The sequence below is a fragment of the Nicotiana tomentosiformis genome, chromosome 4 (assembly GCF_000390325.3).
Source record: "Nicotiana tomentosiformis chromosome 4, ASM39032v3, whole genome shotgun sequence".
In the NCBI taxonomy this organism is placed as follows: domain Eukaryota; kingdom Viridiplantae; phylum Streptophyta; class Magnoliopsida; order Solanales; family Solanaceae; genus Nicotiana; species Nicotiana tomentosiformis.
Genome location: NC_090815.1, coordinates 20,649,016 through 20,720,202, shown reverse-complemented (window position 1 = coordinate 20,720,202; position 71,187 = coordinate 20,649,016). Strand labels below are relative to the sequence as shown.

At 35.8% G+C, this 71,187-nt stretch overlaps 3 protein-coding genes across 3 annotated transcripts; 2 read left to right on the top strand and 1 right to left on the bottom strand.

The window, feature by feature from the left end:
- The first annotated feature begins 14,666 nt into the window (after positions 1-14,666).
- LOC104092741 (gibberellin 2-beta-dioxygenase 6-like) lies at positions 14,667-18,834 on the top strand. Its single transcript, XM_009598408.4, has 3 exons — positions 14,667-15,472; positions 16,117-16,438; positions 18,266-18,834. The coding sequence occupies exons 1-3, from the start codon at positions 15,015-15,017 to the stop codon at positions 18,494-18,496; spliced, it is 1,011 nt and encodes a 336-aa protein (XP_009596703.1). The 5' UTR covers positions 14,667-15,014; the 3' UTR covers positions 18,497-18,834.
- An 841-nt stretch (positions 18,835-19,675) lies between these two features.
- Positions 19,676-23,244, bottom strand: LOC104092740 (uncharacterized). Its single transcript, XM_009598407.4, has 4 exons — positions 23,082-23,244; positions 20,751-21,630; positions 20,572-20,631; positions 19,676-20,304 (listed from the first exon to the last, which is right to left on the bottom strand). The coding sequence occupies exons 2-4, from the start codon at positions 21,378-21,380 to the stop codon at positions 19,897-19,899; spliced, it is 1,098 nt and encodes a 365-aa protein (XP_009596702.1). The 5' UTR covers positions 21,381-21,630; positions 23,082-23,244; the 3' UTR covers positions 19,676-19,896.
- Positions 23,245-65,008: 41,764 nt separating this feature from the next.
- Positions 65,009-71,102, top strand: LOC138909345 (uncharacterized). The gene is made up of 2 exons (XM_070200539.1): positions 65,009-65,300; positions 71,083-71,102. Exons 1-2 carry the CDS (start codon positions 65,009-65,011, stop codon positions 71,100-71,102), a joined length of 312 nt encoding a protein of 103 aa, XP_070056640.1.
- Positions 71,103-71,187: the final 85 nt, after the last annotated feature.

Genomic DNA, 71,187 nt, shown 5'->3' with positions numbered 1-71,187 from the left:
ATCTTAAGTACTATGATATCACCATTCTATATTATCATGGGAAGGCCAATGTGGTGGCTGATGCCTTGATTCGCAAGGCAGAAAGTTTGGGCAGTTTAGCATATCTATTAGTAGCGAAGAGGCCATTAGCCTTAGATGTTCAGGCCTTGGCCAACCAGTTTATTAGATTGGATGTTTCTGAGCCGAGCCAAGTTTTAGCTTGTGTAGTTTCTCGGTCTTCTCTTTATGATCGTATCAGAGAACGTCAGTCTGACAACCCCCATCTGCTTGTCCTCAAGGACACGATTCAGCACGGCGATGCCAAGGAGGTCACTATTGGAGATGACGGTGTATTACGGATGCAGGGCAGGCTATGTGTGCCCAATGTAGATGGCTTGCTTGAGTTGATTCTTCAGGAGGCTCATAGTTAGCGGTACCCCATTCATCCAGGTGCCGCGAAGATGTATCAGGACCCGAGGTAGCATTATTGGTGGAGGAGAATGAAAAAGGACATAGTGGAATATATAGCTCGTCGCGTCAATTGTCAGCAGGTGAAGTGTGAACATCAGCAGCCATGTGGATTGCTTTAGAAGCTAGAGATCCTAGAGTGGAAATGGGAGCGGATTACTATAGATTTTGTTGTTAGTTCCCACGGACTCAGAGGAAGTTCAATGCAGTCTGGGTGATTGTGGATAGATTGACCAAGTCAGCTCATTTCATTCTAGTAGTGACTAGTTACTCTTCGGAGTAGCTGGCTCAGGTTTATATTCGTGAAATTGTTAGGCTTCATGGCATGCCGGTATCTATCTTCTCTGAACGGGGTACATTGTTTACATTACTGATATGTAGAGACGTACAACATGAGTTAGGTACTCGGGTGGAGTTGAGTACAATATTTCACTCTCAGACGGACGGACAGTCCGAGCGTACTATTTAGATATTGGAGGATATGCTTTGTGCGTGTGTGATAGAGTTTGGGGGTTCTTAGGATCAGTTCTTGCCACTTGTGGAGTTTTCCTACAACAACAGTTATCAATCGAGCATTCAGATGGACCTGTATGATGCTTTGTATGGTAGGCGGTGCCGGTCTCTGGTGGGTTGGTCTGAGCCGGGTGAGCCTAGGATATTGGGTACATACTTGGTTCAGGATGTTTTGGCAAAAGGTCAAATTGATCCAGGATCAACTTCGTATAGCCCAATCCAGATAGAAGAGTTATACAGATCGGAAGGTTCGCGACGTTACATTCATGGTTGGGGAGTGGGTCTTGCTCCGGGTTTCGCCCATGAAGGGCGTTATGAGGTTCGGGAAGAAGGGCAAGCTGAGCCCTAGGTATATCAGACCTTTTGAGATTCTTGAGAGGGTTGGAGAGGTGGCCTACATACTTGCACTACCATCTAGTCTAGCTGCAAGTCATCCAGTGTTCCATGATGCTATGCTCCGGAAGTATCACGGCGATCCGTCTCATGTGTTAGACTTCATATCAGTCCAGTTGGACAAGGATCGATCTTATATTGAGGAGCCGGTGGCCATTTTGGACAAGCAGGTTTGATAGTTGAGGTCGAAAAACATTGCTTCAGTTAAGGTTTAGTGCAAAGGTCAGCCAGTCGAGGAGGCGACTTGGAAGACCGAGCATGATATGCGTAGCCGTTATCCTCATCTTTTCACCACTTTAGGTATGTCTCTATACTCGTTTGAGGACAAATGTTTGTTTTAAGAGGGGGAGGATGTAACGACCCGGCCGGTTGTTTTGAGAGTATTAGCTATGATCCCCTAATTATTGCTTTCTTTATTTTATTTTTGTGGTTATGTGACTTGTTGGGGCACTTGGTGTCGGGTTTGGGAGAGTTTCAGAGTGAAATGAGATAAATAGTCCCTAAATTAGAAGTTTAAGTCGCAGGAGTTGACCGTAGTTTGACTTGTGTAAAGACGACTCCAGAATGGAGTTTTGACGGCTCCAATTGCTCTGTGTGGTGATTCTGGTCTTATGAGCGTGTCCGGATATTGATTTGGAGGTCCGTAGGCCATTTCAATGTTAATTGGCGAAAGTTGGAAGATTTTGAAAGGTTTGACCGGGAGTGAACTTTTTTATATCGGGGTCAGATTCCGATTCCGGAAGTTGGAGTAGGTCTGTAATGTCATTTATGACTTGTGTGTAAAATGTGAGGTCAATCAGTTCGACATCGAATGTAAAAGTTAAAAGTTTATAAGTTTAGGACTTATAAGTTCATTTGACCCTTCGAGCGTGCTCATATGATGTTTTAGGACTTGTTGGTATGTTTGGTTGAGGTCCCGGGGGCCTCGGGTGTAATTCGGACCATGTTTGACGCATTTTGGAACATTGAAGATAGCTGAATCTAGTGCTTCTGGTTTCCTTATACGCGATCACGAGTGGAATGACAAGGCTAGGACTGAGGCAGTTCGTGCTACATGATCGCGTGGCCTAGGATGCGATCACAGAGTTAAGGCAGGGAGGGGGGAGGGGGAATTGAGGAAACTTCTTATGCTGAATTTTGGGGATTTGAGCGAGATTTTGGTATCAGATTTGTGTAATTCTTGTATGGCTGGACTCGATATCAAATTGGTGTTCGGATTTTATAATTTTGGTCGGGTTCCGAGATGTGGGCCCGGGTTGACCTTTTGGAGTGATTTTTCAATTCTTAGCTAAGATCATTATTTCATTATTTAAATTAGTTTTCTATATTTATATTTATAGTATGAAATTATTTTGGCTAGATTCGAGTTGTTTGGGGTTGGAAAATCGAGGGAAAGGCCTTCTAATTGATTGATTGGGTGTGTTTTGAGGTAAGTGACTTGTCTAATCTTGGGGGGGAGGGGGGGATTCACCTTAGGATTTGGTACTATAGCGATAATTTGTGAAATGTGAAGGTTGTGTACGCAAGGTGACGAGTGCGTGCATGGGCTAAATATTGAAAATCCCGGTTTTAGCTACGTAGTTTCTTTTTTCATACCTTAATTGAGTTACTTTAACATGTTGTAGCCATCATGTTTAGCCTAATTTCACATGTCTACTTGTCTTATCTCCTATTTGCAACTTGTATCACATGTTTAGTTGAATTACTTGCTTTTCTTGATTTCCGTATTCATTACTTAACAGTGGAATTCTTTACTTGAAATTCCTATCCTTGAAATATCTTGTTGTTGAGTTTGGTGTTGAATTGCAAGGCTGTGGTTCTTCTGAGGCAGGGTGTAAGTTGTGAAATATCATTTATTTAGTTGTTGTGTTTTGGCTTTCGTGTTATTGTTGAGGTGATTGTTTGGTTGTTTGCACGAGGTTTCTGTCGTGCGGTTGTTATTGTTTGCACGAGATTTCTGTTGTGCCGTTGTGATTATTGATATGCATGCAGTGGTATAAGGTCTGGGTGTTGAAACGTATGCGGTGAGATAAGGTGGGGTTGATACGTGTGGCTAGTAGGGGAACTACTAGAAGTCATGCTGTGTGATAAGGTGAGCTAAAACACTGGATGCTATTTCGGGAAAATAATTTTCAAAACCATATTTAAAGACTCCCGCGGTGATATAAGGAAAGACTATGATTTATTTTTACAATTTAGGATTACGAGGCGGTACCTCGGGAGTGTTCTTGTTGATCTTCTTTATTTGCTGTATTGTTTGGTTCTTGTTTCCTTAACATGTAAAATTCTTGTTTTCCTTTCGTGTTATATTAACTTTCCTTGATTCCGTATTATTATTTCCCGTAAATTCTTTATTGTTCACTTTCCTGTCATTTTCATTATATCATTATATCTTTTGTCTTGTTTCTTATTATCTCCAGTAGGGCCTTGACCTAACCTCGTCACTACTCTACCGAGGTTAGGCCTGATACTTACTGGGTACCATTGTGGTGTACTCATACTATAATTCTGCATATATTTTATGCAGATCCAGGTACATCCTATCAGCCTCGGTGTCAGAGCGTTGTGTGGCTTGCTTATTGGAGAGTTCAAGGTACACCTGCCCACGTCTGCAGGCCTCGGAGTCCCGTTCTATCATGTTCTCTTCTTATTTCTTTATATCTTTATAGACAGTGATGTATAGGAGTGTTCAGTACCGTATTTAGAGATTGTGACTTGTACTTACACCGGGTTTTGGGAGATTTACATGTTGAGTTACAGATTTTATTTCATATAGTTGTTGATGTTTTGAGATTTAAATTATTATTCTGTTATTCCGCATGTTTTGTTAGGATTACCTAGTCTTATAGACTAGGTGCCGTCATGACATCCTACGAAGTGGATTTTGGGTCGTGATATATATATATATATATATATATATATATATATATATATATATATATATATATATATATATATATATACACACACACACACACACACACAACATAAAATAAGTTTTTCAGTAACGATTTTCTGTGGAGTTCACTATAATTGTCACTAATAGTGGTGCTATATCTTGCTTTTCTGAGTAGCAACTTACCTAAAATTTATATATTTATTGTTTGGAAAAATAAAACTGTATAGCCGCTCTCAAAATAATAGTCGAAAAGTTGTATATTTATTGTATATATATACATTCTATATTTCATATACAAAAATTATACAAATTTTTTACATTTTTTCGGCTATCGAATACAAATAGTTTCTGGCGCGGACTAAAAGCGATAATGCCCCTTATTGTTTCATTGGCGACTTTCTGTGGCGATCACTTTAGTAGCCACTACAAGTCTTAGAGTAGCGCTCTACCAAAAATTTATATATTCACCACAGGAAATAACGTTTTCAATGACAACTTTCTTTGTTGACCATTATAGTTGCCATTAAAAGTGCTGCTATGTGTTATTTTACGAAGTAGCGACCTGCCTAAAATCTATATATTTATAATTTTCAGTGACAAGGTTTTGTGGCGACACCTGTAGTCGCCACTACAAGTTGTGCCTTATGTAACCTCCGAACATAACGACTACCAAAAATCTAGATATTTATAATTTTCAGTGACGACTTTTAGTGGTCACCCCAGTAGTCGCCACTCAAAGTTATTATGTCATGACGACTATTTGTGGCGGCAATTACAGTCGCCACTCAAAGTTATTATGTCATGACGACTATTTGTGGCGGCAATTACAGTCGCAACTAAAAGTGTTGCCATAAATTGATGGCCTCCCTAAAACTACATATACACTTCTAGTGGCTATTCCGATTGTCGCCACTAAACATGATGCAACATGTCGCTTCTCCAACTGGGGGGGGGGGGTGACTAAAATCGAAATGTTGTCCTTTGAGTGACGACTTCCTGTGGCGACTTAAGTTGTCGCCATTAATTATCATCACTAAAACCTTATTACCTGTGGCGATAGCGTGTGTATTGATGTGATTATTTGGTAAAGTAAAACTAAAATCTAATTAACTGATAGGCAAAAGAACCTCTTGAAAAGTCATAAAAGCTTCAACGTTTGATATAACAAATAGTCGGGAGTTTTTTATTATTCAGATTCTAAATGAAGAGTGTGATATAGTGGTATACATGAACCGGGTTGGTTCAGTTTTTATCAAAATCAAACCAAACCAACTATATCGGTTTGGATTGGTTCAATTTTATCGGATTTTTCGGATTTTTTTATTACATGAATATTATTTCAATCTTACTTCGTTAAAGTTATAACTAGATAAAGTTTTGATAAGTGAATATTTGTTTAGTAAGTATTGAAAAAACTCACAAAGAATAATCTATTAAAATATTCTTATGGGAGTATTTTTTTTTAGTAACACATGATAGTTATTTTTTTAGTTGTCTAAATAATTTTTCGTTGATGTACGCTTTCAACGTTAACCGAATTTAATAATTAAGCATAAAATTAATATACAACAACAAAAATCTAGTAAAATCCCACTAATGGGGTCCGAAAAAGCATAAAATTAATATGAAACCTAAATATAATGATATGTTCTATTTAATTTTAAAATTATCAAACTACCATTTCAAATTCGAAAAAGGTATAAGAACAGATTTTCACATATGAATATGAAAGAACAAAGAGATTGACGCATTTCAATAACACTTGATAAGAAAGTGATGATACAATTCATTATTTAACGTAAATAAATATGGATGCATTTCATAGTTCTATTAAATATTACATCCCATGAGAGAATCCCAAATATTTCTAGATATTTTTTAAAGAAAATTCTACGTTAAATCTTAAAAGTATATATAAAAATTATATATATATATATATATATGTCGGGTTGGTTCGAATTTTTTTTACTCAATATCAAACCAAATCAAACCAAACCTAATTAAATTTTTTAATCGATTTGGTGCAGTTTTCAGGTTAGGTTTGAATACCCCTCTATATATATATATATATGTCGGGATATATATATATATATCGGGTTGGTTCGAATTTTTTTTACTCAATACCAAACCAAATCAAACCAAACCTAATTAAATTTTTTAATCGATTTGGTGCAGTTTTCAGGTTAGGTTTGAATACCCCTGGTGTGATACAGTATAGTTATGATACAAGGTGATGCAAAGACAATACCATTGCAATAAAATAGAATAATCATTTTACGGTTAGCCCAAAAAATAGTACGATTTTTATTTCTTGTTTCCCTCTTTTAGTTTTTGAAGCACCAGATGCTTTATTTCCTATGGATGGCCTCCACTTGATTGCTTGTCTTTATTTCTTTGTTATCATCTTCACATGTAACTTTGACTACAAATATGTTGTCAACACAATAAGATGTAACATTGTGATTCCAGTATATGCAAATACTAGTTTAGCCATCACTATCTGCAAGAACTTTATTGAGAATAGTGAGTTTCGCTCATAATTCTTGCCACGATACGGCATGTTCACTTTTGATTTTGAGGCTAAGGGATGGACGGCAATTAAACAATTAATGTAATTAAGTCTACCATTTCATAATAAAACGAGTCACGTAAAGCTTATTAAAGGTTAAAGCATTCCATACTAGAATTTTCTTTATTTTCCGGGCTCGAACCAAAAAAAATTAAGAGTGAATGAATTATATTCATCCCATCACGACCTTTGGTTGTAGTCAAACTAGGTTAAAATGAACAATGAAATGGATTGAGCTGAAATTTGATTTATTAGCACAATTGAGAATCAAATCCTGAATTATTTCGACACGTACTTAGAGGACAGAAAGAGACACTTCAGTTGCAAACTTGCAATAATCAATTATGTAAGATAAGGTTGAATTGTGATCAAAAGGCAAAACAATCAATCTTGAAATACCATCTTTCATTTTATGATGTTAAACCACCAAATCAATCATATGTACGTTTCAGTGCTGACACACAACGATCAAATCTTTGAAAGGTAAAAATTATTCTTGCATTTAATGATGTTTCAGCACCAAATCAATCATTCGAGAGGAAGGACAGAGCAATACGAGTACTTTATCGGGATAGACATGACCCCTTCATAAATTAGACTTTATTTATTGTATATATAGAGTATATAAATTGTTCATCTCCTTCACATAACTGAAACTGCGAGAGCGGAATCAAAATGTGATTTTTTTGGACTCAAAAAATTAAAATATATGGTAAAAAAATTTGGGGGCCATAATATGTATAGCGCGGTATTTTACCGCGCTATACTTTAACGACACGTTTGTCCGTTAAGGTATAGCGCAGTGAAATACCGCGCTATATTTGAACTTTAAATGGACGAGAAGGTATAGCACGTGTATATACCGCGCTAGGGGAAATATACTTCCATTAGCATCTACTGCAACGGCGATCAACAACTTAATATCATACTTTCCATAGACATGAGTGTCGTCTATGGATATTACCGGCCGATAATGCACAAAACCATCAATGGTTGGTTTAAATGCCCAGAACACATATCTGGTATTCCCGGACTCCGCTCAAACTTCCATTCAACAACAGTCCCGGGGTTAAAGTGTTGCAATGCGGCTATGTACCTGAGTAGAGATGCAAAGGACTTATCCAGTTACCATAAACAATTTCAAACGCACGTTTGCACCCAAGAAATGCCTTTCTTTTGGTAATGGTACACTCATATACTTGGTGGATAGATGTTATACACTCTTTGATCTTGTACCTTATGGGCGCTTCAATGTGTGGAATCAAGACAAGAGAAATCAAATCAACATTCAAGTTAAAATGATTCCCACTGAATGTGTCCATTTCACAATTGTGGATGCCGATGTATTTACCCACAACCCACATATTTATTTTCAGCTTCTTCGCACGGAGCATCCAATTACAATCTGTAAACCATCTACGACAAATAATATTATATACATCCGGAGATGACTCATGAACCACGATCTCACGACACTCTTTTATGTTGAATATTTGCACCGCCCTGCTTAGGCACACTTTATTAGCAAAAAGCATGTCCGTTGACAGCACCGGTTCTTTAGATTCATCCCACATTGTTGTCCGAATTTTGCCAAGATCCCTTGTGAGGGCATCCATATCCGGCATATTTGGCAAATGATCAAGGTAGGGAATCTCTCTTGAATGAAACAATACGTGGGACTCGTAGACTCTTGGTCTAACGGGAGGTGGAGTATGCTCCCTCGTCAAATCAGATTCAGCATTCTCTTCCTCCTCATCATTACCCTCATCAGGGAAGGGTGTGTAATCTCCAGTCTCATCAGCATTGTTGTCATAATCACTACTCTTTTTCTGACTCTGCGCATCTGCCAGATCCCGATTAAATATGTCGTCTTCGGGCAATTGAGTAAGGACAGGACCTTCAAGTTGCTCGTTTTCACTACACAACCAATAAAATAATGAGTTTCTCAAATTGATCCAAACTTTACATATAGCTTTATCACCTCACTTACAAATCATAATGTGTTGATATCCCATGATGGACATTATCCTGTTGATGATGACTCTCGGATGGACCACCATGATCCAACACACCAAAACTAGACATATTCCAACTGGGCGTTGGTTCATAACTTATAAAATTCATATATGGCCGGTACCCCCTGTGGAATATATGAGTGTTAATACAAATTCATTACATAAAAATAAATATCGTAACACAAAGAAAAATTGAAGTTTACCACTCGGCTTGTGGATTATGTAAACTAGGGGAGGAATTATTTCCTCGCTCCTCATTTGCCCATGGAGATAAGTTTAGATCAGGCCAAACTCTTTCACCCGGAACCTGCTCGGCTAAAACTGCTCCAAAATAACCATCCGATGATTGAGGGATATCCCTACTTTGCGAAACCTCATTATTGCGAACATCTTCAGCCTTAACGTACATTTCTAACATTTTTATCATAAGATATTCCCGATATTCATCCGGAGTCCTCAAAAATTCTTTCAGAGTTTCATCGTTTTCGATGTTAAACTCAGCATAACAAGCAACCCCTTGCGGAGTAACAAAATATGGATATCTTCCGGTTACTTTAATATTCACCGAACGTTTGCTCATACTTATTTTTTTACATAACAACGATACCAATATAACGTACTGCATTGTAAGTGGCAACTTAACATGACACTGTGGAGAACAACTATAGTGTACTAAGTTATTCTCCACTACAACCTCCTCCTCACCCCCCTCCCAATATAATGAAACTCTAATTCTTCGCTCTTCAGACATTATGACAAAATGCCAAATAACTTAACGAACAAATATTTCGGAAGACTTGAATGATTCTGAATGGATTTTTACAAAATCCTCCTGAAACTCTTTAAATAAGGAAAAAATTGATGTATAGCGCCTTAAATATGCGCGCTATACCCAGTTGAATTATTGGTCTGTCAATTAAGTTTAGAAAATTTATTAGTGGACCCAACTTTTACGTATAGCGTGGTATTTAACCGCGTTATACCCTGTTGAATTATTGGTGTATCAGTTAATACCAGAAGAATTATTAGTGGGCCTAATAATTAAGTATAATGCGGTATTTTACTGCGTTATACCTTAACGGACAAACATGTTTCACCGCGCTATATATATTATGGTCCTCAAATTTTTTTCCCATATATTTTAGTTCTTTGAGTACAAAAGAACCACATTTTGGTTCTGGACTCGTGAAAAATGTTGGGATCTTCTTGATAAGGAGTGACAAAAACTCCATTAATGAACTTTATATGGTGTGAATATAAATTAATCAGATTATCAAATTCGAGTATCAAATAATTAAGAAGACCCATTATCGAATACTTCCACTTAGGTTGTAGCCCCATTTTGGCTTAAGCCTCCACATGGGATCTAAAAGTGCAATATGGATGCAGTTGTTTTCCTTACTTCGGGTTGCAGTGCAGCAGAGACTATTATGCGTGATTCAACAGGTTAGTTTGTAGTTGCAACTTCTTCGATTTCTCGAGATTGTATTAATGCTAGACATGCTAAACTTAGGGGTTTATGTTTTGTTCTCGTCTGGTTGATTCAACATTTTAATAGCTCGGAGATAGTTGAATGTCATTTCCAGGAAGTTGTGCTTTCTTGTAACTCCTCAAGTGAAGATTTTACTGAGCTTAGAGTGCTTTAAGAAGATTATCATTTCTTTTTAAGGAGAAATCCTAATATTTCTCTGGCTTGGATTAAGAGGCAAGCAAATCTAGTTGCTCATTGCTTGGTAAGAGAGTTTAGAAATTATGCTAGCCTTTTCTATTGAACGTATATATATATATATATATATATATATATATATATATATATATATATATATATATATATATATATATATATGCTCTTAGTTGCTGATTCAGCCTAATAAATGTTTTTGATTGAGTTCAAAAAAGATTCAACAACCAAGTATTTAAATCTTGCACTGATTATATTACTCCCTATGGTCCACAATAAGTGACCATTTTACCTTTGACACACCCATTAAGGAAATACGAACTCCTAGATGAAAAAAATGTATTCACTAAATTAACCTTAATTAATTATTACCTTGACACATTGGAATATGTAAATATATAAGGGCAAATTTTAAAAAAATAAAATTAATTTCTTTTTGATTACGTAAATGGACACTTATTTTGAACCAAAATAAAAAGATAAAATGGTCATTTATTGTGAACCGAAAGGAATATACTTTATACTGAATAAAAAAATCGAGTCATGAAACTGTGATGTAATAGGTTATTGATACATATAGGAAAAATAATAATGGTTAGAGCTCCTATATTTTGATTAGGGGTGTCAATGGATATCTAAAAACCGACTAAACCGATCGAATTGTACTGCACCGAATCGATTTTTAGGTTTCTTTTAATAAAACCATAAGTTTTTATATAAATCTACAATCGTTCCGATAATTAGGGTAGGTTTTTGATTTTATGAAAATAAATCAAAAAAATACCGAACCGTACCAAATAAATTTACATATGAAAAATATATTTATATATTAAGTTTAAAAATAATAAAGTACTAAATTTTTCCTTGGATCTTGGAATTATGAAAATGATTATAAACCAACTAGTAATTAAGATCAAAATCCTAATTCCCAAACCTATTATGCTACTCCTACTGAAATTAAATTATTTCCAGCATATTCACTAGTAAAATACAAAGTATTCTAACGATTATGAATAGCAACTAAAATGTATTAAATATGTTTCCTTTCGTATGATTTAGATTTATCTTTTTGAATATTTAATTTTCTATAGACTATATTCTTGAGTTCCAACTTGGTTAATATCTTTTTACTTGTGTGATTTATCTTTTCTTTGTGTTTGCGTAGTTTTTTTTACGCAGCGGTAGAGTAGTTGATGGATCTATACTCTGACCATCTTTCATGTTTTCATAATTCATTACAATTTAAACAGCAAAATTGTCTAGAGAGTTTTGCTAAGTCTTATAAAAGTATGCATGTTATTGTATTTTACTTTTATTAGTGATTTTTACATGACATTTAAAAAATACCGAAAATTAATCGAATTGTGCCAATACCTAAGAGAAACCGACATGATTGGGACGGTTTCAAAAGGTTTAATTTTAGTTATAAATAATAGAATAACCGAAAAATTGATATGATACAAATTTTATAAAAGAACCGGCCGAATCGAACTATTGACTCCCTTAATTTTGATGCATGCGCCATGCTCCAAAAGATTCTTATTCCACGTCTTGCCCTCCATCGTCGGCCACATATGGCCGCCACGCTTATGCACTGAGCCTTGCTTGTTGGCTTCGCGCGGCCTCGCGCGATTGCTAGCTAATAGCTTGTTCGGATAGTTGTTGTGTATTGTTTCGTAATATATTATATAATATTATATTGTATTATATTATATCATTTTGATGTATATAATATTCAGGTAAATGTATTGCTTGTCGTCGTTTCATGATGTCATGCACCAACAATACGAAAAATAAATGTGCAATATTATAAAGAAAAGGTAAGATACGTGGTAGGTTTATTATATAAAAAGGTAGGACAAAAGATAAAATAAGATTATTTAATAATAAAGGAAAGACAAGATGAGAAAAAAAAAAGGTAACGATGCGACTGTACCAAATTGGTTGTTCTATAAAGTGACACTTTTCGTCGTTACGTAGTGACAAATTTAACGATACGATACAATAAAATTTAAGTAACAATGAAACAAATATTGTATTTAAAATAATAATACGATACAACCATTTAACAACCATCCAAACAAGTTGTAAAGGCTTTGGAGTTTAAACCCCAAAATAATAAGGATTGTGATAGTTAAAATGGGTTTCTTCGTTCTAAAATAGATATATCATGTTCGAGTTTTGGGAATTATAAACTTTTTGATAGGTATTACCCTCCTTATAAACCTATCCGGCACACTCTATCTCTAATATACACAGTCCTTATGCTGATGCTGAAGGTTCCAAATTTGTTTTAAAACAATCAAATTTAATTATTTTCTTTTTTTTTTACAACAAAACTTGTTTTTTTGTTTGTCTAGTTTTAAATATACAAATTTTATTTAGAAAGAGTAGTACCTTGCCTTAATTTTACTCCAGACAATGTTCAACTTAACTTTGAAGTTATATAACAAGACATTCGAATTACGACAAAAAACAAATGTTCATTTTTTCCTGATTCTGCGATGATTTCCTTGTCTCCACTATGTATGAATCAAGAAATAAAAAGAAAATACATTTTCGTATTAGAAATTGACTGTTTTTCTACTTTAAAATATTCAGCCATACGTGTGACTGACTTTTTCATCGAACTCCAGAATTCTCGTTCTACCTCCAAAAGAATACAAAGCACAAAATGCACAAAGTTGCAGTACATGAAAAAGCCTGGCAAATATTTCTTTTGCTTTGTTTTTCTTTTCTTAATTAGGTTCAGCTATCCGGTATTCAAAAATTCACAGGTCTAACTAATTAGAATTCACTCCGAAAAGATCCATTAAAAGGTAAAATACTCCTTATGACAAAAAGTTTTTTTATTTTTCGGACTCAGCCCCGAGACTTTTTCTTAAGAATGGATGGATCTTAATCATCTCACCAGACCGCATGATTTATGTCGGGTTTCTTTTTTTATTTTTTTATTTACAACCATTAGCAGACAGAATCCAGATCCTTCTAAATGCAAAATTCACTACCAACGATTCAAGCTAAATGCCATCAATATCAGCAAAGTCAAAGATTAGGTAAATTATCTTTCTTAGTATATAATCTAAGGAATTTACATTATTATACTTCATAGTAGTGAAAATTCTTTTGATACACAAAATAAATCTTTTTAATTAATATGGTTGCCTGCTCATGAGATTGCTAACAAAATAGTATCTTGTCTTGCGATTTTACTAGACAATTAATGCACGTTAAACTTAACTTTGACTTTATATATAACAAGACATTTTAATTACGACAAAGAAAATTTGATTTTTCCCGATTCGGTGATGACTTCCTTGTCTAAACTATATATGTATGAGTTAAGAAATAAAAAAGCAAATATATTTTCGTACTAGAAATTGACTTTTTTCTAATTTAATATTCAGCCGTACGTGTGACTGACTTTTTCATCAAACTCCAGAATTTTCGTTTCTTAACATCCAAAAGAATACAAAAACAAAATAAGCAAAATAGCAGTTCACAAAAAAACTTGCATTCACATTGTTACATAACGACCGAAAAATTTGATGAGATGGTTGGAATTAGTTGAGTCTCGAGTTTGAGTATTGAAACCGAAATTTTTAAATTGGAAATACTTTATCTTTCTAGTGACTTTATTTAAAGCGAATGCAAATTAATCCGCTCTGGATACTAAATGGTTAAATCGAAAATAAAAGATTGTCACAAAAGGTTTAATTATGTGGACGTCCGTTCCCATTTTTCTACAACCATTGGCAGACAGAATCCAAATCTTCCTTAAATGCAAAATTCACAATAAACAATTCAAAAAAAAATGCCTCAAAAACTTTCTTCTCAACAAAATCCACGATTAGGCAATATTCGTCCTTAATTAGTATCTAATAACGAATTTGCATTATTATATTTCCTTTTTATGGTGAAAATTTCTCTTGAATCTGACACTTCTCTTTCTCCTTTTTCCACAGAGAGAAATAATTCCTTTAAAAAGTTCCTCTCTGGGGAATATATAGGCACTGCAATACTTTATCGGGCAAAAGAAAGTTTCTCAAATTTTTAAATTTTTAAAGAGAATTTTGGTTTGTGAATATATAAAGAGTACCAAAATATATGAGTGGTCTTACATACTTCATTTTCCTAATATCTCATAAGTTAAACCTCAACATTTGAACTAAATTTGTTTCCTACATATCCATCTTCTTTTTTTTTTCTCTATTCAATGCCTAAGAATTAGTCCTATATGATTAAAAGCTCAATTTCAAGAAGATACATTCTCATTGTGACAATTGTCATGAATTAGGAGGTTTTCCCTTGTTTTTCCCCATTATGGTTTTTTGTCTCTTATTTCCTTCCACACTTTCCTTCCCTTTTCCCCCTCTCCTAATTAGCCATATAAATACCTCTTGTGTACTCTTTGTCCCAACTCCCAACTCTTCTAATTCCTTCCTTATTTTTCTTGTTTAATTTGATCAAAACTTAGTTATACATATTTCTAAAGTTATGATGATTGAGTCTTGGAATCCTCCTCTCTTACATGATTACTCTAAGCTTTCGCGACAGAGCAGTCGTGACGATGGTGAGACAAACCACAGCGCGAAACTGGTGATGGAAGAGTACGAACTTCCGTTGATAGACCTTAGCGGTCTAAAAAGTAAAGATGAGAGACAAAAGATTAGTTGCGAAAACGCAATAGCCAAGGCTTCATCTGAATGGGGTTTTTTTCAAGTTGTGAACCATGGTGTGAGTCTTGACTTACTTAGGAAGATGAGGAGAGAACAAATGAAGTTATTTAAGGCATCTTTTCAAATGAAAGCTACTTGTGGGATTTTAAATAATTCTTATAGATGGGGAAATTCAACAGCTACTTGTCCTAAGCAATTTTCTTGGTCAGAAGCTTTTCATATCCCTATGACAAAGATTTCAGAAGCTGATTCTTATGGAGAGTTCACAACTTTAAGGTATTATCAAATTAGATAGAGATTAATTTTATCACCTCTCATTTAATTCTAGAAAAGAAAACGACGAATTCAAAATTTAGAGTTTCAAATTGGATTTGAAGCTAATTAAAACCTTGATAAGCTTAGGTAGTTTCACCTTGTCTCATTCAAGTTTGGCATTTCTCTTTCTCCTTTTATTTTTTTCATCACTCTTTTACTAATTTGTTTAGTTCTTTTCCCCTCAAATATTTAGAAGAAATAGATTACTTATTTTAATTATTATTATTATTGTAAATATTCTTCATAAAAGTACACATGCACATGCAAACTACAAATATGTATAAGAGAGAGAAAAAGAGAATATTGTAGGAATATTATATAATATTAAAGGAAACTTTTATATATGAGCAATTTCTTTTCCCCTAAACCATTGTATGTTTTACACATTCACTTAATATTTTTTTGGGGGGGAGTAGGTTGTCCATAAATAATAGAAAGGGATATGACCTTGTAGTAGGATTTGAAGATTGGAGTTATATATACTAACAATGTAAAGGTCAGTGACATTTAAGTGTATCGGTTATAGTAGGTTATTAATGTATCTTATAGGTTATCATATTAAACTCGGTTAAATATATAATGTCTCTCCAACTCTTTGTTAATAGGGAAGTGATGGTGGAATATGCAGCTGCAATGCAAGACCTAGCCAAATCACTTGCTGGAGTTCTTGTAAGAAACTTAGGTCAAAGAGATAATCTAATCAAAGGAATTTGCAATGAGAGTTCATGTTTTCTTAGACTCAATCACTATCCACCTTGTCAAATTTCTCCAGAAATATTTGGATTAGTACCACATACAGATAGTGATTTTTTGACCATTTTACATCAAGATGAAGTTGGTGGACTTCAACTAATGAAAGACTCCAAATGGATAGCTGTCAAACCTAACCAAAATGCACTTATTGTCAACATTGGAGATCTTTTTCAGGTACACTTTTTATCACTTTTATATGGCTATCACTTTTGTTTTTTGGAAATTAATGGAGAGAAATGACAAGTGAGGATGACTTGGTTAAAGTACCTCATGATATCTCCTAAAGCGAAATAGGCACGCGCATATGTAAAGAGTCGGCCTGAGTCGTGCGAACTTAGATAACGCCTAATTTAGTATACCACCTTACCTTCAATTGATCAATGGTCTCAAGTAAAGGTGTCAAGGGGCGAGCCGGGCCGGTCAGGGGTTGAGGAAAAGGGAACCGGTCGGTTTCGTAATCGGGCCGATTTCGGTTATTTTTTACCGGGTTTACTAGTTCCGGACTTTCCCGGTGCAAAATTTAATCGGAACGATTCCGGGTCTAATTGGCCGGGCCGGGCTAATTTTTTTTTTTTGTATTTTGTATAACAATCGTCAACTTTATAAAAAAAAATTTAAAAAAAAAAAAATAGCCATTGAATTTGTCCGGGCCGATCCGGTTAACCGGTTTCCATGTGACTTGACCATAATGGATCGTACCGGTCCGGTTAACCGGTATCAAAAAATTACCCGGCGCAGTCTGGTCCCCGTCCCAACCCAACCCTGCCCGGCCCCTTACTACCGTGTCGGTCCGGACTAAAACCGATCTGGGCAGGTCCGGAACCGGGCCAGCCTGACTTGTTTGACAGCTCTAGTCTCAAGTTATAAGGAAGTGAGAGAAATAATAACGACAAGTTGGCATATTATGCGAGTAGCATAAGTAAAAAACATTTGTTTAAACTATGTTTATTTTTCCTTAAAAGTCTCACTTAATTAACACTCCAAAAAAATATTTTTTGCAAAAAAATAAAAATAAAAATGTACAAGCAAATGACAGTAGTTTTTTGTTTCCACAAGATGTTAATCCTCTATTCCAAACAGGTGAAACAATTGAATATATCAGGGTCAAATTGTCTAATTCTTGGTTTGATTTTGAACATCGATTTACTTTTATATTTGAAAACTACAACTAAAAATAGAAAATGTCATTATCATCAACTTCATATAAATAATCAAAAGTCCAATTTCTTTATAAATGTTTTTTATTGGTCAAGAAATGACGAAACCAATGTCCAAGAATCCACTTTCTTTTTCACCAATATTCACTCCAATTGCCAGAGTCGCTTATGGTCTCCTTTGTCATTATATAAAATAAAAAAAAATTATCATCAGCCAGATAAAAGGCAACGTATAAAAAATAAATTAATTTTGGCATGTTATATTTGTCCAAGAATTGTACCCAACAAAGTCAATTCCTTCTTCCTCGATAAAAATAACACAAGTATTTTATACATACTTGCTAGGAGGAAACACTTATATTCTCTTTGATTGATGGCTAATCTCCAAATCATCACCAAGATTTTGCATTTAATTAGTAAAATAATTGAAATGTGCACAATATAGCTTGGATATCACCATTATTAAAAAAAAATTACATTAATCATGCAAATTCTATCTTTCCTTTTTGTCCTTTATTTTAGTTAAAAAGAAAAAGAAACATTAATTGATGTTTTTTAACTGTAATAGTCGTAGTAATCGGTTCTAAGCAGATACAACCTACATCTTATGAGTTCATCCGAACTCACTAATTTTGGCTTGAACGCTACAAATTATAGATTTTCAACCTGATAAATCAAATATATTGTGTTAAAATTCTTAATTCAAACTCACAATATTCAAACCTTGTATATGCCTCTGACTCTGCTAAGAATATCATTGTTCTTTTACTAAAATACTACTATTTTGCATTAATAGACAAATTACATTGATAATTTACAACGTTAAAATAATTAATAAATGCAGGCTTGGAGCAACGATTTGTATAAAAGTGTGGAACACAAAGTGATGGCTAATGGAAAGATGGAGAGATTCTCAATAGCTTATTTCCTTTGCCCTTCTTATGATTCTTTAATTGGAAGCTGCAAAGAGCCCTCAATTTATAGGAAATTCACTTTTGGAGAATACAGATATCAGATTCAACAAGATGTCAAATTAATTGGACACAAAGTAGGCCTCTCAAGATTTGTTCTATAGCATTTTACACATATAAGAGCAAAGAAAAAGAAAACATATATTTGAGGCCTAAGATCCTAGAAGAAAACCACAATTTTGAGGGAGTTGATACAAGAAAAGTTTTTTGTTATCTTTTATTCGTATATATATGTAGATCGATTTACCTATATAGTTTTAAAATTAAAGGAGAGGTCTTTTTGTTTACTTCTTTTTGTTTGGGAGAGAAAAGTGAATGGAGACATTACGTCATAGGCGTGTACATTAGAAAGAGACAACAAAGGTTACTTTTGTACTATGTTGTTTGCAATTGTTCTAAGTTTGATATATGAATAAAGATAAGAGTAACGTTTTGCCTTCCATACTGTTTGAAATCTTTCACTATGTTATATAGATTCATGAAATTTCTACTTCCATCATTTAGACACTTTCAAATTGTTCCATTTCCCCGTGCCAGACACTTTGTCGTTCAAAGAACACGTGAAAACTAGTTAGTAATCACTTCTCTAGAACAAGATGCATAAATAAAATATATCCGAATCAACATGGTTAGTAAGGATTCATATAACCGAGTCCAACTCGTTTGACACGGAAGCATATAGTTGTTGTTGTAAAGATCTGTTCGAGTTACCCGACCAAGAGATGTATAAAACGAAAAGCAATCACAAGGTAGATTAAGGTAAGCCACTCACATAAAGGACCAACTGATTTCAGATCACCAAAACTTGCTATTTCATGCATTTTACAATCCTATCTCAGCTATCTTAAAATATCAAGCAGGCCACCTACTTATAAATGAAACTTATCACACAACCAGAAGCGAATCCAGGATTTAAACTCTATGAGTTCAGTTTTTAAAGTTTTTAGCATTTAACCCATTATATTTTTAAAGTTATGGGGTTCACATCTACTATTTTTGTAATTTTAATAAATTTTTACATATGAAATCTTACTCCGTGTCGAAAGTTATGAGTTCAATTGAACCAGTCGGTAATACACTACATAGGCCCCTGATCACAACATACGTGTCTAAAGAATCAGTGTGATGTTTGATCACATTGATAAATAGAAATTTCTGTATTCAATAAGATCATCAGATGAATGTGATTTCAGTCCCGTAGCTAACTCTGACATAACATTATGGTATAGTTGACAAAAAAAATAATATACAGATATTGAGGCTTCTTTCTCTAAGTTCATTCATTTCCGTGGAAAAACATTCTTTTGTATACCTGGGAATCAAGTTCTCATAATTACTGTACAATGATGAGATAAAGAAAATACTACTATGAAGAATATACAAATAAACAAATACTCTCTCGTGGGATTTATATGCAAACAAGTGAATGCTTGGGTGAATTAGATAAATTATATTTGATCAAGTTTATTCTTCCAAATCCTCTACCTAGTTACCTTCACAATTATTAGTCAAGAAGCAGAGCTACCTTGTCCTTGAGACTGCTCTTCTTCTTTACCAAAACTGGCTGACCCTCAGAAGGATCGCTCTGGTTTTTCTTGTTTAGATTGTGAGCTAAACTCATCATGTCTTCTCTAACTAGTTCAACTCTCTTCTCCTCATGAGTTTTCTTCAACAAAGGGCCCAAAAACACATCTAACATGTCTTGAGTAGGATTCTCGGACATGTTAAGCTTAGGAGGAGCATCTTCAATTGTTGTCTGAATTGAAATACAATCAGAATTTCTTTCTTCTCTTCTCAAAGATTGATTTTCGACTTCAGTGCAACTTAATGAGCCTATTGACATGGAAATAGCATCCTCTATTGGACAACTTCTTTCTTTGCCTGATGCAGCTTGCTCATTCTCATTCACATACTGCCAGGGAAGGAAAAATAAGATAACAACCAAGGTTTCATATTTACTACATAATTGAAACAGCAACTTTTATACCAAACAACAAAACCCCTGAGACAATATATATCTTTTAGAAATCATTCAAATGAGATGCCGCAGATTAAAAGCCTAGTTCCCTATTTTAAATAAAAAAAATGGAGGATCTCCGCTCATTTTAAATAGCAAGTAAAGGCTTAGTAAACAATTCAGATGATCCAAAACTAATAGGATTTAATTAACAACAATCACCTCCTTAGCGATGCTCAGTAAATCTTCAACGGTCAAATCTTCATCAGAATCACCAGCATACTGCAAATGAACAGTAAAAATATCTGAGATACAACATTTCTGGCCAAATGTGATCATCACTTTTAGCTGGTAAAACTGAAGAATTGTTTTGGAGACCTCAAAAGAACTTAGCGGATCACCTCTTCTGCTATGCTCAGTAGATCTTCAACAGTCAAATCCTCGTCATCTGTTTTTGGTGTCAACTCTTCAACATCGGCACAATTCTCATTCCTGGAATTCTTTACTTTCTGTTTCTGCCTCCTTAAACTAGGGCCAGCTTCATTAGAATTTTCCTTCACGCTGCGGCATTTTCTCTTCCTTAAGCCACTTCTACCACTTGCTTTTGTTGTTGACTCTTCCATCCCATCACCTCCCTCAATCTTGGAATACTTCGTTTTCTGTTTCTGTCTCCTCAACATAGGCAACGCTCCATTACCATTTACCTTCATCCTGTCACACTCGCTCTCCATTAAACCGCTTTCATCATTACAGTCATCATTTGGTAGGTTTAACTTTCTTCTGCTTCTTTTTGTTGTTTGGCATATTGAAATCTGTGTGGATGATTCCTCAGTGAATGCTTCCTTTTTGTCCTTAGTCTTTCTGTTTTTCAACCTGCTGTGCTTCTGTGTGACAATTTCCTCTGTATTATTATTACTGTCGACATGATCAGTTTTGACTTTTTCCTTTACTTGATCAGCAGCAGACGTAGCAAACATCCACCGAGGCAACTGCCTTTTTCGACCCTTGTCAAGAACAATCCGATCATCCATTATTTCTTTTGTTTTTTCTTCTGCAGAATTACATCTAGTGAATAAATTTCCTGTTAGGTTAAAGCTACTCAGTCAACAAAAAGGGAGGACGCTCAGAATATTCAAGCTAAAAGCTGTATCATAAACAACTCAATCAGCTTGCACCAGCTTATACATAGTGGCGAAGGGACACAACTTTCATCAGCTCGAGATATATTTTTCCACTAAAAAGAATGATGAATTTGAGCATTCACCTTCCTCAAAATGCACCCTATAAAAATAAACAAAAGGAGAGAATGAATTTTCTTTCCAATGAGCTTCAACCACAAACTTTGGGCTTCATTATAGGAAAAGTCCATATGAAATGGGTATTGGTAAGCACAAAAGAATAAATCTTAGAACCATATAAGACTTTGAAGTGAAATGTTAAAATTTTCGAAGTTTGTGCATAACATTTTTTCAAGATTGTAACTTCACACCTAATCTATAAGATTTTTCTTCGAGTTGTTTCATCTGCGCAAACTCTTGAAAGTGCTAAACCTTCCTAGAAAATACAGTTTTTCTTACAACTGAACTGCTACTTCTGTTACCTACCAAACTGGTCCATAAATCTTCTTTAATAATAGAGCCCAGAGACTAATAAGTTTGTCTGCAGCAGCTCTATTTCTTTTCTTCTCTCATAATTCAGAAAAATCAGCAGAACCAGCTATCAACTTTATAAGATGATATATATGAAATCAATCACATTGTTGTACTCTCTTAGCTATACTGAATCACATGAAAGCAGAAATCCAAAAGATAACAATAAAATAAAGCAAAATAGCACCAAATTTCAACGATTTACATAAAAATCCAGCCAAGAAGCACGAGTCGATTAAGCATTTGAACATCGATTTAAAACAATTATATGTTTAGAGTTCAATTCTATGCACTGAGGGTGTAAACCTTTTTTACACAATCAGATAATTTTTAAGGTAATTACACATAAATATTTAGAATTTTAAGTTATATACACCTTTACACTCGCTCAAAGGATGTCTCCAGGTAAACTTCCTTAAAATGCGAGATTTATAATCATAAAAATAAGACATGATACCTGCTACAACAGGTATACTTATTGCACCTGGTGTTTACACCTAACTAAACAACTAACCTTAAGAATCAACAAATTAAAGTGAAAATGCATATCACTTAACCATTATTAAGTATTAAAAGGTGTATATGCAAGACATATGTCTTCCATTGTATAAATATCGGGAGCAGGTAAGTATTTACCATAGGTGACATGATGGTGTAAAATTGCTTAAATTAACTTTGTATAAAACGTAAACTCAAATATTTATGGTAGTCATTAAATGGTGACTCCATAAAATAGTAATTGACCTGTTATCACAGGTTAAGAATCATTGATAGCAAAATAAAATATTTATATTTCAGCGTATATAATTTAAAATTCATATACTTGTACTATAAATTAGCACACACTTTCACAGAGTAATAGTCTGTAGTGGTAATCTGCATAGATTAACTTAAAATCCTGAAAAGTAATTGTACCTGCAGCAAAACCCACAAGAAAAGGAATTCTTAAAAAATTGCAATTAATTGGCGAATTCTCTATTCGAGCAAATTTTTGAATTTATTTGTCGGAGAAGGAGAATGAGCTCAAAAATTGATTGATAAACATAGATGGTACCCACAGAACGAGCGGAAGAAGAGGCGTACCTGTGCTGTGAGGTCACTGAAATTGCCGGCGATTTGATTCGACGGGAGAAAGTGCCGGCGGGTTCACCGGAGGCTGGATCCGTCGGCCTAGTTTAATTGCAGACGTCAATTGGTATAACGATGTTGAAACGAAACTAGTGGTGTATAATATAGCGCAATTACAAATACAACCTTATATTTTGTTACCCCTCTTATACTAATAGTAGAATTTATGTTATCCTTATTTTTCTAAATGAATTTGACCCCCTCACATAATAGAAATCCTACACAAGAAAAATTTATTTAACTAAGTAAACTTAAGATAATTTAAGAGGTTTTAGGCCTTCTTGGCCTTTTACAATGTTAAATTTAAGAAAATGTCTTTTTTAGATCTTTTACGTGTAAAAGTAAATCTCTCATATGTAAAAAAAGAGGTAGGGTCATAAAACTGAAAACAAGTTTGTAAAAGGCCAAAAAACCAATTGACCCCCGATAATTTAAAGTGAAAAAACAAATAACTAAACAAAATAAAAATAAGAAATTTTATATAATAAAATACTATTATTCAAAACAAAATGCAAATAACTTACATGTTAAAATGTATGAGATTTATTACTAATAAAATAATATAAAGGGAAAATACATAAATACCCATGAACTATAGCTGAATTTTCAACTACACACTTTATCTTTGCGAGAGTCCTATTACTCCTCTGAAACTTTTTAAAATGAAATAAACACACCCTTCAAACTGGACAACCAAATTTCTGATGGAGAGTGTTGTGCACGCACTGCCACCTAATAATTTATTTTTTTTACATTTTTTTTCTTATTATATTCCAGTTTCATGTACATGGACGCCGACAAATGTGAAATTATTTTCGATTTTAGAACCGGAGAATGTGAATTATTAAATGAAAATCGTAGTCCGAGCCAGAACAGTATTGTTGAGTTGTCGCCGGCGGTAATGATGGAGAACTCGCCATCGGCGGTGATGTTAGACTCATCGTCATTGGATCTCACCCTTGGTGGATCTGGTAATTTTTTAAGCAATGGTTTGGGTAGGTTTTTGTTCTAGAACCATTTGTTTTACTATTCTCCGGTCGCCGGAGGAATCGACAAAGGTGTGACGCCGGTGAATGATATGTACTATTTGGGAGCTCGACAACGAGGGGGGTGATTTCTTCAAATAAAAAAGTTGCCAAAAAATGGCAGAGTTTATTATCGATGTTGCTGGAGGCGGTTCCGGCGAGTGGAATTTGTCGTCGGTGAAAAAGGAAAAAGGGACTGAATTTATATATAAAAAAAAGAATAAAAAATACTATTACTATGAGTTATAGTGATAACTAATTAAGTATAGAATAATGATATCATTTTCTATAAAAAAAAATTGCCACATGTATAAACTAATCAGTTTTAAACTTAAATTTTGCCTCTCACATGCTTTCAAGAGAGTGAACACTCTCTCTTTGCCACGTCATCAATTAACGGTATATTTATTACATTTTAAAATAGTTCAGGGGATAATAGAACCCCCTAAAGATAAAGTGTGTAGTTGAAAATCCGACTATAGGTTAGGGGTACTTATACATTATTTTTCCTAGTATAAATAATACGATGCCATGCCTTTAAGAGATTTGAAGAGTACATGTTTCAAGAAAAGTTTATTGTTTTTAATTAAAAGGATAGCTAAATATTTCCCTCAAAAAATAGTTATCCTCTTAAATTCATAAAATTAAATACATAAAAAGTTTAAATTATTTTAAAATTTATTTTTTATAATTATATTGTATACATTATAATTTTTCTAAACTAAATAGTTAACATCCTAGTAAAATGAATATAGCATTATATTAATATTTTTGTAAGATTTGATTGTTAGTACTCGAAAAGCTTGTGGAAGGGAATGCTGGTATGGCTAAGGTATTAAAGGAGCATCACTAACGGGAGTCTGAATTGAATTGATTATCAACCAATGCTAATAACGGACAGCTGTATCATATCTGGATAGAAAGAAATAGTAGAATATTTCAAGACAAGAAGAGGGAAGCTATAGACAAAGCAAAAGACACATATAACAGGTCAACAAAAATGCAAACAAACCTGTATTGAATACTTTAAATAGTTATCTTAATTTGTAGTTCTAGCAACTTAGGATAGAGAAAGAACCACATTTCACAAGTGGTTCTTGGTTAAGCGACAGTGAGGTTGTATAGCTTCTTGTTTTGGTTATTTTTGAGACCTGCTACTTGAGTCAAAAAGAGCAGGCGTTTGTACATTGAAAAACTGGTTGAAATATTTTAAAAAAATTCCTTTCGACCCAAAAAAAATATTTTTGTAAGATTTTTTATAATAAGAAAATTATAGATATTTTATTTTCATTTTAAAATACATGAAGACGGAAGAGTATATACAATATAGTCATATTATTGGGGTACTTAATAAACTTCTTTTGAGAATTTCAATTGTAATACACCTTTTAAAATATTAGAGCTATTGTTTTACAAATCAATCCCCATAGTTCGTGTAGAGTGATTTTGTTCTTTTCTTTTATTCTCTTTTTACAAACCATCCTTAGTGTTTGGAATGATCATATATTTTAAGGCTTAGTATGTATTTTTTTTTTTTTTATTCTTCATTTTTATTAGATACATAATTTTTTCAACAACAAAAATACCCATCAGGTCTGCCTCTATTTCTCTTAAATGTAAATAAGTTATTATATTATTTTCTGAAGCCGATGGCTCGATTATTCAAAGAGAGAACTGGAAATGTGGGGAGGTTTTTTGTGGTCTATCCTAAGCTAGCGAGTACCTTCATTGGATGGTCACCCAAGTTATGGGAATATCCTATCAAAGTCACTTTTATTTTATTTAGGACAATAAAATTATCCAACAATTACCTTTTAACTCAAAAAATAAAAGTGCATATTTAATATACCGTGTCATATTAAAATTTTATTTTTTAATAATAAAATCTATTTAACCCATGACCCAAGTACCCATCTAACCTACCCAACAAGTAAATGCGTTTACTATCAATATATTAATGTTAAGAACAATTTTTAAAAAAAACTACATGCAAATCTAACACGTTTACTGTTTATTCATGTTAATGTTAAGAAATATGATTATGTTATAAGAAAAATCAAATTATGGTGGATGTCTACTCTTCCTCCATGATCTTCTCAAATGCTTAATGACATATTCAATAACATATTTCTATGCTTAATGACATATTCAATGACATATTTTTCTTCACTTTTCATACCTATATAAAGGCCTTGTAATAGATAGGAAAATACACACAATTGAAGAAGAAAATCTCTTCCTTCTCTCTATCTCCATTTCTTGTTCATGTTTTACTAAATTGCTTTTATTTCATAACAACATGTCTTGTTCATGTTTTACTAAGTTGTTTTTATTTTATAACACGTTATCAGCACGAATTGCTCATTTCATAATCTTCTATGTCAAGACTATGTAAGTTATAAGCAGGCAATGAGATCAAGTACAATGAAAAATATTTTGGATGATAATACAAAGATAAGTTTTACATCCATCTAAACCCATTCATATTTTCATATCTTTGCATTAACTTTATGTGCAGTGTTTAGTAAAAATATTTTTTTCAATTGTATCCAGTGAAATAAAGAACTGGAAAGGTATGTTTTTATTTGCTACATCTCTTATAGGACAAAGATAATATTCTAACGTATATATATGTTCTGACTTTTTACATACTATGATAGATAATTATTAAGGTAATTTAGTAATAATATTTTTACCATCATATGATGTATTTCATTGAAAGCAAAATTATCAAATATGTAGGCGATTTTACAGTACCTTGCAATTTTGGCATTCGAATATACAATCAATATAAACTCATTATAGTTATAATTTATAATAGTCACAGTTATGCATTAAGCCTTAAATATTTTTGCTGGAAACATAAGGCTCATTCCTCCGTATTGGATTTTTTTGGTGAAGTTCTTATAGTCTTTGAAATATAAGTGGTTATAGGTTATCTGCACATTTTCCCTAATTAATTTATTAAAATGTAAAAGTGATTGTATCATTTGAAAACAAAATGACATATATCCTAACTAGCATTTTTGTTGCAGAGGAACTGTTTCAAGATTGAAATAGTTATATATGTCTTCTTGAAAGTTAATTTACTTATGCCTATAATTATGAAGTAATAATATTTTAAAGGCTCGAGTGCGAGTCCTAGTGAATTTTGGCTCATTATGCCAAAGTTTGAGGGTAAGACAATGGGTTCAAGTCCCAACGCACTATGTTGATGAAAAGATATTGGATTCAAGTTCCAACGCATTATGTCCTAGCATGCCTTTATATGGGTAAAGCATTGGGTTTGAGTCCTAATGCACCATATTGATAATAATAATAACTAAAGAAAAATTAATGTAACTTTCATGAAAAAGCATGAAGCTTGTCCCACTTGATTTGCTCCATTCTTGAAGTAAATGTGATAGCAGTGCATGATAAGTCTAAATAAAGACAAGTGGTTGACCAATGAATGTGAGCATGCGAAAGGCCAAAATAATAATAGCTATCACTATGGTAATTATAAAAAGGGAGAAATTCTTTGAAGAGAATGTGACTTGTGATAAACATTGAGATTGCATACTCATTCCTGAAAGTGAATGTGAAAATATATATATGATAAAGATTATGCATAATAATGTACTTGTGCATAATTGGATAAATACTACAACTCACCTCTAAGGGAGGTTTGAGACAAAGAAATATAATGAATATTATTGTGTAGTTACATAAATATATCATTGGTCGCATGCATATGATACGCCAAAATATATTTTGTCATGCCTTATGAAAGTTATTAAAAGTAAAATTAAAGCAAAAAAATTATTTTGCTTGTGATGATTTTGAACATTACAATTATTATGATATGATTCTTTTTTGTGAAGGAGACATTCATTATATGGATGGTGTGACAAAAGATCTTGTAGTACAAAAATAATTAAGAGCTCTGAAAGAACTAATTTGTTACTACCCGGATGAATAAAATTATCTTTATATTACTATAATCATACCGGATAAATATGAAAGGTTACCTGACTTTTCTTTTATTTGTACTACACAAGTATAAGCATGATGATGCAATCACAAGCCACAAGTAAACTAGAGGTTTACTGAAATAAATATTAGTTGGCATGACCGGTTGACCATCTCGGTTTAATTATGATGCGAAAAAATTAATTGAGAATTACATTGGCATATATTGAAGAAATATAAGATTCTTCAAGAATTCTCTTGTGCTGCTTATTCTCTTGATATACCAGTTAAGGTTAGGGATTGAATCCCTTGATTTCTGGAACGAATAAAAGGTGATAAATATATGGGCCCAGTCACCTTCCATGTGGACCGTTTACTATTATATGATTTTTATAGATGCATCTATTTTATGGTCACATGTGCATTTGTTATCAACTTGTAGTTTGGCTTTTGCAAGATTGATTGCTCAAATTATTAGAGCACAGTTTCAGAATATAAATTATGATGATTTATCTTGATAATACTGGTTTAAATCCAAGTTGGTTTAGTAGAAATTGTATGCCTCCAATTATATCTAAACCATTGGTTATGAGAACAAAATTGCCAAAATAGAATTTGGTATTTGATGTATTATTTAATATACAACAGCACTTGTAAGCATCTAGCCAAGTTATGATAAGTTCTCCCTATCACAATCGGTTCAAGGTCAGAAACCAAATAATTTCCATCTAGAAATATGAATGTGCTATATGAATTAATTGTTCCACCACAATGCACAAAGATGGATCCACAAATAAGGCTAGGGATATGTGTTGGTGATCCCAACAATAGGGGAAGAAAATGGGCAGCTGAAAAAGTAATGCATGTAATGAATTATTATGAGTACATCGAGATCCTCGTACGAGAAAATGTGAACTTGAAGTTCAAGTGATAATTCATTTGTAAAATATTGCCGGGCGTATTTGCTGACCCAAAGCTAAATGTCATATTCAGCTGCTAATGCTCCAAATAAAATAAAGTCCATAATGAATAGAGTCCATGGCACGCATAAAGCATAATAGACTAATCGGTTCCAAAGATAAAACTCCTTGAAGAAGGAGATGAGCAAATGTTCAAGATGGTCATAATAAGGAGGCAAGTGCTCTAGAAGAGCACCACGACATAACACTTCATAAGACCTCATGGGAGAGGCTCAAGTACCTGAAAATAATAAGATAAAGAGATCTCAATAAGTTATGTCTTTATTGAATAATAGTAGAACCGATATAAAATGATTGTCGACGATATTATTAATATAATGTAGCGCTCAATATCATTAATATTGACGAGGATCTAGAGATCAAATCTGTCATGAAATTTGGACAGATAAATAATTGGCCAAATGAAAAATACGCAATGAAAATTGATTTCACATGAAAAATATGAAGTTGGACGGATAGTCCCAACACCTGAAAGTATAAAGCCAGTTGAGGTATAAATGTGTTCTTGTGCGGAAAAAAAAAAGAAGGTCAAGTCGATAGACATAAAGACGACTTGTGTCACAAGAAGATTTACAAATATCCTGGCATTGATTATATAGAGACATGTTCTCCTATGGTGGATGTCACCATTTCAGGTTTTAATCTGGCAATACAAGAAAAACGTGATATGCGTATAATGGAAATCATTGAAGGATTTAAATTGTTCTGAAGCATATTAAGGTTTCCAAGTAATTTATTAAATAAATCTTCAAAAATCTTTATACGGATTGAAACAATTAAGGCACATGTGGTATAATCGCCTGAGTGAGTACCTGTTGAAAGAAGGGTACAAGAATGATTCAATTTATCCTTGTATTTTTATAAAATGATCTGGATCTAAATTTGTTATAATCATCGTGTATGTTGATGATTTAAATATCATTGGAACTCCTAGGGAGCTTCCTAAAGCAGTAGAGCTTCCTAAAGTAGTAGACTATCTAAAGAAAGAATTTGTAATGAAATCTTGGAAAGATAAAATTTTGTCTTGGTCTACAAATTGAGTATATGAAAGATGAAATTTTTGTCCATCAATCAACATACACTAAAATGATTTTAAAGCGATTTTATATGGATAAAGCACATCTATTCCAACCTCATGAAAATAATGAAGAGCTTCTTGGTCCCGACGTACCATATCTTAGTACAATTGGTGCACTAATGTATCTTTCTAATATTACAAGGTCTGACATAACTTTTTCAGTTAATGTCTTGACAAGATATAGCTCTGTTCCTACAAGGAGATATTGGAATGGAATCAAACACATATTGCGGTATCTAATAGGGACTATCGGTATGAGATTATTTTATGGAAATAATTGCAATCCCGATCTTGTTGGTTATGTCGATGCTGGGTATTTATATGATCCACAAAAAGTTCGATCTCAAACAGGCTATGTGTTTACATATGGAGGCACTGCCATATCTTGAAGATCGATTAAGCAATCAATCGTGACTACTTCATCTAATCATGATGAGATAATTGCTATTCATGAAGCAAGTCGAGAATGTGTATGGTTGAGGTCTATAATACACCTTATTCGAGACAAATATGGTTTGAAGTGTGACAAACCATCCATAATTTTGTATGAAGACAATGCAACATGTATATCCCAGTTGAAGGGAGGATTCATAAAATGGGATAGGACAAAGCACATTTTACCAAAGTTATTTTTTACATATGATCTTCAAAAGAATGGTGATATCAATGTGCAACAGATCCGTTCAGGTGATAATATGGCTGATTTGTTCACCAAATCTCTACCGACGTCAACCTTCAAGAAACTAGTGTACAAGATTGGGATGCGAAGGCTCAAGGATGTGAATTGATGCTCTCATCAGGGGGAGTTAATACGCGTTGTACTCTTTTTCCTTACAAGGTTTTGTCCCACTGGGTTTTCCTTGCAAGGTTTTTAATGAGGCAACCAAAAGGCGTATTTCTAAATATGTGTACTCTTTTTCCCTCATTAGGATTTTTTTTCCCATAGGTTTTTTTTCTAATAAGGTTTTAACGAGGTACATTATCTATGGACATCAAGGGGGAGTGTTATAAGAAAAATCAAATTATGGTGGATGTCTACTCTTCCTCCATGATCTTCTCAAATACTTAATGACATATTCAATAATATATTTCTATGCTTAATGACATATTCAATGACATATTTTTCTTCACTTTTCATGCCTATATAAAGGCCTTGTAATAGATAGGAAAATACACACAATTGAAGAAGAAAATCTCTTCCTTCTCTCTATCTCCATTTCTTGTTCATGTTTTACTAAATTGCTTTTATTTCATAACAACATGTCTTGTTCATGTTTTACTAAGTTATTTTTATTTTATAACAGATTACTATTTCTTATCTTTTGGCCAATGGTCCATGTTAAGCAGTCAATATATTAATCAAAGACATATTACTATTTCTTGTCTTTGATATGAGTTTGATTACAGCATGATGTCCCACATCCTCGGCCCTTTTTCCAGATCTCTTTTCAACATTTTTAGCAGCTTCAGCTGCTTTATGTTTCTCCAATTCTTCAGCTTCTTTTCTCCTATTTTTGGGCTTCCTCCCCCTCTTCTTCTTCACAAAATTAGGAGGAAGAACCTCTCCACGGTTCACAAATATTTGGCCAGTAATCTTCATTGTTTATTGGGTTGATATAATGTGAATACACATTCTTAAAGGTATCAATAATACTAACATAGGCAATATTAGGCATGAGGACATGGCAACCCAGTTAGCTCAAATCTCCTACAAGTACAGCTCTTAGTACCATATCCACCACATACGACCCACCAGGCCCATCAACTTGACAATCTTTGGGCAAATCATGTCTTGGTAGTGTTAATCTGGATTCTCTAGTTGTACAGCCTCTTCATTAACTTATTCTTTATCATTTATGTTATTTGACTAAAATAATCCAAAGATACTCTTAACAAGTTATGATATTATCCGTTTTGGGTCACGCCCGTACGATTTTCCTCAAAAGACCTCACGCCATTAAAAGTGTCCAACTCTTTATAAGTAGCTTCTTTTTCTTTTCTACTTTTCATGTAGAACTTTGTTCACACACACCCAACAATCTCCCCGTTGAACTAAGTTTCACATGACTCATCATTATTCATGGGTTGATTTGGAGATTAACCGTGTGCCACCCACATTATCTTTAGTATTTATGCTCACCGAAGCCTAGAGACTGTGTGTGCATCTTCAAAACTATGGGTAAAGGTCGTAAACCAGGCAGACGGCAAAGGCACTAAGCCAGGCCCCACGTCACACTCTGCCAAACCATTGGCTCTGATACCAGTTGTTGGGCTAAAATGGTCCAAAGATACTTTTAACATGGTGTGATATTGTCCGCTTTGGGTCAAGCCCGTATGGTTTTCTCAAAAGGACTCACACCATTAAGAGAGTTTAACTCTTTTTAAGTAGCTTCTTTTTCTTATCTACTTTCCATATGGGACTTTGTTTATACACACCGAACAATTTCTAACACTGTAACCATCAGTTTATCCCTAGCAGCAAGTATATACCTGCCACGACCCAAAATCTACCTAGTCGTGATGGCACCTAACTCAACCCGTCAGGTAAGCCAATTAACAACTAACTAACTTAAATGAGATTTATTAAGAAAAGAAATGATAATAAAACTGCTTTTATATAAGAATTTCTCAAGGACTGGTAGTACAAACCATGAGCTTCTAAAATTGGAATTTACAAAGCTAGTATGAAATAAATACATCATCTGTTCGAAATTTACATAAACAAATTTGTATAAATCTAAGGCTACCATGAACAAGAGGCAGCTACAACCGGAACGCATGTGCGTCTTCAAATCCAGCTCTCGTCGATCACAACAACATCAACATCCAATATCTGCATGCAAGGTGCAGAAGTGTAGTATGAGTACAAACCACCTCATGTACTCAATAAGTAACAAACCTAACCTTAGGTTGAAAGTAGTGACGAGCTGGAACACAGGTCGGGGTCCAACACCAATAGCCAACAATAGTTCATAACAACATAATGGAAGTAATAAAAGAAGTAGCTCAGAGATAAAATGTCCACTCATAATATAAGGAACACACCTACGTAGATTACTCTGCATTGGATAATCTACCTGCTTAGCCTCAAATTGGTATCTTGTTGTACCCTTCAGCCGTCACAATTGCTATGCAATCTCTTAGTCTATCCGAGTCCAAACTCATTAACCAGACATGAGAATTTAATATGTTCCTAAATTTAACAACGCGAAAGGTCCTTCAAAACATTCATACTCGAGACTGTACGTCACATCAAAATGAAAAATCAAGCACCCAATGGCCCTCCTTACATTCCAAGGAAACACTTCTCGTCACATCCATCTTAACACATCCCGCAATCGCATCATCCTCATCATATAGCCATCCGACCGCTCATCAAGCCACAAACTTTCCACTCAAGACTGTACGTCACACCAAAATGAAAAATCAAGCACCCAATGGCCCTTTTTATATTCCAAGGAAACACTTCTCGTCACATTCATCTTAACACATCCCGCAATCGCATCATCCTCATCATATATCCATTCGACCGCTCATCAAGCCACAAGTTTTCCACTCGTAGAGATACTACCAGACATATGATTCCAAATGTACAAGTTACAACTGAAGCTACTGAGCCTAAGTTACGATCCAAACCTGGCCTCAAGTCCTCCAGACTAGCCTATAACCAAGACACATAGTACACATCCCGCACGTCATCCCTAAAATCACAAGTCGGCAATACATAGTTGATATCGATGCTTACATGCGCACACGAATGCGTGGAAGGAATTCAAAGAGTTATATTTCAAGCTGAATCAATTCCGCACGATAAAGAAAGAAAGATGGGAAATTATCCTAAATGCCTTGTAGTCTTTTGAAGATTAGTATGGACGTCATCATACCGATCCGCAAGACTCTACTAGACACTTGCTCCTGACTTGTAGAACCTATGAACCTAGAGCTCTGATACCAACTTGTCACGACCCAAAATCCAACTAGTCATGATAGCACCTAACCCAACCCGTTAGGTAAGCCAACTATCCACTATCTAATTCCAATGTAATTTAACAAGACAATTAAGTAAAAGAAAATATTTAAATCTTATACATTCCCCAAGGCCCGGTAATACAAATCATGATCTTCTAAGAACAGAGTTTACAAAGCTGGTATGAAGTAAATACATCATCTGTTTGAAAAGCACATAAACAGAGTTTTATGAATCTAAGGCTACCATGAACAAGAGGCAGCTACAACCAGAACGCAGGTACATCTTCAAATCCAGCTCCCGTCGATCACATCAGCATCAGCATCAAATATGTGCACGCAATCGGACCGGGCTTAGGTTGAAAGTATACATGTTAATCGGACCGGGCTGACCCGTTTACAACCCGGTTCAGCCCGGGTCAGCTCGGTACTGTAGCATTGGGGGCGGGTTGGGACGGGTTGGGCAGGGAGCGGGTTTCAAACGAACAGTTTTTTGATACTGGTGCATCGGAATCCGCTAAGACAGCTAACCCGTTAACGGGTTTTTAAAGGGCTACAACCCGATTCAACCCGGTATCCGTTGAGAAATATTTTATAATTATTATGCTAACATTGTTGATGCTTCTTCTGCTATAGATGCAAATATTCCTTCAAGTTCAGTTTCAACATCTAGGACCGGTGCTTTGGATGATAATGATGGTATTGAAGATTATTTTATTTGGTCTATACTATGGGAGCATTAACAAACCAGTAGCAAGAATATTGATGAACTCCAATTCTACTTTCAAAAGCCAGCAGTGCCCCGCACAAAGGAATTTCTACCGCTGGGTTGGTGGAGGAGCAACTCAAATCAATTTCCTGTTCTTTCGGCCATGGCTCGAGATGTGCTAAATGTGCAGATTTTAACAGTCGCATCAGAGAGCACATTTAGCCAAGGAAGGCAACAACTAGGCGATACCCGTCATTCATTGGGCAGCAACGCTTTGGAAATTCTAATGTGCTTCAGAGATTGGATAAGATTAGAACGGCGAAATCAAGGGCATGACGAGATAGATGAGGTGGAGGACCAAGAAATTGGAGATATAATGGTTTATAGTTCTGATTCAACCAATGCCGGAAACCAAGAACCTCATGTTGACATGGATGAACTTACAAAAATGATGCAAATCATGTGATGTACTATTTCTTATTTTTTGAAGTATTATATATTATTCAATAAAAATATCAAATGAAAGCCTTCAGAGCTTGATCCTTACATATTGCCTATTGGTCTTATTAAATAATTTTTTGTAGCCACTTACTTTCAAATTTCAACCCGCTAATTCAGCCCGCTAACAACTCGGAACGTTAAACGGATGGGCTGGTTTTTTTGTGTACAGCCCGTCCCAGTCGGCCCGTTAAACACCTCTATTTGAAAGTAGTGACGAGCTTGTACCAAGGTCAGAGTTCAACTCCCATAAGCAAAAACAATTCGTAACAACACAAAGCAAGTAATAAAAGGAGTAACCCATATATAAAATGCTCAGTTGAATCATGATTTCTAAAAATAGTTCTGCCTTTCAAGTACATCAGTGAAAAACCCAAATCATTTACCGAAGTTGTCAAAAATATGAGTAAGTTAAAAACAGTAATTTTTCCAAAAATACTTTCCACAATAAATAAGATGTTTCATTTTCTTTCGAGATAGCCAGTGAAAAATGCATCATTATGCCCACAGTCCAATAGGTGTAAGAAGTCATGAATAACGTGATACCGTACAACATGAGAAAAATACATCTTTATGCATGTATGTCATGTGTGCATGTCATTGCGATGCAAATCAGTGATAAAGACCATATGCATACTCTCAGAGTATCATTTCACTCGGTCCTCCCAGTCACTCGGTTCTCGTGGTCACTCAGTCCTCCCAATCACTCGGCACTCGCACTCAGTAGGTACCTGCGCTCACTGGGGGTGTGTACAGACTTCGGAGGGGCTCCTTCAGTCCAAGCGCTATAATCTGCATGGACAACTCACGTTCTATAGTATCAAAATCTGTAACCGCATGGATAATTCACATGCTATAATAGGCCAATCTGGCCTGCTGCGGCTGGCAGTCCGGTCCCATAATAATAAAGTATATAAAGCCAATATGGCCTGCTATGGCGTGCAACTCGATCCCATAATTATCCTCACAATCAAGCCCTCGGCCTCACTCGGTCATCAATCTCTCCAGTCTCTCGGGCTCACAATGTCATAAAAATAGCCTGGAAATGATGATATGATGTATCAATAAATAACAAAGAAACTGAGATATGATATGCAATAAAATGAATATGACTGAGTATGAATTTTCAATTTAAAATAATTAATTCACAATAATATGACTTCTGTGGGTCCCAATAGTACTAGCACATAGCCTCAACATGATTTTTAATATGATTCTCAGCTAACTTTCTTCAACACATAAAACTGCATGGAAAATGCCAAGATTATTTGACTACATTTCTATGGTGCACGCCCACACTCTCGTCACCTAGGATGTGCTTCACCTCCAAACAATTCACATAATACGTATATTCAGGGTTCATACCCTCAGCTCCAAGATTAGAAGAGTTACTTAGCTCGAACAAGCCGTCCAATGTCGAGCAAGCTAAACAATATTTCAGAAATTCCATTCTGTGTGTATCAACTTCCAAACAGCTCGAATCTAGTCATAATTAATTTGGTTCAGTCAACTTAAATTATAGGAATTAATGCCATATCAAAATACTAATTTTTTCACAAAATCCGAAATTACGCTCAAAAATCGCTCGTGGAGCTCACGTCTCGGAACTAGACAAACTTTGCAAAATATGAATGCTCATCCAACCACGAGTCCAACCATATAAATTTTATCAAATTCCGACATCAACTCGACCTCCAAATCCTCAGTTAAAGTCTGTGAAATACTCTATGAAAATTTCTACCATTTTCAACCCAATTCACTTATTTCGGGATAAAAACAATAATGGATTCGGGTATTTAAACCAAAATTGAGTTAAGAACACTTACCCCGTGGATTTCCTTGAAAATCTCCCAAAAATCGCCTCTTCCCAAGCTCCAATTCGTCAAAAATAGAAAATGGGACTTCCTATTTTCAGATCTTAAACATTTTGTGCAGGTTCGCATTTGCGAATGAACAGTACCTCCCATGAACAGTGTTTTCGCAATTGTGTTAAATGGTTCACAATTGCGAATGAATAGTATTTTCGCAATTGCGATAAATGGTTTGCAATTACAAATGAACAGTGTTTTCGCAATTGCGATAAATGGTTCGCAATTGTGAATGAACAATGTTTTCGAAATTGCGATAAATGGTTCGCAATTGCGAATGAACAATACCTCACCAGAAACAAGTAACTCAAATTTCTCCGAAATGATCCGAAACCACCCCGAAACTCATTCGGAAACTCCCGGACCCAAACCATATATGAATTTCAATCATAAAACTTGCTACGGACCTTCTCACGCACTCAAAACACTGAAAAGAGTTTGTCTTGACCCAATATTGACCATGGTCAAACTCCCAAATTTCTTAACTTTACTAGTCTCTCAACCAATGATCCAAAAATACAACCAAGCCCCTCGGGCCCCATCAATTCATACCAACAAGTCCTAAAATATCATACGAACTTAGTCAAAACTTCAAATTATATCAAACAATGCTAGAACCACGAATTACACATAGATTCAAGCCTAATGAACTTTGAAACTTCCAACTTCTACAAACGACGCCGGAACCTATCAAATCACGTCCGATTGATCTCAAATTTTGCACACAAGTCATAAATGACATAACAGATCTATGAAAATTTTCAGAACTGGATTCCGACCCCGATATCAGAAAGTCAACCCCCGGTCAAACTTCCCAAAAATTTGACTTTCGCCATTTCAAGCCTAATTCCACTACGGACCTCCAAATAATTTTTCGGACACGCTCCTAAATCCAAAATCACCATACTGAGCTATTGGAACCATCGAAAATCAATTTCGAGGTCATTTACACATAAGTGAATCTCTGGTCAACTTATCCAACTTAAGTTTTTAATTATGAGACTAAGTGTCTCATTTCACTCTGAAATCCTTCTGGACCCGAACCAACTAACCTGATAAGTCATAAATCAACTGTAAGGTATAAATTGAGCAGTAAATGGGGGAACGAGGTTGTAATACTCAAAACAACTGTCTAGGTCCTTACATTCTCCCTCACTTAAACATATGTTCGTCCTCAAACGTGCCAAGAGTTATTTCCAAGCTATCAAATCACTATTCCATCTTACCACGCACGTACCCGGGGGTGGTCCCACATCACCCTATTCCACATAGGCCTTACAACACAATACAACTGAAAATCCTTAATATAATCTTAGCCCAAAAATCTTGGAATTAAATTCCCAACCTTCAGAATTTCTTTTCAAGACACGAATCTTACATTTACACATTGTATGAGTCTGAACAAGCTACACCGAGCTATAACTATAATGACGGATATAATCACCCAGCATATTACACAACTCGCCCGCTCGTAGCACCATTCCTGATCACAGTAACTACTCCAAACCAACAAAGTACTAGCATTAACAAAACATCTTCCCAACACCTTCGTACACTGTTGATAATAAAAGAAACACGCAGAATCTCGTAACCCCTTATCAGATCAACACGTTATGGAGCTCTCTCGCCCTAATCAGGACCATAATAACTTGCTAAGCCGACTTTCAATATTATCCTTCCGAATATACTGTAATCAAACATGATAGTATCCATTCTAGGTCCAATGACCTTACATTATTAAATGCAACTATCCCACGGACACACCACATCAATATAAATCCAGTCACATATGCGCAATTAGTGTACCCAAATATGGGGGATGTCTCAAGGAAGAGAATCGTATTGCAAGTTCAACAAGCACTACCACAACCACAATGTTACAACCAACTCCTCAAATTTCGTGAAGCAGATAATCGTAGGCGCATGTGCATAATTGTAGAGGAAGAAAATTAATGAATCAGATAAATTATCATAGAAATAAAACTCCCACACACGGCACAGACAACTCACGTGCCAATAATATGAATCGACTGGCATGGTTACAGGCCTCCGGTCCCAGCATATCATACAAAAGTAATTAAACAAGTACACTTGTATATGATAATGAAATAAGATTCTCATACTCATAGACTGGTATAAATAACATGTTATAGTGTAAGCATGTGCAAAGTCTGCTATCACACTTCAAATCGGCAATTTAACGCAGAAATAGTAAATACCCCGTTTATTCAGGGAATTAGCCTCTTTGTAACCTCAAGTGTAGCCCAGATAGTTCTCAACAAAGGTAAGAACACGAGAAACATTATAACTTTACGCTTAACAATCAACTTTAGGCATATCATAGCCTAAGGATTCTTTCGAGTATAAATACTTGCCCTGATGCCCGCACATTAGCTCAAACCTCACATATATGCACACTTATAGCACGTCGCTATCACAAATAATTAACGCAACTAGCGCCTCCACTGAGTTTAAATAAAATGCTCACCTCAAACAGGCCGCAACCCGAAACAATATGCTTCTGAGAACTCCTAGTCTCCAAATTCATCGAGCACATGAATCACTGTAACTGATCCCAACTCCATCACTAGAATGACTAACACATCCTTCATGCACGATCATCCCACGAGAAAATCTTTCATAATTCTTTCGTGCCACACAACAATAATTTAAATATCAGCAGTCTATCAACCATGTGAGTACCGCAATACTAATTAAATATCCGTAAGTTAAAATACAATACGCCTTCTGAAATCTACACTCTTCTCATACAACACCAAGTAGTAATAGTATTCATCTAGTCATTTGGAACCGCCCATGTTATCTAAGAATTCATGACCATTCTGCCCAAACTTCGTAACCTTCCTTCAAGACTGAACTGCTACCTTGTACATGTAAATTTAACTTCCGCACAACACATAACATCTATCTTGCCATCATGTAAAAAGCACAAGAATCTCATTATCAACTCCAGGTCACCAGCAAATTACATACCCAGTTAGTTAGAAACTTTCCTCTTGCTTTCTTCCAGGAAAAAATCACAATACACAATACGTTTCCCACACCAGTAGAAAATATTCGGTTCAAACCATGGTAGAAACCATCAAGAACACTTTGAAATCCATTTGCACATAACCAAGCTATTAGAACTAAATTTCTCTAACTCGACCAAACCACGTAGGTCACCAAAACCTAAGAATATTGCCACCAAAACATTTGTAGAGTCTCACCACATCATAATTACCCCTATAAATACCACAATCGAAACACCTATTCTGAAAATACCTTATGTGAATTTAAAATTGTTCCTCTTCCCTTTTCTTATACTTAAATATAGAATCCATATTCATATAGAATTACTGCAAGTCCCGATACTATCCAATGTAACTATCCAATTCTAGCGATATACCAATCCGAAAAATTTTCAATTGCCACTTAAATATTTTTGAATTCATTAGCACATTCTCGAGAGTCACCCACTTTGCTCAAATTTAAATTGCACCGTCCAAATGGGCTGAAAGACACGTGCCCCATTAGCACAACAACACTCAAAGAGGTAATCATGCCTTAACACCACTGATCAAATTCAAACTCTGTGCGCACTACACTATTCATAAATAACAACTCACTCACCCCGTGATTTTCATTTACCCATAAAGCGCAATATATATTCCGTATTTAGAAATTTTCGTACTCGAGTCATCCTCGATCTCAACCTCTGCAAGTTATAACTAATCCATAAGTATGCCTCATACCAAACTAAAATTTAACATATAACAATCAATTGAATTGTCAATAGCAGGCTCCCCCACTTGGCTCAAAGTCATAGATTAAAACACTTTATAACTCACAATACCCATACTTTATTACTGCCATAATACTGCAGTCAGTCCAACAAAAATTCTTCTCAAGCTCATACAATGCCAATCATAAAATACATCCACTAAACTCGCATTTATTCTCTTGATAGTCAAGTCAACTTTCTCAACCAGCTTCAAATTCAAACCTCCACACATAAACCCCGCTGGCAAAAGAGAAAATCTCCACTCACATTATAAGGAACACACCTACGTAGATTATTACGCATGGGATAATCCACCTTCTTAGCCTCAAATTGGTATCTTGTTGTACCCTTTCGCCGACACAATTACTATGCAATCACTTAGTCTATCCGAGTCGAAACTCATTAACCAGACATGAGAATTTAATATGTCCCTAAATTTAACAACGTGAAAGGTCCTTCAAAACATTCACTCGAGACTGTACGTCACATCAAAATGAAAAATCAAGCACCCAATGACCCTCTTTATATTCCAAGGAAACACTTCTCGTCACATTCAATCCATCTTAACACATCCTGCAATCGCATCATCCTCATCATATAGCCATTCGACCGCTCATCAAGCCACAAATTTTCCACTCGTAGGGATACTGCCAGACATATGAGTCCAAATGTACAAGTTACAACTGAAGCTACTCAGCCTAAGCTACGGTCCAAACCTAGCCTCAAGTCCTCAAGACTGGCCTATCACCAAGACATAGAGTACACATCCCGCACGTCATCCCTAAAATCACAAGCCGACAATACACAGCTGATACCGACCGCTCACATGCGCACACGAATGCGTGGAAAGAATTCAAGGAGTTATATTTCAAGCTGAATCAATTCCGCACGATAAAGAAAGAAAGATGGGAAATTATCCTAAATGCTCTATAGCCTCTCGAAGATAAGTATGGACGTTATCATACCGATCCACAAGACTCTACTAGATACTTGCTCGTGACTTGTAGAACCTATGAACCTAGAGCTCTGATCCTAACTTGTCACGACCCAAAATTCAACTAGTCGTGATGGCACTTAATCCAACCCGTTAGGTAAGCCAACTATCCACTATCCAATTCCAATGTAATTTAACAAGACAATTAAGTAAAAGAAAATATCTAAATCTTATACATTCTCCAAGGACTGGTAGTACAAATCATGAGCTTCTAAGAACAGAGTTTACAAAGCTGGTATGAAGTAAATACATAATATGTTTGAAAAGTACATATACATAGTTTTATGAATCTAAGGCTGCCATGAACAAGAGGCAGCTACAACCAGAATGCAAGTACGTCTTCAAATCCAGCTCCCCTCGATCACAGCAATATCAACATCCAATATTTGCACGCAAGGTGCAGAAGTGTAGTATGAGAACAATCGACCACATGTACTCAATAAGTAACAAACTTAACCTTAGGTTGAAAGTAGTGACGAGCTTGTACCAAGGTCAGAGTCCAACTCCCATAAACAACAACAATTCGTAACAACACAAAGCAAGTAATAAAAGGAGTAACCCGGATATAAAATGCTCAGCTGAATCATGATTTCTAAAAATAGTTCTGCTTTTCAAGTACATCAGTGAAAAACCCAAATCGTTTACCGAAATTGCCAAAAATATGAGTAAGTTGAAAACAGTAATTTTCCCAAAAATCCTTTCCACAATAAATAAGATGTTTCATTTTCTTTCCATATATCCAGTGAAAAATGCATCATTATGCCCATAGCCCATAGGCCAGTAGGTGTAAGAATTCATGAATAACGTGATACCGTACAACATGAGGAAAATACATCTCTATGCATGTATGTCATGTGTGCATGTCAATGCGATGCAAATCAGTGATAAAGACCATATGATTACTCTCAGAGTATCATTTCACTCAGTTCTCCCAGTCACTCAGTCCTCACGCTAACTCAGTCCTCACAGTCACTCAGTCCTCCCAATCGCTTGGAACTCGGCACTCGGCACTCGCACTCAATAGGTACCTGCGCTCACTGGGGGTGTGTACATACTCCGGAGGAGTTCCTTCAGCCCAAGCGCTATAATCTGCACGGACAAATCGCGTGCTGCACGGACAACTCACGTGCTATAGTATCAAAATCTGTAACCGCACGGACAACTCACGTGCTATAATAGGCCAATCTGGCCTGCTGCGGCTGGCAGTCTGGTCCAATAATAATAAAGTATATAAAGCCAATATGGCCTGCTGCGGCGTGCAACTCGATCCCATAATTATCCTCACAATCATGCCCTCAACCTCACTCAGTCATCAATCTCTCCAATCTCTCGGGCTCACAATGTCATAAAAATAGCCAGGAAATGATGATATGATATATCAATAAATAACAAATAGACTGAGATATGATATGCAATGAAATGAATATGACTGAGTTTGAATTTTTAATTTAAAACAAATAATTCACAGCAATATGACCTCTGTGGATCCCAATAGTACTAGCACATAGCCTCAACATGATTTTTAATATGATTCTCAGCTAAATTTCTTCAACATATGAAACTGCATGGAAAATGCCAAGATTATTTGACTACAAAATTCCACGAAATAATTACGTCATAATTTCTATGGTGCACGCCCACATTCCCGTCACCTAACATGTGCGTCACCTCCAAATAATTCACATAATGCATAAATTCAGGGTTCATATCCTCAGTTCCAAGATTAGAAGAGTTACTTACCTCGAACAAGCCGAATCCAATGTCGAGCAAGCTAAACAATGCTCTAGAAATTCTATTTTACGCGTATCAACTTCCAAACGGCTCGAATCTAGTCACAATTAATTTGATTTAGTCAACACAAATTATAGGAATTAATTCCATATCAAAATACTATTTTTTCCACAAAATCCGAAATTACACTCAAAAATCGCTCGTGGGGCCCACGTCTTGGAACCCGATAAAAGTTACAAAATATGAACGCTCCTCCAACCATGAGTCCAACCATACAAATTTTATCAAATTCCGACATCAATTCGACCTTCAAATCCTCAGTTAAAGTCTATGAAAATTTCTACCATTTTCAACCCAATTTGCTGAATCCGGGATAAAAATATCAATGGATTCAGGTATTTTAACCAAAACTGAGTTAAGAACATTTACCCCGTATTTTTTCTTTAAAATCTCCCAAAAATCGCCTCTTTCCGAGCTCCAATTCGTCAAAAATGGAATCTTAAACATTCTGTCCGGGTTCGCATTTGCGGACAAAAATTTCACATTTGCGAATGAATAGTACCTCCAATGAACAGTGTTTTTGCAATTGCAATAAATGATTCGCAATTGCGAATGAACAGTACCACACCAGAAACCAGCAAACTCAAACTTCTCCGAAATGATCTAAAATCACCCCGAAACTCATCCGGAAACTCCCGGACACAAACCATATATGCATTTCAATCATAAAATATGCTATGGACCTGCTCGCGCACTCAAAACATTGAAAAGTGGTCGTCTTGACCCGATTTTAACCATGGTCAAATTCTCAAATTTCTTAACTTTACCAGCCTGTCAACCAATGATCCAAAAATTCAACCAAGCCTCTCATGACCCGTCAATTCATACCAACAATTCCTAAAACATCATACGAACTTAGTCGAAACTTCAAATCTATTACATCATTTGCTAGAACCATGAAGCACACATAGATTCAAGCCTAATGAACTTTGAAACTTTTAATTTCTACAAACGACGTCGGAACCTGTCAACCTGTCAAATCACGTCCGATTGACCTCAAATTTTGCACACAAGTCATAAATGACATAACGGAGCTATGAAAATTTTCAGAACTTGATTCCGACCCCGATATCAAAAAGTCAACCCCTCGGTCAAACTTCCCAAAAATTTGACTTTCGTCATTTCAAGCATAATTCCACTACGTACCTTCAAATAATTTTTCGGACACGCTCCTAAGTCCAAAATCACCATACGGAGCTATTGGAATCATCAAAAATCAATTCCGAGGTCGTTTACACATAAGTGAATATTCGGTCAACTTTTTCAACTTAAATTTTTAATTATGAGACTAAGTATCTCATTTCACTCCAAAATCCTTCTGGACCCGAACCAACTAACCTGATAAGTCATAAATCAACTCTAAGGCATAAATTGAGCAGTAAATGGGGGAATGAGGTTCTAATACTCAAAACGGTCGGCTGGGTCGTTACACTCCTTCAGCCCAAGCATTATAACAAGCCAATCATGGCATAAATCAACAAAACATGTTACAGCGTGCAGCCCGATCCCATAAATATCCTCACCATAAGGCCTCCGGCCTCACTCAGTCATTAATCTCTCTAGTCTTTCGGGCTCACAATGTCATGAAAAATCAGTCCAAAATGATGATGCGATGTATCAATAAATATTAACAGAAACTGAGATATGATATGCAAATGAATGCGAATGACTAAGTGTGTAATTACAATGTAAGCAAATAATTTAACAGCAACAATGACCTCAGTGGGTTCCAACAGAATAAGCATGTAGCCTAGACATTGTTTCTAACATGGATCACCGCTCAATAGCTCTAGTACGTAGTGATTTTATGGTCACGGATAAGATCAGGTAACTACACAGTACCACAAAAATTATGGAGTCACGTTTCACATGGTGCACGCCTACACGCCTATCATCAAGTATATGCGTCACCTCAACAACAAACACATAACACGTAAAATCAGGGTTCATACCCTCATCTCCAAGTTTAGAAATGTTACTTACCTCGAACAAGCCAAATCCAATACCGAGCAGGCCAAGCAATGCTCCAAAAATGCCATCCCGTGCGTACCGACCTCCGAACGACTCTAAACTAGCCAAAATCAACTCAAATACATCAATTAATGCCTAAGGAAACAATTCCAGATGATAAAGGTCGAATCTTTAATCAAAAGCCCAAAATGGACCCAAAAGTCCAACCCGGGCACGCGCCTCGAAACTCGATGAAACTCACAAAATCCGATAACCCATTCAATTACGAGTCCAACCATACTAGTTTTACTTAAATTCGACTCTGAATCGACGTTCAAAGGTCAAAAGTTCACTTTATAAAGTTTTAGACAAAACCCCCAAATTTCTCTTTACAAATCATAAACCAATTGCCAAAAATGAAGATGGATTCATGAAATAAAATCAAAACCAAGTGTAGAACACTTACCCAATCCTTGTGAAGAAAATTGCTTCAATAGTCGCCTCAATCCGAGTCTTATATCTCAAAATATGATTAAAAAAAAACAAAAACCTCGATTTATAGCATTCTGCCCAACATTTTCGCACTTGCGACATATTAGCCTCTTCTGCGGCGTCGCTTTTGCAACCAACATCACGCTTCTACGCAGAAGCACTGGAGGCTTGCCTTTGCACCTGCAGTAAAAACTCCACTTCTGCGCACACGCAGGTGCGAGTCCAAACTGCGCTTCTGCACTGGCATTCGCTTATGTGCCAAACACACCGCATCTGCGCCTTCGCAGATGCGAAGAAACCTCCGCTTCTGCGGACTCCTGCTCCCAACAGCACTTCTGCTCCTGCGACTCCTTTGTCGCTTCTGCGGCCATCGCACCAGCCTAAACTAGCCGCAGGTGTGATCACACCAGATCCTGCCACCAACTGCCTTAGCCAAATATTGAGCCAAACGTCCGAACTTCGTCGCAACTCTTCCGAGCCACTCGGGACCTCGTCCGAATATATCAACTAGTCCAATAACGCAACGCGAACCTACTTGAGGCCTCAAATCATGCATAACAACATCGAAACGACAAATTGTACCTCAAATCAAACTTAAATGAACTTTGAACTTTCAAAACTTCTGTCGAAACATATCAAATCAACTTGGAATGAATTCAAATTTTGCACACAAGTCCCAAATGACATAACAAAACTATTCAAATTTCCGTAACCATAATCCGAATACGATATCCAAAAAGTCAACTCCCGGTCAAACTTATGAACTTTCCAAACTTTCAAATTTCCAACTTTCGCATATTAGCGCAGAATCCTTCTAGAAATATCTAAATGCAAATTCGGGCATACGCCCAAGTCCAAAATCACCATTCACACCTAACAAAACCATCAGAATTTTGTTGCGGAGTCAAATACTAAATAGTCAAACTTGGTCAACTCTTCCAACTTAAAGCTTTAATCATGAAATTCATTCTTCCAAATCGATTCCGAATAACCTGAAAACCAAAACCAACGATTCACATAAGTCATAATACATCATACAGAGCTACTCATGCCCCTAAACCTCCGAGCGAAGTGCAAATACTCGAAACGACCGATCGAGTCGTTACAATACCTAAAAATAAAAGTATATACATTAGTATTATATAAGTAATTATTGATAAAAAAAATAATATTTTTTAACTTACTTGTTGAAACTTTCACACAATTTGTTGAGCAACATATCACATGTAGTATTTGTCCTAAACAGTACTCTTGCAATGGTCTTTCTGGATAATTGAACCATTCTCCTGCTTCTTTCTCTTATTGCTCAATTTATTCTATACATTTATTGAAGATTACTTCATTACTGGCCCTTGCTGCATTCCACACCAAATCTTTCAAAGCTTTGCCTTTGTGTTTTCCTCTGAAATTCGGGTACATGTATCTAACACAAATTATGTGTTCAGCAGAAGGAAATAAGTCCTTAACTGCTCCAATTAAGCCCTATGCATAATTAATAAAAACAATTAATAACGGAAAATACCAAAGTAAATTAAATAAAAGTATTAACTTTGAAATAACTCACCTTTTGTTTGTCCGACATAAATGCAATATGATGGTTCTTACTTATTTCTAAATCTTGTCCAAGAATTTTCAAGAACCAACTGCAGGTTTCTTTACTTTCATTTTGAGTTATGACATTATTGGCAACAAGAAATAAACAATCATTAGGGTCTATAGCAACTGTTGATAGCAAGTTTCCTCCATGAGTCCCTTTTAGCCAACATCTATTTAGGCTAATTAAGGGCTTACACCCTAACTTAAATGCTTATTTTAGTGCTCCTAAGCATACATAAAAATCCAAAAAATCTCCTTCATTTTTCCAAATTACAACAGTTGACTCAGGGTTAGAATTCAACAATTCAGCTCTATATGATAAAAGATTGCCATATTGAAGACCCTCTTCTCCTAAAACCTATTTAAGTGCTTGCGTTTTGGCCCTCCATGCCTTTTTATATGATATTGTGTAAGTCTTTTATGACAGTTTCAACGATTCCATTTGTATTCCTATTTGGATCGTCTTTAAAAAAATCATAAAATCTTTTAGCAACATATTGTGGTGTCATGTGAAAATTATCAAACACCTTACCACCCTTATGGGTTAAATTGATGGACTTAATCTGAACAATATGGTCATCCTGACTCAACCTACTAGCGTAAATCCTAAATGGATAGCATGTTTGCTTGCAATGATATATAGTCCTCTCTATATCATTGGGAGTAAATGTAACGACACGATCAGTCATTTTTTATAATTGCACCTCGTTACCCCTTTTATTACTTCACATATGTGAGTTTATGCTTTTATGACTTGTGAAGTTGATTAGTTTCGTTCCAGAAGGCTTTTGGGTTGATTTGGACCCATAATTCTAGACTTAGAAGCTTTAATTTGAAAATGTTGACCAAACTTTGACTTTGTGAAACGACCCCAGAACTGTATTTTTATGACTTCGATAGCTTCATATCGTGATTTCGGACTTGGGCGTATGCCCAGAATTAATTTTGGAAGCTTGTAAGTTGATTTGTGTTGATTTGCCGAGATTTGGTAATTTTAAGTTGAAAAGTTTGACCGTAGGTTGACTTTTAACTATTGAGCTCGAAAATTGATTTTGGGACTTGGAATAGGTCTGTTATGGCATTTAGAACTTGTCTGCAAAATTTGGCATCATTCAGAGTTGAATTGATAGGAATCGGACGCGTAGTTGTACTTTTAGAAGTTCTTGAAATTCTCTTTGAAAATCATGCATTTTAGAGTCAAATTCGTAGTTTTAGATGTTATTTTTGTATTTTGATCGTGCGAGCGAATTTGTATGATATTTTTAGACTTGTGTGGATGTTAGTTTTGGAGCTCCGAGGGCTCGGGTGAGTTTCGGATGCTTAGTGGAGTGTGGTTGCAATCAAAAGAGTTGCTAGTTTCTGCACAAGCCTCAGATCTCGCAATTACGAGGTTTAAGTTCGCATTTGAGAAGTTGAGCCAATCCTGCTGGGTTCGCATTTGTGAACCCAGTGTTCGCATTTGCGAAGTGTGTTGGGAATGATCTAATTCGCATTTGCGATCGCTTTAGTCGCAATTGCGAAGGACCATTGTTCGCAATTGCGATGATAGCAGAGATGGGATGGTCTTCGCATTTTTGAGGGACGTGATTTTTGAGTTCATTCTCACATTTTTTAACCCTAGACTCGGTAGGAGATGACTTGGAGAGGGAATTTTCACCCACAAACCTTGGTTAATTGATTCTAATCTATTTCTAATCATATTGCATCAACTTATCTTAGATTTTAACATCAAAATCATGTGAATCAAAGTAGAAATTTATGAAACTTTGTCAAGTTTCTAAAAAATAAGAAATTGAGTTTTGAGTGTCGATTTGCACTCGGATTTTGAAACTAATCACATCTCTGAACTCGTGGGGTCATGAATAGGTGAAATCTACCATTTAACTCGGGTTTTGACCGGGCGAGCCCGAATTGACTTTTGTTGACTTTTTGGAAAAAGTATAAAAATCTTAACTTTATCTATTGCAATTGAATTCCCTAGCATTGTTTGATGTTATCGAGTCGATTTTGGTTAGATTTGGGCCGTGTGGAGGCAGATTGTAAAGGAAAAACTATTTTTGAGTATTGAATTGACCTAATTGAGGTAAATGTCTTGTCTAATTTTGTGGGGGGGAGGGGAGGGGAGAGGAAAACTACCCCTTAGGATTGGTATTGTTTGATTCAATTGTGCTAAGTGAAATCTGTGTACGCAAGATGACGAATAGGTACACGGGTTGTACGTAGTATTTGACCGGTTTAGACTACTTAGACTATTTTCATGCTTTAATTGAAATGTCATATTATGTTCTAAATTCTCATAGTTAAATTACTCTTAATTGTGTTAGACTATCCTTAAATGCCTTAGTTGACTTGTTTAATAATTGTTCTACATCCTACTTGTTAAATTGCTCACATGCTTTAGTTGAACTTGTTGTCTCCTTTATTATCACATGTTAGCTTTTCATTGTTAATTATCATTGTTGAATTAATTATTCATGTTGCCCTTTATTTGTTGACTTACGTTATTTGATACTCATTTTTAAAGATTATTTCCTTTATTGTGAGTTAGTTTTATCTAATATCATGGTTACACGTTATTTTCTCATTGTTGAGTTATTTGATGTTGAGGTTGTGAAAGTTATCAATACGTTGAGGCGATGTTGCTTATTGTTGAAACATCTATCCTATTGAGCATTTTCCATCCATTATGGTTGTTGATATTCTCGTATACGTTGTGTTAGAGCCATGGTAGTACATCTGAATCTGTATAATAATATTCAACATCAATAGCATATGGTAGCACAACATTAGCAAAAATGGATGGTACATTGGTAGGGCCCGACACATTTCTAGGCCTCCCTCTACCCCCTTATATTTTTTTCTTCTAACTATAGCCTCCTCAAAGTCATCATCTTCATCCGAAAAATTATAATATGGATCGTCAACACCTTCATCTTCTACACCACCCTCGACATTATTCGGTGTGCCAGCATTGATATTTATCTCTCTACTATTAATAGGCCCAACAGTAATTCAAAAAGGACTCAAATTGCAACATTATTGCATTTGAATACTCCTACAATAGACACATGATATCGATAAAAAAATATTATTTGGATGTCTCACACGCTTGAAAATGAAGAAGACTTTCTTAGTTTAATGGTTTGATGAATGCTTTCTAAGGTTTAAGGATAGGTTTTTACACTACAATGTACTGGACGATAAGATAATTTTTTGCTTTGTTGGGAGTAAATGAAAGGAAAAAGAAATAGAAAAAGAGGGAAATAGTAAATAAAGAAATGTTGCATTGGTTAGATTGGTTCAATTTTTAAGTTTCTCGGTACAATATTTTGGGTGGACATTAGCTAGTTTGATTCAATTGTTTTAGTTTTCGGTATAGTATTTTGATTTTCAATTTTGCAAATCGGGTCATTTCAGTATGTTTACCCAATTTCTTATATTTTGTGATCCAAAAAATCTAAAAAAGTACTCCAAAAAAAGTATTACAAAGAGCTTTTTTTTCATGCAATTTGTACTGAAATTCTTTGAATAAAAGAGTTACCACAACGAAGCCTTTGATCGACAGATTAAATAGAATAAAATATACAAAAAATACATACACGCACGAAGAGATCAAATAGCAACATTGTTGCATTTGAATACTCCTACGATAGGCACATGATGTCGATAAAAAATATTATTTGGATGTCTCACACGCTTGAAAATGAAGAAGACTTTCTTAGTTTAATGGTTTGAGGAATGCTTTCTAGGGTTTAAGGATAGGGGTTTGACACTACAATGTATTGGCCGATAAGATAATTTTTTGCTTTGTTGGGAGTAAATGAAAGGAAAAAGAAATAGAAAAAGAGGGAAATAGTAAATAAAGAAATGTTGCATTGGTTAGATTGGTTCAATTTTTAAGTTTTTCGGTATAATATTTTGGGGGGACATTAGCTAGTTTGATTCAATTTTTTTAGTTCTCGGTATAGTATTTTAATTTTTAATTTTGCAAATCGGATCGTTTCAGTATATTTACCCAATTTCTTATATTTTGTGATCCAAAAAATCTAAAAAGGTACCCAAAAAAAGTATTACAAAGAGTTTTTTCCATGCAATTTGTACTGAAATTCTTTGAATAAAAGAGTTACCACAACGAAGCCTTTGATCGGGAGAATAAATAGAAGAAAATATACAAACAAAATACATACACGCATAAAGAGATCAAATTGCAACATTGTTGCATTTGAATACTCCTATAATAGATAGATGATATCGATAAAAAAAATATTATATGGATGTCTCACACACTTGAAAATAAAGAAGACTTTCTTGATTTAATAGTTTGAGGAATGCTTTCTAGGGTTTAAAGATAAGGGGGTTAACATTACAATGTACTGGACAATAAGACATTTTTTGCTCTGTTAAGAGTAAATAAAAGGAAAAGAAAATAGAAAAAGAGGGAAGTGGTAAAGGAAGAAATGTTGCATTGGTTAGATTGGTTCAATTTTAAGTTTCTCAATACAACATTTTGGGTGGGCATTAGCTAGTTTGATTTAATTTTTTTAGTTTCTCGGTATAGTATTTTTATTTTCGATTTTGCAAATCAGGTCGTTTCAGTATGTTTGCTCAATTTCTTATATTTTGTGGTCCAAAAAATCTAAAAAAGTATTCCAAAGAGGCTTTCTCGATGCAATTTGTACTGAAATTCTTTGAATAAAAGAGTTACCACAATGAAGCTTTTGATTAGCAAAAAAATATATATGAAGATAGACAAAAAACATATACACACGCGAAGAGATCAAATTGCAACATTGTTGCATTTGAATACTCCTACAATAGACAGATGATATCGATAAAAAAATATTATTTGAATGTCTCACACGCTTGAAAATGTAGAAGACTTTCTTGGTTTAATGATTTGAGAAATGCTTTCTAGGGTTTAAGGATAGGGGGTTGACACTACAGCGTACTGGCCGATAAGATAATTTTTGCTCTGTTGGGAGTAAATAAAAGGAAAAAGAAATAGAAAAAGAGGGAAGTGGTAAAGGAAGAAATGTTGCATTGGTTAGATTGGTTCAATTTTAAGTTTCTAAGTACGATATTTTAGATGGGCATTAGCTAGTTTGATTTATATTTTTTAGTTTCTCGGTATAGTATTTTGATTTTTCATTTTGCAAATCAAGTCGTTTTAGTATGTTTTTTTCCCAATTTTTTATATTTTGTGGTCCAAAAAATCTAAAAAAGTATTCCAAAAGAAAGTATTACAAAGAGTCTTTCTTGATGCAATTTGTACTGAAATTCTTTGAATAAAAGAGTTACCACAATGAAGCCTTTGATCGGGAGAATAAATAGAAGAAAATATACCGAAAACACATACACGCACGAAGAGATCAAATTGCAACATTGCTGTATTTGAATACTCCTACAATAGACGGATGGTATGGATACAAAAAAAAATATTATTTGGATGTCTCACACGCTTGAAAATGAAGAAGATTTTCTTGGTTTAATGGTTTGAGAAATGCTTTCTAGGGTTTAAGGATAGGAGGTTGATACTATAACGTACTGGCTGATAAGATAATTTTTGCTTTGTTTGGAGTAAATAAAAGGAAAAAGAAATAGAAAAAGAGGGAAGTGGTAAAGGAAGAAATGTTGCATTGGTTAGATTGTTTCAATTTTAAGTTTCTCAGTACAATATTTTGGGTGGGCATTAGCTAGTCTGATTCAATTTTTTTAGTTTCTCGGTATAGTATTTTGATTTTCAATTTTGCAAATCGGATCGTTTCAGTATGTTTGCCCAATTTCTCATATTTTGTGATCCAAAATATCTAAAAATGTATTTCAAAGAGCTTTTCTCCATACAATTTGTACTGAAATTCTTTGAATAAAAGAGTTACCACAATGAAGCCTTTGATCGGCAAAATAAATAGAAGAAGATATACAAAAATTACACAACATGCACGAAGAGATTAAATTATCTCCACAATTACATAAATCATGCACACAAATAGAAAAACCTGATTCAAACCATAAAAAAAAACTAAATTTTAAGAAAATTACTTCAATATCTCGTTGGGTATTTGAAATTATTTCATCTTCAACACTTAAAAATCAAAAAAACTAAAAGACCTTTGGATTTTACCTCGTGGTGGTCTATTTGGTCGACATCAAAGGTATATAGCGCATGAGAAGACAATTCTCTCTGCAAATCTATTAAATTACTTCTTGAAAAATTGGAGAAGTACATTTTTTTCTTTGAAAAGTTTATATTTGGACTCTACTTTAGAACCTTAAAATTTCATGTTTCATCTTCTGTGATTTCTCGATGGAATATGAGGGAATGTGAATAGACTAGGAACTTTTAAGGTAGACCCATTTATTTATTGGGCGGGTAGATGGGTACTTGGGCCACGAGTTAAATAGATTTTATAATTAAAAAATAGATTTTCAATATGACATGGTATATTAAATATGTGTTCTTATTGCTTTGAGTCAAAAGGTAATTGGTGGGTGATTTTGTTGTCCTGAATAAAATAAAAGTGACTTTGACAGGATAATTCCTACAACTTGGGTGACTACCTAGGAAATTTACTCTAACCTAGCATGTTGAAAGTTAAGTTATCATAAATTGATCTACTTACTTGTTGGCTCTAATACCATCAAGTTATTTACTTTTATATTATTCTTATTTTTCAGAAAGAGTATTAGAAAAGTTTGAATAAAATCATAAATAACTATACATGACCTATAAGCTGAAATAAATAAAACGTTAAAAAATTAAATAAAAAGTCAATAACTTTGAACGAGGTTCACTAACGAATAGGCTTTTAAAAGAGACTAAGGCCTCATTTGTTTACAATTAATGGAGGTCTTAATCTTAATCATTCAGATCTCAGACATTAGTACGTTTATTTTTAAAGTTTGAATCTTAATTATTCAAATCTTAATCATTAAGTGTGTTTGTTTTTTTACTTCACAACTACTTAATGGGTCTGAATAGGTCTGTATGATTAAGATCTATAACAGACACTTAATTTCATTAAGATGCTATTACATATTCATTATTAACTGCCGCCACCGGCTACCATTATCAACTACCACCATGCTGCCATCACCATCACTACCACCATACTCAACCACCACCACCACACCATTATCCTCAATTATAGCCGCCACCATTATCGACCATCACCACTCACTATCCCCACCACTCCGACCACCATCATTCTCACCCACAATTAACACTCATCCACCTCAACTACCACAACTAACCACCCCATAACCATCAACAACCACAGCCGGCACCGCCCATCATTATAACCTACACCAACCGCCCACCACCTTCCTCAATCATAATTACTACCACCACCCGTCATTATTAACTATCACCACCCACCACCACCATCCTCAATCATAATTGCCACCACTACCAATCACTACTAGCTACTAGCATGAACCACCATTATCAACCAAAACTACGACCAACCACCGCCTCTAGTCGGCATTCACCCGTTAGATATCACCACCAGCAACTATCATATTTTAAAAAACTATATATTTTATTGATAGAATATTAGATTAGTTAGTATTTCATTTGAATTTTATGTTTATTAATTTTCAAATAAAGATAAATTTTATACATTCAGATGTTAAAAATCAAACATTCTTAATTTTAGTATTCAGATCTTAATACACATCTTAATATATTCATATGTGTATTCAGATTCAGATGTCTTAATCTTAATACACATCTTGATATTTAGATGTGTATTCAGATTCAGACGTCTTAATCTTAAAAAAAAATAAATGAGGCCTAAGTATTGTAAAATTTTCATGTGGATGTTCATGTAAATTCTAATAGTGATAGGGCAAGCCAATTACGAGTGTCTAGCAATGTCAAAGACTATGGATATGTGTTGAGCTTCATTAGTCAACTGTTATTTAGGTGGCAAATTTCATTAGCTAAGTGTCTTACAAGTAACTATACTTGGCATGACATTTTACGGGCCTCTCATTACCTCCCTATACTTGTCCAGAGTTAATTTAATACCACCATGTGAAGCATAATGCGTGTGTCACGTCAGCGCCATGTTAGCGTCAGGTCATAAATATAATAAATTTATGTTTTTTACTATTTTTTTCTTCTTTCTTGTCATTTACACATTTTTTTTCTTTTTATTCCATACCCATTACCAAACCTCTGTTACATCTAAAATTTATGGCCTTGGTTCCATCTAAAATTTAAAGAAAAACTCTCGTCAATTCACGAACTTATAGCCGGTTTGGCCAAGCTTTGTTTTGGGCCAAAAGTATTTTTTTTGACAAAAGTATTGTTTCAAAAATTGAGGTTTTTGGCCAAACTTTTAGAAGGAAAAAATATATTTTTGAGGAGAAGCAAAAATAGTTTTTGAGAAGCAGAAAAATGTAGCTTCTCTCCAAAAGTACTTTTCTGAAAAGCACTTTTGAGAAAAATACACTTAGAAACTGCTTTTAAAAGCTTGGTCAAACACTAATTACTGCTCAAAAGTATTTTTCAAATTAATTAGCCAAACACAAATTGTTTATCACTAAAAAAAAATTTGAAAAAGTACTTTTGAGAAAAGTAGTTCTCAAAATAAGCTATTAACCATCCAAACGTAGAATCTTAGGCCTAATTTTTAAGTTTACCAATTGGAATTCATGAGTCTTCTCCACTTTTAATTTTGTTTATTTAGAGGACCAGTGAAATTGGAACTTTATTACCGTATGAGAGAATTTTCTTAGTAATTGGAATTCATGAGTTTTGTCAAGTGAAATTGGTGATGAAAATGGAGAAGACATCATTAATGGAGGAAATCGGATAAGGAATAAAGAAAAATGAAAAAAAAAAGAAGAAGAAGAAAAGAAAAAAGAAGAAAGAAAAGAGAAAGGTAAAGAAAAAAAAAGTACTAATAAAAAGGAAATAGTGTTTTGTAATACATTTTAATACAATTAAAGAAAGAGCTAATTAGTTTGGGTGAATTCCGTTTCGAAAAGGGCATATATGGGCCAACTGTGTAACTCTAAGGGCATATATGGACCAACTATATGACGGTAAGGGCATATTTGAGCTAAAGTATTAACGAAGGGCAAATGTGCTCAATTTCGTATAATACATATTTGAACCTTTGCTCTTTATTAAGATATGACCGATAGAGTTTGCAAAGAGAGAAACTATATGCATTATAGAAGAGGATAGCTAGGCTATAAAAACAAATGAGTTTTCTGAGGATTCGCAACCACATGTAATTTAAGTCGTAGTTGCAAATGATTTGCTCCTGCAAAGAGAAAACTATAAGTCTCCTAAACTAGCATTTAAATTAAAATATATGACATATGGTTTTAGGGGTTTTAATGTGTAATTCCGTATTTTTATTGCATTATTTCATATTCAACTCATAATTTTCGTTCTTATTATTCATGAGCAATTGAATTTTTAATGATTTAGGATTATATTATCACATATTGATCTCCAAATTTAATTTTTATTCAATTCTTGTGCAAATTGAGTTGGATAATTTATTATCTACGCGTTTTGAACAAAACTAATTAATCAATTGTGATTATCTTAAAAAAATTGTCGAAATCTAAAGAATACAAATTTTATGTTTTAACTATATCAAGATCGGCAAATTTAAGATTAAAAATGAATTATGTTGCACAGACCCATTTTATAATACTATGGAATGTGGGTCGACCCATTATAAGTGGAAAAATACTAATCTTGTTGGGAGGCAAATCCCCTCGATTGAAAGTTTGAAACGTATATAGGTATGCAGATTATTTCAAGGTAAAGAGTGGTATTTAACAGCTGAAAATGAATGATGATTTTATAGTAGAATTTGGATTACTATTATATGGGACGATGCATTAACAGAGATGATTTCAAGGGAATGGATCCGCTCTAGTAAGGGAAGCTCCAATATTTCTTAATGGTTTATTGGATTAGAGCCACGTGGCATATAATAAATTTAATGGTCATGGTCTATTTGTCTTTGATGTTGTAATGACCCTATCGGTCATTTTGACTTTTAGAACCATGTTCCTCTAAATAAAATTTTATGTATGTGCTTTTATTATTTTATGACTTGCGAGGATGATTGGTTCGTGATTTGGAAGTGTTCGAGTCGAAATCGGAACACTTGGTTCCTTGAGTTGGCCTTAAAATGCTAAGTTTGACTTCGGTCAACATTTTGAGAAAACGACCCCGGAATCGGGATTTGACAGTTCCAATAGTTTTGTATGGTGATTTTGGACTTAGAAACGTGTTCGAAATTTTATTTGGAAGTCCGTAGTTAAATTAGACTTGAAATGGCTAAAACAAGAATTTAGGTTTGGAAGTTTGACCGGGGAGTTGACTTTTTGATATCAGGGTTGGTATCCAGTTCCAAAATTTTTCATAACTCTGCTATGTCATTTATGACTTGTGTGCAAAATTTGAGGTCAATCGGACTTGATTTGATAGGTTTCGGTATCAAATGTAGAAGTTGGAAATCTTAAGTTTCATTAAGCTTGAATTGGAGGATGATTCGTGGTTTTAGCATTGTTTGGTGTGATTTGAGGGTTCGACTAAGTTCGTATGATATTTTAGGACTTGTTAGTATATTTGGTTGAGGTCCCGAGGGGCTCGGGTGAGTTTCGGATGGCTAGCGGATCATTTTTGGCCTTTAAGAGATAGTTGATAGTTGCTGGTATTTTCTTCTGATTTTCCTTATACGCGATCGCGTAAGTTCGTCTGTGATCGCGTAGAGTAATTTGGGCAGAGGCGACTTTGTTCTGCGCGATTGCGTGAATGGGGTTGCGATCGCGTAGGCTTAATTGGGCAACATAAAAAAAATTCTATGCGATCGCGTGGGCAAGTCCGCGATCGCGTAGGTTGGGCCAGTCTGTGCATCGCGATCGCGTGGTTTGAAAACCCTCTTGGTTTAATAAGTTGAAAAAGTTTGAAAACCCTCTTGGTTTAGATTTGAGGGCCGAATTTGTGATGACCCAAAAGGTCATCTTATGGTTTAGAACTCGAATCTGCGCTCTTAAGCCTTAAAAATCTCATTTTTATCCTCCTCGATTTGCGTGCACAGTCCGGACAGGTTTCTAAAAAGCTTTTATGTTGAAAACTAATGAAAATAAGAATTTTTGCCTTAAAAGTTGATTTTAGTTGACTTCAGTCAATATTTTTGGTAAACAATCCCGGATCCATGTTTTGACAGTTCCGGTGGGTCCGTATCGAATTATGAGACCTGGGCGTATGCCCGGAATCGAATTCGAAGGTCCCTAGCTCAAATTATGAATTTTTGATAAAAATTAAAAGTTTGGAAATTATTTATTTTTAAGAATTGATTGATATTTAGCATTTAGTATCAGGTCCGTATTTTGGTTCCGGAACTCGGTATAGATTCATTATGATATTTAAGACTTATCTGTGAAATTTGGTGAATAACGGAGTTGATTTGACGTGATTCGGACGTCCGGTTGAGAAGATAGTAGTTTTGAAATATTCTTGAGGAATTCATGAGTTTTGGTGCTAAAGCCATAGTTTTAGGTGTTATTTTTATGATTTGATCGCACGAGCAGGTTCGTATGATATTTTTAGACTTGCGTGCATATTTAGTTTGGAGCCTCGAGGGCTCGGGTGAATTTCGGGTAGGCTACGGAGTGATTTTGGAACTTGGAAATTTGCTGGTGTAACTGGTGCCCGTAGCAGGCCTCTGATCTCGCAATTGCGATATCAGGCTTCACAAATGCGAACCAAGCAGGCATGGCAATTGCGAGGTTTTTATCGCAATTGCGAAGAGAGTCGGAGAAGAGCAGTGATTGCAAATGCGATCATTTAGTCGCATTTGCGAAGATTCAAGGTCGCAACTGCGAACTTATCTTAGCATTTGCGAAGCTCAGGTCGCAAATACGATATCTGCAGCTGATCAAAATGACTTTTGGACAGGAATTTTCATTCATTTCCTAAATTGTCAAGACCTAAAACATAAGAGGCGATTTTCTAAAGACCATTTCTTCCCCAAATCATAGGTAAGTGATTCTAAACTGGTTTCTTTCAATCTTTCACTACATTTTACAAGATTTCAACCTAAAATCTAAGGTTTTCATGGTAGAATTAGGGGTTTTGGGTAGAAAACTAAGGATTTCAGAAATTTGGGGATTTAGACCTCAATTTGAGGTCGGATTCGAAAACCAATTATATATTCGGGCTCGGGGGTGAATGGGTAAATGAATTTTGGTCCGAACCTCAGGTTTTGAACAAGCGGGCCCGGAGTTGATTTTTGACTTTTGTTGGAAAAACTTAGGAAAACTGTAATTATACATTAAAGTTGATTCCTTTTGCGATAATTGATGATATTAAACTAATTATGTTTAGATACGAGTGGGTTGGAGGTAAATCCTAAAGGGAAAGCGATACTTGAGCAATGAGTGGCTTGCGAAATTGAGGTAAGTGTCGTGTCTAACTTTGGCTTGAGGGAATAGGTATTGTGTGAGTATTTGCTACGTGTTTTGTTGTTGAATACGATGTATAGTTGAGGTCACGAGCATCTATGCGTTGTGGTCGAGTCATAGCATGCGAGTGAAATTTCATTCTTGCAAATTTGTAGTCTTAAATCTTGTTATCCATACTTATTGTTGTTGTTAAAATGTTGGGAGACTTGTATCCGGTTCTACCAAGGTTGATAAAATTGTGAATATTGATTCGAGGTTGAGATGTTAAATTGTGAAAGTAATCATTGATGAAATATTAATTTCTTTGTGAAACTTCTCTCTATCCGTTGTTATTGATTCTGTGATTGGTGAGGAGGAGTGTAAATCATGAAGGGTGATGCCGTGCATGCATTATTTATATTGTGAGGAAGAGTGTAAAGCACGAAGGGTGATGACGTGTATATTATGAGAGGTTTAAAGAACGAAGGGAGATGCCGTGTATATTATGAGAGGTTTAAAGCACGAAGGGTGATGCCGTGTATATTATGAGAGGTTCAATGCACGAAGGGTGATGCCGTGACGTTCTATTTATTTATTTGGTGAGGTTGAGAGTAAATGCACGAAGGGTGATGTCGTGCCGTTCTATTTCTTTATTTGGTGAGGTTGAGAGTAAAAGCACGAAGGGTGATGCCGTATAATTTTCCTTGCTGTTTTAATTGCTCAATTCGTTTAAGGATTTTCGGTTTAATTCTGTCCTTTCATTGTTCTCACTCTTTATGTTGTATTTCCCCACTGTATGTTCCCTTCCCATTATTTCTGCGTTATTTCTTTATTTACTGTTGTTGCCACTAGCATGATTATACTGTTCAGGTTATATGTGGGTGTCTTGTCCTAGCCTCGTCACTACTTCACCGAGGTTAGGCTCGACACTTACCAGTACATGGGGTCGGTTGTACTGATGCAGCACTCTGCACTTTCTGTGCAGACTTTGATACCGGTTCGGGTTGATCGAGATTTTGCTATTGGTCCATTGTCCGGAGACTCAAGGTAGATCTGTCGGTGTTCACAGACCTTGAAGTCCCCGCCTATCTTTTTTGTTCTACTGTTTCTTTCATTCAGACAGTTGTATTTCTTTCAGATTATTACTTGTAGTAAATTCTAGATTGCTCGTGAATTGTGACTCCAGATCCCGGTGATAGTAATTAATACAGTTTTATGATATTCTATACTTTTTATATTTCATCTTAGTTAATTATTATTAATTACTGAATGAAAATAAGAAATTGGTTAAGGATTCTCTAACGTTGGCTTGTCTAGCAAGTGAAATGTTAGGCGCCATCACGGCCCCGTCGGTGGAAAATTTTGGGTCATGACAGTTGGTATCCGAACACTAGGTTGCCTAGGTCTCACGATTTACGAGCAAGCTTAGTAGAGTCTGAAAGATCGGTACGGAGACGTCTGTACTTATCTCTCAGAGGCTATGAAGTTTAGGAACAATATCACTTCTTTCATTCCTTATCGTGTAGCATTGATTTTGCTTGAAACCTATATCTCACATTCCTTTGTATCTGCTCGTGTATGACATTGCGCACTCAGTATCAGTTATGCGTCGACGGTTCGTGATGCCGCAGATGAACTACGAGAGAGCCAGAGATGCTCAAACATTGCCTCAACGTGTGATTCCGACTGAAGATGCATACGTATAAAGAGATCACCCAGTGAATAATGTGGGGGGTGCAACGTACCTTGGCATCCGGTTGATTTATATGAGTTGTGAAGGTTAATATTGTGGACCATCGGATGTGGTGAACTATGACTTCGCGCCGAGTGAGGGAGTCCACTATCAATGAAGGGATTGCGAGTCATACATTATATCAGTTTTGGCCTGAAATATATGTATGTGGTACTGAAAGGTTCTCCCAAAATTTACATGTGTTTGAGGACTGGGATGTTGTAGAGGATAAGGTTGGTACTTGCGGTATGTCCGCCTACTTAATAATCTTATACTTCAATACCCAAGGAGTTAGAGAAACAACTTTAAATTTACAGAAGGTCTACTCAGCGTGGACGCCATGGTTGCGGATTTTGGGGTGCTTCGGAGGAAGTATAGTGGTTAACGAGATTCTGGACTAAGAATTGTCTGTATGGAGCTCTACTTTTGTGATCAGTGTATATAAATAGGAGTAAAGTCTACCCCAAAGAAGAATCGAAGAGTATGTTAAGAAATGGGTCAGCTCAATAGTATTGAGTCAGCATAACAAAAGAAGAAATTGGCCTTGGGAGAGATAATTCTCCACAGGTGTCTGTGGCAAGCCTATGAAGAGGGCAGACCAGCCAATACAACACCGCCCACTTGGCTCGGTTCTCAGAAATACTTTTGAAAGAGTTTGTTTCCCGGACTCTCCGTAATGCGTAGCGCATAGTGTTTGAACGGTTACGTCAGGTCACCATGACGGTGTCATAATATGCCATCAGGTTCAATAAGTTAGCCCGTCATATTCCTACTTTGCTTCCTACAGCCAGAGAGCGAGTCCACAGACTCATTGAAGGACCCAATTATAATCGTAAAATTTTGTACGACTCGGGAGCTGCGGGCTAATACTTCATTTCTGCTAGTGGTAGAAATTGCCAAGATAAGGAGACCAAGACGTTTCGTAATTCTGGGGGATTCAGTGGATTCTACTCTGCAGGTAAAAATCATTATGGCAGGGGCTCGGGCAGTCGGCCAGCCCAGTCCGCATATCGGATTACCCGGGGTGCTCCAGTAAGTTCTTTTAATGCACCACCGGCATGAGTTTTTTACAATGGTTATTCTAGTTATCTGGCACAGACTCAATATGAGCAGCCAAACCCGCAAAGGGGTTGTTATGAATACGACGATACTAGGCACATCATGAGAAAATTGTCCCAAACTTGGGAGAGGCATATTTCATCAAAGCACTCAGGCTACGTGCCTCATTGCAGTTACTACACCACTCATACGATTAGTTAAGGGTGGAGGACATACGGGTAGAAGGCATCCTAGAGGTGGAGACCCAGCCGTTGTTATATTTATTTTATGGTATGGTAGAGATCGTTACATCAGATGGTGTCGTTATAGGTATGACCTCGATTTAAAATAAAGTAATAATTTTCTTAACTTGATTCGGTTCTGAGTATCAAGACGAGTCCTCCTATTGTGCTCCACTTATGAGTGAGCTTCATAATTCTATAATCTACTTATGTGTTTACTTCTGTTGGGAGGTTTTATGGAGATAACTACACCTATCATTCCATGATGGACTCTAATAAGATCTGTGAGGCTAAAGGTGCTTTTCTGGTACTTATTTCGGTATGTTTTGATGTATTTCCGGATAACTAATTACAAATTGTGAATTATATGCCCTACCGGTGTGGGATTCATTATGTGTTGTAATTTTGTTTAACGAAAGTTATTTAAAAAGAGAAAGTGGAAAGTTTTGATTGGCAAGATGTGCATATTACTTGTGATTCAGAACTGAGGCCGAGGTCCTCGTATTTTAAAATAAATTGATATGTTTAAACCGGGCTATGAGCTGCGGTGGAAGTTATATAAGGACGAGATCCTTGTGATAAAACTTCTTGTGTTTAAATTCTCCCTTGTGAAAGATTAAATTTGTACTATAGTACTAATAGGGAGTCATGCCTGCTAGGCTTATTTGAAAAAAAATTTGTATGAAATTCTCTGTGCATACTTGCCAAATTCGTGTTGTAATTATTGAGTTTTAACCTACGAGATAGGTGCCCACTCAGGTGGTGTTAAATGTGACTCGTTAATTTGGGTATATAATTATGAGGTCTGGTTACCATCAGTTGAATATTAGGGCATCTGATGTCCCTAAGACAGCTTTTCGGACTCGGTATGGGAATTACGAATCCCTAGTAATATCATTTGGGATTACCAACGCCCCAGCAACACTAATGGATTTGATGAATCGGGAGTTCAAGCCCTATTTGGGTTCTTTTATGGTTATATTCATTGATGATATCTTGATTTACTCCAGCAGTCGAGAGGAACATGAGCAACATCTTCGAAGTGTGCTTCATACCTTGAAGAATAATCAGTTATATTCCAAGTTTTCAAAATGTGAGTTTTGGTTAGACTCAGTTGCCTTTTGGGGCATGTTGTATCGGCAGAAGGCATAAAGGTGGATCCTAAGAAGATTGAGGTTGCTCAAAATTGGCCTAGACCTACTTCAGTTACAGAGATCCGAAGTTTCCTGGGTTTAGCAAGTTATTATCGTCGGTTCGTGGAAGGGTTTTCATCTATAGCAAGCCCATTGACCAGATTGACCTAGAAAGGTGTCCCATTCAGATGGTCAGACGAGTGTGAGTTGAGCTTTCAGAAGCTCAAGACCACTTTGACTACGACGCCAGTGTTGGTGTTACCCACAGGTTCAAGATCGTATGCGGTATATTGTGACGCATCTCACATTGGGCTTGGTGCAGTATTAATGCAAGATGGCAAGGTAATTGCATATGCGTCGCGGCAGTTGAAAGTTCACGAGAAGAATTATCATGTTCATGACATAGAATTAGCAGTCATTATTCATGCGCTGAAGATTTGGAGGCATTACCTCTACAGTGTCTCGTGTGAGGTATTTACTGATCATCGCAGCCTTCAGTATCTGTTCAAACAAAAAGATCTTAATTTGAGGCAGAGAAGATAGTTGTAGTTGTTGAAAGACTATGATATCACCATTTTGTATCACCCCGGAAAGGCCAATGTGGTGGCCGATGCTTTGAGTAGAAAGGCTGTGATATGGGCAGGCTTGCGTATATTCCGGTTGGTGAGAAGCCATTAGCTGCAGATGTTCAGACTTTGGCTAATCATTTCATGAGGTTAGATATTTCAGAACCCAATCGAGTTCTAGCTTACACTGTCGCTCGATCTTCTTTATATAAGCGCATCAAAGAGAGGCAGTATGATGATCCTCATTTACTTGTCCTTAAGGACACAGTGCAACATGGTGGTGCTAAGCAGGTTACAGTTGGAGATGATGGAGTTTTGAGGATGCAGGGTCATATTTGTATTCCTAATGTGGATGGAATTCGTGAGTTGATTCTTGAGCAGGCCCATAGTTCCCGGTATTCTGTTCATCCGGGCACCGCCAAGATGTATCAGGACTTGCGGCAACATTATTGGTGGAGGAGAATGAAAAAAGATATAGTTGCATATGTAGCTCGGTGCCTAAATTGTCAGCAAGTTAAGTACGAGCATCAGAGACCTGGTGGTTTGCTTAGGAAGTTAGAAATTCCTGAGTGGAAGAAGGAGCGTATCACTATGGATTTTGTTGTTGGGCGCCCACAGACTCAGAGAAAATTTGACACCGTTTGGGTCATTGTGGACAGGTTGACCAAGTCAGCACATTTCATTCCAGTGGCAGTTACCTATTCTTCAGAGAGGTTAGCTGAAATTTACATTCGTGAGATTGCCCGCCTTCACGGTATGCCTGTGTCTATTATTTCAGATCGAGGTACGCAGTTTACCTCACATTTCTAGAGGGCTGTACAGCGTGAGTTAGGCACGCGGATGGAGTTGAGGACAACATTTCATCCATAGACAGACGGACAGTCAGAACGCATTATTCAGATATTGGAAGATATGCTCCGCGCTTGTGTTATAGACTTTGGAGGTTCTTGGGATCATTTCTTGCCACTTGCGGAGTTTGCTTATAATAATAGCTGTCAAGCATTAAGATGGCTCCAAATGAGGCATTATACGGAAGGCGATGCCGATCGCCAGTTGGTTGGTCTGAGCCGGGAGAGGCTCGATTGTTGGGCACAGACTTAGTACAGGAAGCCTTGGATAAGGTCAAGATTATTCAGGATCGACTTCGTACAGCTCAGTCTAGGCAAAAGAGTTATGCCGTCCGTAAAGTTCATGATATTGCATTCATGGTTGGAGAAAGGATATTGCGCTGGTTTTCACCTAGTAAAGGTGTAATGAGGTTCGGAAAGAAGGGCAAGTTGAGCCCTAGGTATATCGGACCCTTTGAAATTCCTGAAAGGGTGGGTGGAGTAGCCTACAGGCTTGCATTACCACCTAGTTTATCTGCGGTTCATCCGGTATTCCATGTGTCTATGCTCCGGAAAAATCATGGTGATCCATCCCATGTGTTAGATTTCAACTTTGTCCAGTTGGACAAGGATTTGACTTATGAGGAGGAGTCGGTGGCAATTTTAGCTCGGCAAGTTCGCCAGTTGAGATCAAAGAGTTACCCTTCAAATCGAGTGCAGTGGAGAGGTCAGCCTATTGAGGCAGCTACTTGGGAGTCCAAGTCCGATATGCGGAGTAAATATCCCCACCTTTTCACCAGCCCAGGTACTTTTCTATGTCCGTTCGAGGACGAACGGTTGTTTTAAAGGTGGAGAATGTGATGATCCAAAAGGTCATCTTATGGTTTAGAACTCGAATCTGCGCTCTTAAGCCTTAAAAATCTCATTTTTATCCTCCTCGATTTGCGTGCACAGTCCGGGCAGGTTTTCGGAAAGCTTTTATGTTGAAAACTAATGAAAATAAGAATTTTTACCTTAAAAGTTAATTTTAGTTGACTTTGGTCAATATTTTTGGTAAACGGGCCCATATCCATATTTTGACGGCTCCGATGGGTCTGTATCGAATTATGGGACCTGGGCGTATGCCCGGAATCAAATTCGAAGGTCCCTAGCTCAAGTTATGAATTTTTGATGAAAATTAAAAGTTTGAAAATTATTTATTTTTAAGAATTGATTGATATTTGGCATTGTTAGTATCATGTCCGTATTTTGGTTTCGGAGCCTGGTATAGGTTCATTATGATATTTAAGACTTATCTGTGAAATTTGGTGAGAAACGAAGTTTATTTGATGTGATTCGGACGTCCGGTTGAGAAGATAGCAGTTTTGAAATGTTCTTGAGGAATTCATGAGTTTTGGTGCTAAATCCATAGTTTTAGGTGTTATTTTTGTGATTTGATCGCACGAGCAAGTTCGTATGATATTTTTAGACTTGCGTGCATGTTTGGTTTGGAGCCCCGAGGGCTCGGGTGAGTTTCGGGTAGGCTACTAAGTGATTTTGGAACTTAGAAATTTGATGGTGTAACTGGTGTCTGTAGCAGGCCTCTGATCTCGCAATTGCGAGATCAGGCTTCACAAATGCGAACCAAGTAGGTATGGCAATTGCGAGGTTTTTATCGCAACTGCGAAGAAAGCTTAGGCCAGCAGTTCTCGCAATTGCGAAGATTCAAGGTCGCAATTGCGAACTTATCTTCGCATTTGCGATGACTCCTTCGCATTTGCGAAGCTCAGGTCGCAAATGCGACATTTGCAGCTGATCAAAATGACTTTTGGACGGGAATTTTCATTCATTTCCCAAATTTTCAAAGACCTAAAACACAAGAGGCGATTTTCCAAAGACCATTTCTTACCCAGATCATAGGTAAGTGATTCTAAACTGGTTTCTTTCAATCTTTCACTACATTTCACAAGATTTTAACCTTAAATCTAAGGTTTTCATGGTAGAATTAGGGGTTTTGGGTAGAAATTATGGATTTCAGAAATTTGGGGATTTAGACCTCAATTTGAGGTAGATTCGAAAACCAATTATATATTCGGGCTCGGGGGTGAATGAGTAAATGAATTTTGGTCTGAACCTCGGGTTTTGACCTAGCGGGCCCGGGTCGATTTTTGACTTTTGTTGGGAAAACATAGGAAAACTGTAATTATGCATTAAATTTGATTCCTTTAGCGATAATTGATGATATTAAACTAATTATGTTTAGATACGAGTGGGTTGGAGGTGAATTCTAAAGGGAAAGCGATACTTGAGCAGTGAGTGGCTTGAGAAATTGAGGTAAGTGTCGTATCTAACTTTGGTTTGAGGAAATAGGTATTGTGTGAGTATTTGCTACGTGTTTTGTTGTTGAATACGATGTATAGTTGAGGTGACGAGCATCTATGCGTTGTGGTCGAGTCATAGCATGCGAGTGAAATTCCATTCTTGCAAATTTATAGTCTTAAATCTTGTTATTCATACTTATTGTTGTTGTTAAAATATTGGGAGACTTGTATCCGGTTCTACCAAGGTTGAATTGTGAATATTGATTTGAGGTTGAGATGTTAAATTGTGAAAGTAATCATTGATGAAATATTGATTTCTTTGTGAAACTTCTCTCTATCCGTTGTTATTGATTATGTGATTGGTGAGGAGGAGTGTAAATCATGAAGGGTGATGCCGTGCATGCATTATTTATATTGTGAGGAAGAGTGTAAAGCACGAAGGGTGATGACGTGTATATTATGAGAGGTTTAAAGAACGAAGGGAGATGCCGTGTATATTATGAGAGGTTTAAAGCACGAAGGGTGATGCCGTGTATATTATGAGAGGTTCAATGCACGAAGGGTGATGCCGTGACGTTCTATTTATTTATTTGGTGAGGTTGAGAGTAAATGCACGAAGGGTGATGTCGTGCCGTTCTATTTCTTTATTTGGTGAGGTTGAGAGTAAAAGCACGAAGGGTGATGCCGTATAATTTTCCTTGCTGTTTTAATTGCTCAATTCGTTTAAGGATTTTCGGTTTAATTCTGTCTTTTCATTGTTCTCACTCTTTATTTTGTATTTCCCCACTGTATGTTCCCTTCCATTATTTCTGCGTTATTTCTTTACTTACTGTTGTTGCCACTAGCATGATTATACTGTTCAGGTTATATGTGGGTGTCTTGTCCTAGCCTCGTCACTACTTCACCGAGGTTAGGCTCGACACTTACCAGTACATGGGGTCGGTTGTACTGATGTAGCACTCTGCACTTTCTGTGCAGACTTTGATACCGGTTCGGGTTGATCAAGATTTTGCTATTGGTCCGTTGTCCGGATACTCAAGGTAGATCTGTCGGTGTTCACAGACCTTGAAGTCCTCGCCTATCTTTTCTGTTCTACTGTTTCTTTCATTCAGACAGTTGTATTTCTTTCAGATTATTACTTGTAGTAAATTCTAGAATGCTTGTGAATTGTAACTCCAGATCCAGGTGGTAGTAATTAATAAAATTTTATGATATTTCGCACTTTTTATATTTCATATTTGTTAATTATTGTTAATTACTGAATAAAAATAAGAAATTAGTTAAGGATTCTCTAACGTTGGCTTGCCTAGCAAGTGAAATGTTAGGCACCATCATGGTCCCGTCGGTGGGAAATTTCGGGTCGTGACAGAATTAGTATCGGAATTTAGTAATTTTGGTATGGGTAGACTCGTGGTTGAGTGAGCGTTCATATTTTGTAACTTTCCCCGGATTCCGAGTCGTGGGCCCCATGGACGATTTTTGAATTAATTTCGAATTTTTATTGAAAAATATAGTATTTTCTTATGGAATTGATTCGTATAATTTTTATTGATTGTATCAAATTATTTTGGCTTGATTCGAGCCAGACAATTGGATTAAATTGAAGCAAATTGAGGTAAGTCTATTGTCTAATCTTGTAAAGGGGGAATTACCCCATAGTTAATTAAATTAATAATTGTTGCTAATTGTGGGGGGCTACGTACGCACGAGGTGACGAGAGTCCGTGTGTAGCAACTATTATTGCTAAAGTCCGGGTAGTTTATGACTCAAAGCATGAATTACTTGTGTAAATTGTATCTGTTATTTAATTAAATTGTTTGGTAGATATATTGTGAATTGTTAGGAAAAGATAGTAAGAGATGGAAATCTCATATGCTTAATTTTCTATTTAAATTAATTAATTGTTAAAAGAAATTGTTCATCCTCTTGAATTTATCTTATAATAAATATACTCTCATTCCAGATATACATAAGAAAATGTCCTCATTTCTTGTGGAGCGGACCGAACTCCTCGGCAGTATAGATACATCTATGGATCGCGCCGCACGTCCCTCGGCAGTGTACACGACACTCTGGATCGGGCCGTACGACCTCGGCAGAAATCGTGCATAATAATAATAATGATACGATACCTTGGCATTTCAATTGCAGTTTGTGAATTTAATTAATAGTTTGAAAATTGTTGCATTTGAAGGAATTTAATTATTTATGCTGGTTAAATAAATTATTATTAATCTGTGAATCATGTTGATTTAGATATTTTAGTTTTATTTCAATTATTATTATTGACCCGTAGTGAGTGTCAAAGTTGGCCATCTCGTCTCTACCTCTTCGAGATTAGGCTTGATACCTACTGGGTACACGTTGTTTACGTACTCATGCTACACTTGCTGCACTTTTTGTGCAGGATCTGAAGCAAGCACTAGTGGAGGCCCTATCATCGCACACCCGCGTTATCCTGAGGCCTAGTGGTGAGTTGTCTTTCTGAGCTGTTCTGCAGCTACCAATGCTTCTTCTTGTATTTGCATTCTGTCTATTTTATTTCAGAAAGTATTTAGAGTTTTTGTATAATCTACTAGATCCTCATACACTTGTGACACCAGGTTTTGGCACACACATTGTTAGAATAGGGAGTTGATTATTTTTTTTCTTGGATTTAAATTAATTGGTACCTTTTCTATTTTTTTTAATATTGCTTGTAAAATAATAAAATTACTTAGAAACTTATTCTGAAAATAATTGATGTATGTTTAAATTACTAGTTGGCTTGCCTAGCTGTAGTGTTGGGCGCCATCATGACCTATAGGTGAAATTGGGTCGTGACAGCATGGTATCAGAGCACTAGGTTCACGTAGGTCTCACAAGTTATGAGCAGGCCTAATAGAGTCTTGCGGATCGGTACGGAGATGTATATACTTATCTTCGAGAGGCTATAAGGTGTTAGGAAACTACATTTCTTCATATTCCATCGTGCAATTGCTGTATTATTAAATATCTTTCTTTTATTCTCTCACAGATGGTGAGAACGCGCTCTAATGAGGTTCTAGACCAGGGAAGAGCTACTCCCCCAGTTGCTAGAGGCAGAGGCAGAGGCCGAGGGAGGGCTCCAGCCCGTGGTAAA

Bases quoted from the DNA above. Each gene is read 5' to 3' on its own strand.
- LOC104092741 (XM_009598408.4), top strand. From the start codon at position 15,015: ATGATGATTGAGTCTTGGAATCCTCCTCTCTTACATGATTACTCTAAG. The intron at 15,473-16,116 runs GTATTATCAAAT...CTTTGTTAATAG, and splicing joins GGAGAGTTCACAACTTTAAG to GGAAGTGATGGTGGAATATG. The intron at 16,439-18,265 runs GTACACTTTTTA...TAATAAATGCAG, and splicing joins ACATTGGAGATCTTTTTCAG to GCTTGGAGCAACGATTTGTA.
- LOC104092740 (XM_009598407.4), bottom strand. From the start codon at position 21,380: ATGGATGATCGGATTGTTCTTGACAAGGGTCGAAAAAGGCAGTTGCCT. The intron at 20,632-20,750 runs GTGATCCGCTAA...GTTCATTTGCAG, and splicing joins TACTGAGCATAGCAGAAGAG to TATGCTGGTGATTCTGATGA. The intron at 20,305-20,571 runs GTGATTGTTGTT...CTTCCCTGGCAG, and splicing joins TACTGAGCATCGCTAAGGAG to TATGTGAATGAGAATGAGCA.
- LOC138909345 (XM_070200539.1), top strand. From the start codon at position 65,009: ATGGGCAGGCTTGCGTATATTCCGGTTGGTGAGAAGCCATTAGCTGCA. The intron at 65,301-71,082 runs GTGAGTTGATTC...ATTCTCTCACAG, and splicing joins TCCTAATGTGGATGGAATTC to ATGGTGAGAACGCGCTCTAA.